The sequence below is a fragment of the Schistocerca americana genome, chromosome 1, assembly GCF_021461395.2.
Source record: "Schistocerca americana isolate TAMUIC-IGC-003095 chromosome 1, iqSchAmer2.1, whole genome shotgun sequence".
NCBI classification, from domain to species: domain Eukaryota; kingdom Metazoa; phylum Arthropoda; class Insecta; order Orthoptera; family Acrididae; genus Schistocerca; species Schistocerca americana.
In genome coordinates, this window is record NC_060119.1 from 1093678114 (window position 1) to 1093750202 (window position 72089).

The following is a 72089-nucleotide window of genomic DNA, read 5'->3' on the forward strand; positions in this document are numbered from 1 at the left end:
TTATCATTGGTCGGTATCGTCCTGCTAACAGTTTTTGGAGATAAAAAACGCGCTGAGGCATTTTTCCATATTATGTTTGACCGGTATTGCGGAAATTTTGACTCAGTGGTGTTCTCAGTGGATTGCCTCTGTCAGCGTGATATATTTTCTTTGCAGTTTAATCTGGTGGGATTGAGTACGTTTCCTAGTGTGTAGCTCTTCGGTATATAGTATTTTCGAGTGTTGCCGTGAGTAAATGAAATATTTGTGCGATCCACTGGCGCTGTTTCGGACTCTGGTCTGTATTTGTCGTTAAAAACTGATGTCGGAACTGGCGTGTTGTTTTCTTTGACTCTCGATGACCTGAGTGTCGGCAGAGCAGCACATGTCGACATAAAATCGATTAGGGCGATGCTACCTTCTTTTAGTTTTACATTATTACATGTGGCTTATGTAAATTTACAAATATCTCCAGACCACGGGAGCAAGGAGACCGCATGTAATATACCCTACTGGCCATTAAAATTGCTACACCAAGAAGAAATGCAGATGATAAACGGGTATTCATTGGACAGTTATATCATACTAGAACTGACATGTGATAACATTTTCGCCGGCCGGAGTGGCCGAGCGGTTCTAAGCGCTACAGTCTAGAGCCGCACAACCGCTACGGTCGCAGGTTCGAATCCTGCCTCGGGCATGGATGTGTCTGATGTCCGTAGGTTAGTTAGGTTTAAGTAGTTCTAAGTTCTAGGGGACTAATGACCTCAGAAGTTAAGCCCCATAGTGCTCACAGGCATTTGAACCATTTTGATCACATTTTCACGCAATTTGGGTGCATAGATCCTGAGAGATCAGTCCCCAGAGCAACCACCTCTGGCCGTAATAACGGCCTTGATACGCTTGGGCATTCAGTCAAATAGCGCTTGGATGGCGTGCACAGGTACAGCTATCCATGCAGCTTCAACACGATGCCACAGTTCATCAAGAGTAGTGACTGGCGTATTGTGACGAACCAGTTGCTCGGCCACCATTCACCAGTCGTTTTCAATTGGTGAGAGATCTGGAGAATGTGCTGGCCAGGGTAGCAGTCGAACATTTTCTGTATCCAGAAAGGCACGTACAAGACCTGCAACATGCAGTCGTGCATTATCCAGCTGAAATGTAGGGTTTCGCAGGGATCAAATGAAGGGTAGAGCTACGGGTCGTAACACATCTGAAATGTAACGTCCACTGTTCAAAGTGCCGTCAGTGCGAACAAGACGTGACCGAGACGTGCAACCAACGGTACCCCATACCATCGCACCGGGTTCAAAAAAATGTTCACATGTGTGTGAAATCTTATGGGACTTAACTGCTGAGGTCATCAGTCCCTAAGCTTACACACTACTTAACCTAAATTATGCTAAGGACAAACACACACACCCATGCCCGAGGGAGGACTCGAACCTCCGCCGAGACATCGCGCCGGGTGATACGCTAATGGCGATGACGAGTACACGCTTCCAACGTGCGTTCACCGCGATGTTGCCAAACACGGATGCGACCATCATGATGCTGTAAATAGAACCTGGATTCACCCGAAAAAATGACGTTTTGCCATTGATGCACCCAGGTTCGTCGTTGATTACCCCACCGCATGCGCTCCTGTCTGTGATGCAGCGTCAAGGGTAACCGCAGCCATGGTCTCCGAGCTGATAGTCCATGCTGCTGCAAACGTCGTCGAACTGTTCGTGCAGATGGTGGTTGTCTTGCAAATGTCCCCATCTGTTGACTCAGGGATCGAGACGTGGCTGCACTATCCGTTACAGCCATGCGGATAAGATGCTTGTCATCTCGACTGCTAGTGATACGAGGCCGTTGGGATCCAGCACGGCGTTCCGTATTACCTTCCTGTATCTACCGATTCCATATTCTGCTAACTGTCATTGGATGTCGACCAACGCGAGCAGCAATGTCGCGATACGATATACCGCAATCGCGATTGGCTACAATCTGACCTTTATCAAAGTCAGAAACGTGATGGCGCGCATGTGTCCTCCTTACACGAGGTATCACAACAACGTTTCACTAGACAAAGCCGGTCAACTGCTGTTTGTGTATAAGAAATCGGTTGGAAAGTTTCCCCATGTCAGCATGTTGTAAGTGTCGCCACTGGCGCCCACCTTGTGTGAATGCTCTGAAAAGCTAATCATTTGCATATCACATCATCTTCTTCCTATCGGTTAAATTTCGCGTCTGTAGCACGTCATCTTCCTGTTGTAGCAATTTTAAGGGCCAGTAGTATAGCTCTTTGGGCAGGTTCAGTTGCTGAGCCGTAAACCACGGTTTTAATACCAAATTTGCCCTTATCACCATCATATTCACTGTCAATGACAGATTTCTTGGCGCCTACGCTTTAGTATGTGCTGTGGTAGTGTATAATATTGTTCGCTAGTTGAAAGTTGCCATTGGCTTTCACACATACTCCGAGGACTTTTCGTTTTTCTGTTAATACTCATGAAGGGCGCTGGAGTTTTCTTTGGTTCCTTCGTATGGGTATCAGGGTTTTTAGACAGTTGGTCGCTGACCAATGTGCACTTTTCCGTTGATTTAAATTTTCCTTTCACAAATAATATATTTCCCTAATTACACTCGCCCCCATGAACCATGGAGCTTGCCGTTGGTGGGGAGGCTTGCGTGCCTCAACGATACAGATAGCCGTACCGTAGGTCAGACAAACGTGTGGGTCCTGAAGAGGGGCAGCAGCCTTTTCAGTAGTTGCAGGGGCAACAGTCTGGATGATTGACAGTTCTGGCCTTGTAACACTAACCAAAATGGCCTTGCTGTTCTGGTACTGCAAACGGCTGAAAGCAAGGGGAAACTACAGCCGTAATTTTTCCCGAGGGCATGCAGCTTTACTGTATGATTAAATGATGATGGCGTCCTCTTGGGTAAAATATTCCGAAGGGAAAATAGTCCCCCATTCGGACCTCCGGGCGGGGACTTCCCAGGAGGACGTTGTTATCAGGAGAAAGAAAACTGGCGTTCTACGGATCGGAGCGTGGATTGTCAGATCCCTTAATCGGGCAGGTAGGTTAGAAAATTTGAAAAGGGAAATGGATAGGTTAAAGTTAGATATAGTGGGAATTAGCGAAGTTCGGTGGCAGGAGGAACAAGACTTCTGGTCAGGTGAATACAGGGTTATAAATACAAAATCAAATAGGGGTAATGCAGGAGTAGGTTTAATAATGAATAAAAAAATAGGTGTACGGGTAAGCTACTACAAACAGCATAGTGAACGCATTATTGTGGCCACGATAGACACGAAGCCCACGCCTACTACAGTAGCACAAGTTTATATGCCAACTAGCTCTGCAGATGACTAAGAGATTGATGAAATGTATGATGACATTAAAAGATATTAGTCAGGTAGTGAAGGGAGTCAAAAATTTGGTCGTCATGGGTGACTGGAATTCGTCAGTAGGAAAAGGGAGAGAAGGAAACATAGTAGGTGAATATGGACTGGGGCTAAGAAATGAAAGAGAAAGCCGCCTGGTAGAATTTTGCGCAGAGCATAACTTAATCATAGCTAATACTTGGTTTAAGAATCATAAAAGAAGGTTGTATACATGGAAGAACCCTGGAGATACTAAAAGGTATCAGATAGATTATATAATGGTAAGACAGAGATTTAGGAACCAGGTTATAAATTGTAAGACATTTCCAGGGGCACATGTGGACTCTGACCACAATCTATTGGTTATGAACTGTAGATTAAAACTGAAGAAACTGCAAAAAGTTGGGAATTTAAGGAGATGGGACCTGGATAAACTGAAAGAACCAGAGATTGTACAGAGTTTCAGGCAGAGCATAAGGGAACAATTGACAGGAATGGGGGAAAGAAATACAGTAGAAGAAGAATGGGTAGCTTTGAGGGATGAAATAGTAAAGGCAGCAGAGGATCAAATAGGTAAAAAGACGAGGGCTGGTAGCAACCTTTGGGTAACAGAAGAAACATTGAATTTAACTGATGAAAGGAGAACATATAAAAATACAGTAAATGAAGCAGGCAAAAAAGAATACAAACGTCTCAAAAATGATATCGACAGGAAGTGCAAAATGGATAAGCAGCGACGGCTAGAGGACAAATGTCAGGATGTAGAGGCTTATCTCACTAGAGGTAAGACAGATACTGCCTACAGGAAAATTAAAGAGACCTTTGGAGAAAGGAGAACCACTTGCATGAATATCAAGAGCTTTGATGGAAACCCAGTTCTAAGCAAAGAAGGGAAAGCAGAAAGGTGGAAGGAGTATATAGAGGGCCTATACAAGGGCGATGTACTTGAGGACAATATTATGGAAATGGGAGAGGATGTAGATGAAGATGAAATGGGAGATATGATATTGCGTGAAGAGTTTGACAGAGCACTGAAAGACCTGAGCCGAAACAAGGCCCCGGGAGTAGACAACATTCCATTAGAACTACTGACAACTTTGGGAGAGCCAGTCCTGACAAAACTTACCATCTGGTGAGCAAGATGTATGAGATACGCGAAATACCCTCAGACGTCAAGAAGAATATAGTAATCCCAATCCCAAAGAAAGCAGGTGTTGACAGATGTGAAAATTACCGAAATATCAGTTTAATAAGTCACAGCTGCAAAATACTAACCCGAATTCTTTACAGACGAATGGAAAAACTGATAGAAGCCAACCTCGGGGAAGATCAGTTTGGATTCCGTAGAAATGTTGGAACACGTGAGGCAATACTGACCTTACGGCTTATCTCAGAAGAAAGATTAAGGAAAGGCACACCTACGTTTCTAGCATTTGTAGACTTAGAGAAAGCTTTTGACGATGTTGATTGGAATACTCTCTTTCAAAATCTGAAGGTAGCGGGGGTAAAATACAGAGAGCGAAAGGCTATTTAGAATTTGTACAGAAACCAGATGGCAGTTATAAGAGTCGAGGGGTATGAAACGGAAGCAGTGGTTGGGAAGGGAGTGAGAACGGGTTGTAGCCTATCCCTGATGTTATTCAATCTTTATATTGAGCAAGCAATAAAGGAAACAAAAGAAAAGTTGGGAGTAGGTATTAAAAGCCACGGAGAAGAAATGAAAACTTTGAGGTTCGCCGATGACATTGTAATTCTGTCAGAGACAGCAAAGGATTTGGAAGAGCAGTTGAACGGAATGGACAGTATCTTGAAAGGAGGGTATAAGATGAACATCAACAAAAGGAAAACGAGGATAATGGAATGCAGTCAAATTAAGTCGGGTGATGCTGAGGGAATTAGATTAGGAAATGAGACCCATAAAGTAGTAAAGGAGTTTTGCTATTTGGGGAGCAAAGTAAATGATGATGGTCGAAGTAGAGAGGATATAAAATGTAGACTGGCAATGGCAAGGAAAGCGTTTCTGAAGAAGAAAAATTTGTTAACATCGAGTAATGATTTAAATGTAGGAAGTCGTTTCTGAAAGAATTTGTATGGAGTGTAGCCATGTATGGAAGTGAAACGTGGACGATAAACAGCTTAGACAAGAAGAGAATAGAAGCTTTTGAAATGTGGTGCTACAGAAGAATGCTGAAGATTAGATGGGTTGATCACATAACTAATGAGGAGGTATTGAATAGAATTGGGGAGAAGAGGAGCTTGTGGCACAACTTGACTAGAAGAAGGGATCGGTTGGTAGGACATGTTCTGAGACATCGAGGGATCACCAATTTAGTATTGGAGGGCAGCGTGGAGGGTAAAAATCGTAGAGGGAGACCAAGAGATGAATACACTATGCAGATTCAGAAGGATGTAGGGTGCGGTAGGTACTCGGAGATGAAGAAGCTTGCACAGGATAGAGTAGCATGGAGAGCTGCATCAAACCAGTCTCAGGACTGAAGACCACAACAACAACAATTACATTCGCCAACACTACAGAAAGTGAGAAAAAACCGTTATCACTATTCGACTACGTTTCCTTAACCGAAATCTGTGTGAGAAGAATGTGATCATATCATCCACACAGTTTCATCTTATGAACAAGTTGGATCAATTAGGAAGAAACTAAATTTAAGTTTGTTGGCAATCTCTATCCTGCTACACAATCATTGCATTCTGTTTATAAGCTTTGTAGTGGGATATCGTCGGTTTTAAAACTTCGTAAAATTTTTAGGTCTGGTTTGAGCGCGACGCGGTTTGGACGCGTTGTTCGAGGCGCCATGTCACGGATTGCGCGATCTCTCCCGTCGGAGGCTCCAGTCCTCCCTCGGGCATGTGTGTTGTTCTTAGCATAAGTTAGTGTAAGTAGTGTGCAAGTCTAGTGACTGATGACCTCAGCAGTTTGGTCCCTTAGGAATTCATACACATTTACTTTTTCTGGTATGAGCCTATGCATTCGTATTCTCTACAGTCGTATATAGCCTGTATTGACATCTGTTCACAAAATGGTGCATTTAGTAAATGTAACGGTTGGCTTAGATGACCTAGAAAAGCAGCGAATTAATGGAATCTATTTAAAAGCTTACTACCGTGAATACATCGCAAACTATAAACCAGACATAGTTTTGAGACGAAATATAATGGACGGAAGTCGAATTAATTTCAGGTTTCTAATATTTGGGCCTATGCCGATCTCTTTATACAGGTAATGTATTCGCAACTCTGAATATGAACCAACATTGGCTGTATTTGGAATGATGACACTGAAAATTGGTGTCGGACCGAGACTCGAAATCGGATTTCCCATTTTCCGCGAACGGTCGCCTTAACCGCTTCCGCTACCCGTGCACGAATGAAGGCCAGACCAAAACTTCCATATGTCGTCGTCCATGTTTCAGTCTGCACTAGTGCGATTCGTATATTCTCGTCCAGGAAGGATATATTTATTTAGAGTCGAGGGCCTGGCATTGGCGAAAAAATACAAAATACCGGTAAATGTGTTTAATCATGCGGCCACTACTATTTCGTATAACTCGTTATACACTGCAATTAGCCTATTGCCTAGAAGTCACTTCCCGGCGCGTAGGACGGGAAGGTTTGTTAGCTTTAATATCGATCTCATATTTAGAACAAGGAGCGTCAAATCACAATCCGACTAACGAGAGTTACATTCTCTTGAATCCGCAACGTCGTTTCAAAGAAGACACAGAGGAATCATTATTCCAGCTTCTCTGCCTAAGATAGGAGACTACATTTCTGAAAGGTACTTACGTCACACGTGAATCGTAAATCACACATGAATCGTGAATAGTAGCTCGGGATGTCTGACCGAGCTAATGTGCTTTACTTATTTTTGTCGAGGTTCGATACTGTTTAACAGCAAGTGATAATTATATTTAAAAACGCTAGCTTTCTTCTAAATGCTTTTGAAGTAAGTTGGCTTAAATTATGTCACGTACAATAGCTAATGGAACTGCATAGTGTAACACAGTAGCACGGTATACCTATTTTGCAGGAACCACCTTCAAATCCCTGTCAGATCGTCCTTATTTACTGTCTCCGTGGCTTTTCTAAATCAGTCGAGGCTGAGCATGGTTCCTTAAACGAAGCTAAAGTCGGTATGCTTCGCTAGGCTTGTCCAATTTGAACATGTCTTTTGCGTATAATGAGCGTGCTGTCGACGGGACGTCCCTCTAAACAAACCCACGCTCGATATCCTTCCCCACCCTTGTCAATAACAGCTTGAGCTCTGCTCCTAATGAGCATGCTGTTGACGAGACATCTTTTTAATGGGGGACATTTATTGGCCTGTCGCTGACGTAAGCCCAAGAAGGTCCTAAATTCTCATAGTATCTGATACTCGTAGTTGCGTTGCATGTTATTAAGAACAATGTTTTCTAGAGATTAAAAAAAAATTCTGAAAATACTGAACTGTACAGTCATCTGTTATTGTATTCATTATACGGAACTTATTGAGAAGCAGGATTCTTGTGCGGTGGGACTTGGGTTGGGGTTGTGCAAGCGGGGTTTTATAATTAATGCTTCCTTTATCAAACACCATCTTACAGCAGTAGAGCACATACTAATATTTAACGTTTGCACTCAGATTCAGTTCAAGAATAATAAATTCAGCAGTCTAGTGGTACACGAAATCAAAAAAACAAGCAGCCCCAACACATATACAATAAGTTTGTCTCACAATGACCAACAATAATATTTATCGGAATAAGAGATGGTATTGCTGGCCCATGTTACACAAAAGAGGACAGAACATTACTGCAGAAGCAACGAAAAAATTGTGCCTAATTTAAAAGAACACGAATTATCCAAGACCGGTAAAATATTACAGAAGCTCGAAACTTAGATCGAACCTCAATGCGAGATGCTTTCAATAGTTTCCATAACGAAACACTGTCTCGAAAATCGGCAGAAAATCCAAATAGATTCTAGCTTCCGTATGTGAAGTACACCAGCGGCGAGACGCTATCAGTACCTTCACTCCGCGATAACAATTGTGATATTACCGATGACAGTGGAACTAAAACAGAGTTACTAGCCCCGCGAGGTAGCCACACGGTCTAGGGGGTCTTGTCATGGTCCGCGAGATTCCCCCCGTCGGAGGTTCGAGTCATATTTTGGGCATGGGTGTGTGTGTCGTCCTTAGTGTAAGTTAGTTTAAGATAGATTGGTCCCATAAGACATTATTACCAATTTCTAAATTTCCAATTTTACTAAACACGGTTTTCCGAAATTCCTTCACCAAAGAAGACGAACCTGCGACCGTAGCAGTCGCGCGGTTCCAGACTGAAGTGCCTAGAACTGCTCGGCCACCCCGGCGGCAACTAAATATCCAAAATATCCAAATCGAGAACTACTGTCAACATGAGTAACTTAGAAGCGAATACCCTTGATGTAGTCAAACACTTTAACAATTGCAAGGCCTCCGGCCCAGACTGTATAATAGTCGGGTTCCTTTCAGAGTATGCTGATACAATAGCTCCATACTTAGCAATCATATACAATCTCTCACTCGTTGAAAGATGCGTACCTGAAGACTGAAAAGTAGGGCAAGTCACACCAGTACCCCAGAAAGAAATAGGAGTTATCCGAAGTACCTCAAAGAAAACAATTTATTGGCAAATAGCCAGCAGAGATTCAGAAAATATCGTTCTTGTGAAACGTAACTAACTTTATTCTCACCAAGTAATACGAGATATCAACACGGAGTGTCAAACTGATTTCATATTATTAGATTCCATGAAGGTTATTGACACTGTTTCTCAAATGTGATTTCCAATCAAATGGAGTATGGTAGCAGTTGTGCGAATAGACTCGCAATTTACAGTCAGAAATATCGCAGTTGGTTGTAACTGACGGAAAGCCCTCGAGTAAAACTCAAGTAATGTGTGGTGTTTCTCAAGGCAGTGTTAAAGGCCCTCTGCTGTTCCAGATCTACATAAACGAGGGGATAATCTGAGGAGCCTTCTTAGATTGTTTACAGTTGATGCTGTCATCCACCGTCTTGTAAAGTCATCACATGATAAAAACCAAACTAAACTAAACAAAAAATTTGAAAAACGTTTAGATGGGGTATGGGTCTATTGCGAAAAGTGGCAACTGACTCCAAACCATGAAAAGTTTGAAGTCATTCAGATCCTAAAAGGAATCCGCTAAATTTCCCTTACACGATAAATCACACAAATATAAAGGCCGTAAATTCAACTAAATAATTAGGGTTTACAGTGAAGAATAACTGAAGGTGTAGCAATCATAGATATCGTTGTGGTGAAAGCAAACTAAAGACTGCGATTTATTGGCAGAACACAGAAAATACAATAGGTCTCCTAAAAAGACTGCTTATACTATGCTTGCCCAGCCTCTTCTGGAGAATTGCTGTGCGCTGTGAGATCCACATCAGATAGGAATTACGGAGGATATCGAAAAATTCAAAGAATGGCAGTTTGCTATGTAATGTCGTGAAATAGAGAAGTGTATGCCAAAAAATATCATAAGTCGGTGTGGCAATCATTAAAACAAAGGCTTTCCCGTTGCGGCAGGACCTTTTCATAAAATCTGTATCACCTGCTTTCTTCTCAAAGTGTGAAAATATTTTTTGTAGCCCACCAAAGTGGGGAGAAAGGATCATAATAATAAGACATCGGAGCTCGCACAGAAAGATTTATGTGTTGCTTTTTCCTGCGCGCAGTTAGAGAATGCAACGGTAAAGAAATAGGTTGAAAATGGTTCGATGGACCATCTGCCAGGCACTTAATTGTGAATCGCAAGAGTAATCATGTAGATATAGATGTAGAATTTGTGCTAACTAAAATACATCCAACCATTATATAAATAATCTTCGTACATCCTTATTTAAATGGGATGATGGTGGGACATCAGCTGGTACAATTTTTAGTAAAAATGAAACTCCTCCAGCTGTACTTAACATTCATTTGGCTACTAGTTTCGACGTTGCGTCAACGCCATCTTCAGGCATCAATTTGATGATATCAATTGTGTGTGGCTGAGTACCGTGGACTTCTAGTACTCAGCCACACACAACTGATATCATCAAAGCGTACGGTCCTGAAAATGGTGCTGACGCAACGCCGAAACTAGTAGCCAAATGAATATGAAATCTTAAGTGCCGCTGGAGGAGTATCATTTTAATAAAAATTATATAATTAATCATGCTTAGGCCGAGAATGACTGTATAAGAGGGCTCTAAAATAAAACGACATCTTACTTCTGGCCATGATTAACTCTACAAGCGGACATACTAAACTAAACCAGGACAAGCCGCTGAATCGCCATAATAGTCTAAAACATACTGCTGCTACTACTACTACTGCTACTACTATTAACACACAGAACTATACTGAACACAAGAAAATTCAGATAAGCATATGAAAAAATTAACAGAAAAAACAAGTAAGCAAAAGACACAATATGTTTTAGCTGGTACAGTATCATCGAACAACGGCATCACCATATTTACAATCCCACAATCAAAATTGTTACACACTACACCACTATGGCCCCACTTTACAAAATCCTTGTCAGCAGCTTTGGCGCAGTCAAATTCATCACAGTCTGGCAGTACACTCATACAATGACAAACTGAATCAAGCCAACGTCTACGATCACAGTGCACACTGAAGCACTGTAATTTAGTTGGCCAAACTCTAGTAGCCAGTAACAAATGTGGCCCACAAAAGCATGTGTCACCTTGTGCCTTGCACTGTCTTGCCATAACCAGCTTACTCACCATTTCTCCTCACTGACTATGACCTGCTGTCTTCAGTTGAACACCGACAAGAAGACGCTGTCCGTTACTCAAAGTCGATAATGTCCTACTTAGAGCTGGCCATGCTCCCCACTGGCTCCTGCAGCACACGGCTACTGTTTTCACGCTGCTCGCAGCTCCACAACATTCTCCTCTCCAGAGTCTGTGTTCCTTGGTTGCTGTCCACAAACACCAGCCTGCCCTGGGCACTTTCAACTGGCCACAGTGATGCAAAGACAAATGTGACCATTGCACCAACAAGACACCAACTAGACCTCACAACTAGAATGCCGCTGCCCACAGTGGCCTCCTGCGCAAACACAAGGCGATGTGGCCCCTCCCATTCGTTACTACTGACAGCTGGCGACTGTTTCCCCTGGCGATTCCTTGGCTTAACCACGCCAACGTAAAACAAGTGTGGCCAGCATGGCATACAATGCCGCGACACCGCCCAGTGCTGGCTCAAGTCAATGTCCTGAATCCTCTCACTACTGTCTACTGTCCACTGCTGTCTTACGCTGGCAAAGCCAACCTCACTATGGTGCTGTTTCTGTGAACGCCCTATCACACGTGCCATTCTTGGTGGCACGACCAGCAGGGCAGGAGGTAATACATTTGTGCCATGAACATTCAGTTCCATGACACATATGTAATGTTTTAAAAGGAGACATTAAGATTTAATTGTGTTTGGCTGGTTGAAAGACATATTTATACGTAAGTTTGCTTCCATAACAACTAAGTACCGCCGGCCGAAGTGGCCGTGCGGTTAAGGCGCTGCAGTCTGGAACCGCAAGACCGCTACGGTCGCAGGTTCGAATCCTGCCTCGGGCATGGATGTTTGTGATGTCCTTAGGTTAGTTAGGTTTAACTAGTTCTAAGTTCTAGGGGACTAATGACCTCAGCAGTTGAGTCCCATAGTGCTCAGAGCCGGCCAACTAAGTACCCTGGAATTTAGAATATTCCGCGGTAAATGGAAGGGAATCTGGCAGGAATCCGGCATTACATTGCCTCAACCACGTAACAATAACATATAAAATGCTGGGAAAGACGGGAAGAAGAAGTAGGTTATTTCATGAATCGAACAACGGACGTCATTTATTAATGAAAGGCAGAAGTATAAAAAGGGTGAATCACCTAAAACTTACACCGCAAACATTGTGGACGTGAAAAGTGCTGTTGATGTCCGGTTTTCACAGAATGGATTGGTAGTCAGGATCTCGTATTGTTAGCCAACAGCCGGCCGCGGTGGTCTAGCGGTTCTAGGCGCGCAGTCCGGAACCGCGCGACTGCTACGGTCGCAGGTTCGAATCCTGCCTCGGGCATGGATGTGTTTGATGTCCTTACGTTAGTTAGGTTTAAGTAGTTCTAAGTTCTAGGGGACTGATGACCTCAGACGTTAAGTCCCATAGTGCTCAGAGCCATTTTTTTTTTTTTTTTTTTTTTTTGCTAGCCAACAAACATGTTGTAGTAACAACTTGTTGTAGTAACAACATAAGAAGCCAACTTTTCGTGTTGTCATATACTTTTTTAAATGGAACTATGCCTATTGACATTAACAAACTAAAAGTACGATAAATTAGAGAGTAAGCTGAATTTGTTGTAGGATTCCAGTGCTAGTCGTTTGCGAGATATCGTATTCTGGAAGGTTCCACTCCGACATTTGTCTGTGCCATTCAGCCTGCGTAGTTGCTAGATACAATGTTATATTTGCTTAGAGTGTGTTGTTATGTTTCTTGAATGCATTGACACTGACTAGTCAGTTAGTGTGTGACAGTCAAAGCAGTAGGTTGAGAGTGGACGATGGGATTTGCCAAAATCCGACATCCTCATGGTGCATGGCAGGTATAGGAAGAATGCAGATTGTTCTTGTCCAGTATATGCGGCGAGATATCCTAATAGACGTCAATCATCTAGGTAATTATTTACCAAGCTCGTCAACCATTTGCGTGAAAGTGGTGGTGTAACACCTAGACAACGTAACGGAATGAAACAAATGACGACAGAAGTGGAAAAAATTCATGTTCTTGCTGCTGTTGATATTGATCCGCACGTTAGCTCCCGCGCAGTCGCGTGAAGAAGTAACATGTGTCCCACGCATTTTCCATCATCATATGTTTCATCCCTATCACATCTCTCTCCATCAAGAGGATTATGAGAATCGTGTTAATTTCTGTACATGGACATTAAGACTGCATACTCCAGATGTATCGTGTATCTTTTTTAGTGATGAAGCCACATTTACCAATCACGACGAGGTAAACAGCCGAAACATTCTCTGTTGGTCTGTTGACAATCCTCGTTACCTTCGTCACGAATAACGTCTTTGTCAATAGAGTCTAATTGTGTTGTGAGAGATAGTGAACCGTCAGCTCATAAGCCCATTTTTCAGAGACGAAACGCTGAACGTCCACAAGTATCGCAGCCTCCTAACAGACTGTCTTCCACGGATACCAGAAGACATTCCTTTGTAGAGAAGGAGGAACGTATGGTACCAACATGATGGCTGTCCAGTCCATAATGCACGAAGTACTACAGCAGCCGGCCGGAGTGGCCGCGCAGTTTCTGGAACCGCGCGACCGCTACGGTCGCAGGTTCGAATCGTGCCTCGGGAATGGATGGGTGTGATGTCCTTAGGTTAGTTAGGTTTAAGTAGTTCTGAAGTTCTAGGGGACTGATGACCACAGCAGTTGAGTCCCATAGTACTCAGAGCCATTTGAACCATTTGTACTACAGTATGTCTTTACGAATTGTTTCCAAATCGTTGAACTGGACTGCCGAGGCTCCGTATCTTTCCCCGCCCGTTCCGCCAGCAGAAAGAAGCTGTCTTCAAGGATATGCCAGCTACATCCGATGATATGCAACGACGCATTATTGCAGCCTGCTCGGACATCTCTGCTGAAATCCGAGCACGTGTGCAGCAGTCGTTCCACACCAGACGGCCAGTATGTATTGTCGCTGCCGGTGGTCATTTTGAACACAACCTACGATGGTCAGTTGTCTCGTTACTTGTCAAAGTCCACATAACTAGTGTGTGCACTTCTGCTGTTTTTTGAGTGCGTGCTACAACATGTATTGTAGAAGTGTCGGTGTGGGAACTTCTCAAAATACGATATCTCATAAATGACTCGCACTAGAATCCCGCAACAAACATCCCAACATTGTAATTTACGCTAATTTTAGTTTGTTAATGTCAATAGGCATTGGTCAATTTAAAAAGTGTACGTTTACACTAAAAGCACACTTTCTGAGTAATAATCTGCTGATTGGCTGACTATATGACCCTCTGACTACCAGTCTATTCGGTAAAAATTGTACGTCAATAGCAGTTTCGGCTATATTTACGGTGCAAAGAAGGCTGCAAAGCCGAAATTGGATATCAATTTCAATAAAGTACGAAGACACTGATCTATGTAGTCTAATAAACTCTTATGTCATTTACACCGTTCCTGGTCACCGAACTCCATAAGTGTTCATAACAAACACAGCTCTAAGTTTATTTTGCGATCCAGACGGAAATTACATTTCAATAGAAGTGGAACTCGCTTTTCACTCCACTGAGAACACAGAGATGATTTTTCACCGATGGTATCGGTGTCATCTTCTTATAGGAGAGGCTACTGCTAATGTAGATCTACAGTTTCATTTGTCTAATTTTTCTTTGAGTAAGATCTATTATGTGGTTACGCTGTACAAACATAAAAATGTTACATCGAGTACTCTACGGTTACGATGCAATCGACATCTTGTACAATGTTCCATACTTGGTGCTCAAGTAATCTGCAACGTCTGCTACGGACGTTTTCCTTAACAATGAATAGGTTGTGAAGGCTGTTCTGAGCAGCCTGCAGGTGCCTGTTAGTTCTCCGTCGACGAGGCTATTCGAGAGAATTTATTTCATTCAGAATATATTCGCCATTACAGAAAAATATAAAAAGAAGGCAACTTTCAACAAATCTGACAATCGTTTGGTGCTCTTAAAGTTCCAAACATTCCAAACATCATCTTAACTGGAAAATAAGTTTCACCTCAGTAAGATTTTACAGATGGTAAGTGTGTTAGTAACAAAAAAAATAGAACGTTGCAATAAATAGATATAATAACATGAGCTGCACGCATATGAATCAATTGTATCTGCCCCAAACATGGAAGTAAGTGATGTGTGGATGTGACAATAACTGAATTTTGAGAAACAAAGTGACAGGTGATGGTCAGAGCCAGATAACGTGGGTAGCAGAATATTGTATTACGAAGGTTTTAGCAGAATGGCAATGAAACATAAATTGTGATCGAAAATTTTGTGTCAAACACATTGAAAGTTAAGTATGCGCGATGGACCTGAAATCCAATTTTCTGAAGAAAATACATAATTATTTAAGTATGCCATTTGAGCCGTGCGTGGCTCGTGTTCGTGTCATCTTTTATTTAACATCCTGCTTTTTTTATCGTACCGCCACCTCGTTATGTTAGTTTCTATTACTGGTATCACTGAGTTGCTGCTTCGCCTGCCCGTGAGCTGCAGCTGCACCGCTTATCAATTTTAGCCCTGCCGTATTATCTTTGGGGAACTGCTATTACTCCCCGGTCGTCGTGTGACATCGAGGGTGTTCGAACGCGCCAACAGTGGCGCAGTCGGACAGTTGGGACGCGCCAGAAGTTCGGTCGGGTTGGAGCGGCAGTGAGGTTCGGATAGCTATGACTCGCCCGACCGTTGCCCGCACATATGGCTTGAGTGTGGACGGTCTTGTTTGATCCGCGTTTGGTCGTCTTGCCGGATGACGTGTAATAGCTCGCCAATCGCTTATGGGTTGGCGGTGTGTGTGTCTCAACTCGTGGTTCGTCCTTGTTATTCCATAGTCACTGCTGTTAGCAGTGCAAGTGTTCGTGAAACTGTGTGTGGGTTATGTGCTTTTGACTGACAAGTTAATTTAAATGTTGTCGGCGTACTGGCTCTGAGTTGGTCGGTTGACGTGGAGTGGTGAGGAAGGACAGGATAGCCATCACTCGCCAGACGATTGCCGACACACACGTTTGAGTGGCATTGACCTTCCTTGGCCGTTTGCCCGGTCGTCTGATTAGACAGCCTGTAATTGGGTCGTCCACTGCTTATGGGTTGTCTGTGATCCGTTATTGTTGCTGTTCCACAGTCTCTGCTGTTGAGTTTTGGTGCAACTGTGGAGCGGAACTGTCTGTTGACTATCTGTCGGTTGGGTTGCCTTCGGATTGAGAATGGTTGGCCCGACTGCCTGTCTCACCTAAGCGAGCGTTCCAGGCCGACCCTCGAACATCTGAGCGCCCTTGGGTGCACTGCCTTTTTTTTTTATTTGTTCTTGTTGTTTGTACTTGTATGGCTTCTAGCCGAATTTTTTTTTGTTTTTTTGATTAAAGTTGTTTTGCCCATAAGGCGTAACATTATTTAGGCCTTCAGCCTAATTTAAAGAACTTTTTCACGTAAGACCTTTGGCGTTTTAAAGGTTTTAATGTTGTTGAATTTTAAGTGTTGGGCCTTCAGCCGATTTTGAGTTTAACTTGTTTACCCTTGAAGTGTCTGGTTCTTTGGGCCTTCAGCCGATTTTGAGTTTAACTTGTTTGCTCTTGAAGTGTCTGATACTTTGGGCCAGCAGCATAACTAAAGAACTGTCTTTAGGTAAGGATTTGCATTTGAAATTTATGTTTTGGTTTGTCTAATTACGGACTGCTTTACGTAAGGCCATTGTAAAAAAACTATGTTGTTTAGCCTTAAGTGTTGCGCTTTCAGCCGATTTAGGACTCAAGTTGTTTTGCTCTGAAAATCTCAGATCCTTTGGGCTTTCAGCCTAAGCAAAGAACTGTTGTAAGATAAGGCTTGCCTTTTAAATTCCTGATGATGCTTGCATTTTAAGTTATTGGCCTTCAGCTGTTTTTAAATTAAAGTCGGTTGGGTGTGGTTGTTTGGGGGAGGAGACCAGACAGCGAGGTCATCGGTCTCATTGGATTAGGGAAGGACGGGGAAGGAAGTTGGCCATGCCCTTTCAAAGTAACCATCCCGGCATTATTTGCCTGGAGTGATATAGGGAAATCACGGAAAACCTAAATCACGATAGCCGGACGCGGGGATTGAACCGTCGTCCTTCCGAAATAAAGTGCTCTTGTCCTTAAGGCATTAGATTTTATGGCAGATTCAGCCGGTGACCAAGTTCCAAAGATGAAAGCTGTTTTGGTTTAAAAAAGAAAAAAGTTTTTCTTGGTTCTTGTAACTTTTGATCAAGTAAATAAAGTTGTATGTTCGAGTGTAACTGGCAGCCGCTTATTTTGGCCTCTTTCCTCAAATTATACTGGATGTACTGTCCTGCAAGTTAAGCTGGGCGTCTCACCATTATTAGCCTCCGGGCGACTATTTTTGTGTTTCTCAGAGAATAAAGGAGGAAAGAGGGACTATGAAACAAACAAAATTATTAAAGCTCAGTAATATTATGAAACTAACTGCGCTCGGTATGGAAGAAGGTCTTCATTCTGAAGGTATTTTTCAGAACGATGAACTGAGGTATTCAGTTGTTTCACGCGTATATACTCCATACCTGTGCACAAATATCAGCAATAAAGGAGTGTAACAAAACTTCGGAACATGAGATCTCGCGATATGCATTTAAAATGTATTTTCATTTATGTACAGTGTCAGCAGCTGGGTCCAATAGAAGTATGATTTTGCAATAGTTAACTCGAGCCCGAGTTCACAAATAGTTTGCTGCATTGAGCACCTGTGTTCTAAAAATATATTACTCTAAAAGACAATGTGTTTTTTGAGAAATGTTGCATTGTTAAAATTTTCAAATATTACACACATAGACAGTAAATTAACTTTACAATAATGGTATCTTAAGACACAATATATATGAACAGGTTTTCTTTTTAACATGTTATTCAAATTAGCATTATAAGTACATAAAACATTTCTTTACAAAAAGGTTTCCCCTGCATTGCTCATTAAATAAAGATTATGAAAAGACTGTTATACTGTTCTCATTCAGATACTTACACATATTGTATGGATAGATGTGAATTGTATCTAATCGATATGAGTACATCGAAGTCTTACGTTAACTGTTGTGCTTTTTGCAGCTTTTGCGCAGTCTGCCACTCATCTTTACCTAATTTCGACCAGTATTTTGACACGGTGTCTACGAATGTCTTGCGCAAGGTTGGCGACGAATGCCTTTGCACGAAGCTGAAGGACTTGTGCGAGATGTTTATCGGCAAACCTTGGGTGGGCAGCGCCTTTCTTCGTCGAAATTTGCAACAGGATGTTGCCGTAGTTTGGTGTGGCCCTCATTGTAACACAGACCTTGTAGGGCGCAGTGTCGTGGCTGATTGCCTTTAAGAACGTGCATTTTTCTTCTAAAGACATTGATGAAGGTATTTATATTTTTGTAGCGATTCTGGCCGAGCGGCTCTAGGCGCTACAGTCTGGAATCGTGCGACCACTGCGGCTGCAGGTTCGAATCCTACCTCTGGCATGGATGTGTGTGATGTCCTTAGGTTAGTTAGGTTTAAGTATTTCTAAGTCCTAGGGGACTGATGACCTCAGAAGTTAAGTCCCATAGTGCTCAGAGTCGTTTGAACCCAGTCCATCCGACTCAGGTATCGGTCGAAAGTGAATTGTCGCAAAAAAGGCCTGGACCCAATGTCGATCTTCTGCTCCTCATCCACCCTCCATGTACTTCCGTTATTAGGTCAAGGTTGCTGCCGCAGTTCGGTACAAGGACTGACTTGGTTACAAATCGTCATCCTCTTCGTGCCCTTGCCGGCGACCCCGCATCGTAGAAAATCGTTGATCTTGTCCATGCACGTTCCATATATATTTTCAGTTGTCGTCCTCCGCATCGTCGTGGGCCGCTGACGACTGTTTCTTAGAGGAGGTTTGAGTACAAAAATCTTTTCTTGTAATGTACCTTATGCCTAATTTACGCCTCTGAAGAAATTCTTTACGTGGTTCGGCGACGTTTCTCTCTGTTACAGTTATAGTTTCTCTATCAGGTTCCAATTTGTTCCTGATATCTTAAACTAATCAGATTCCCTAAGTTAGATTTGTGTGGTGTCGTGGTGTGGCACGTTAGTATGTCATGCTGTTAGAGCGTCAGCTTTTGCCAACTCTACGTATCATATTAGTTGCTACATATAAAAATTTAAAATACTTCTCAGTGCTCTGTCTCTTCTCTTCCTCAGACACCTGTCTGAAACATACTTGATGGCTTCTTTGATATGATGCCTACAAGTGATTATTCATCATACCTTTTAATATGTCTTACATAATGATGTCATAAACTTTTACCTATCTCGTTCTATACTCGGTTCGTTCCTTCTATACCATTTTGTTGGAATGGTGGAACATCGTTCGTTAGATCTGGAAGGTTCTTGCTCTTCCACCTATGTTTGACACTGTACAGACGTGGCACAAAAAGATGAGTAGTGCTCTCAGATGGGACGCTGCCTTTTCCGCTCTTCCACCTATGTTTGACACTGTACAGCCCTGGTTCAAAGAGAAGTGTAGTGCTCTCAGATGGGACGTAGCCTTTTCCCATGTTTATCACAGCTCGTCTTTGATTAATAAAATCCGCACCTATTATCGTGTCTACCGTTAATTTCGGTATGATAACGAAACTGGCTTCAATCTTTTGACCTTCTCACGAGAGAGTTAACTTTGTTGGGTTATTGACATCCGCAGTATAATTTTTGATGGGACCCTTCACTTACATCTTCTTCGTTTTTAAAATCGGTAATTTTTCGTTAGTATTGCGTTGGTTAAATAAGTTCTCCAAAATTGCTGTTAGCTCGCTTCAGCTATGATTACACTAACTGGGATTTTCGCTACCACGAACTTCACAACTGGTTGAATCTTGACCGGTTTGCTCTGTTCTTCCTCATATTCCTGCATTAAAGCATCCTCTACTCAATCATATGTGAGTCGTTTAAGGATTTTTGCTTGTGAATTCGAACTTTCTGTCGGATATGCCAGGACCACTATCGCTCTCTCTCTCTCTCTCTCTCTCTCTCTCTCTCTCTCTCTCTCTCTCTCTCTCCCTCTTCTATAACTTCATCTTCACATTTAACTTTGTCTTCCCTCATCTCTCTCGTCCCATGAAATTTCCGCTTCGCCTCATGAGTGCTTCCCTCTTTTTTTTATATTTTTGGTCAGGCACTACATAATTTGCTCGAACTGATTGATCCCAATAGAGTTATCATAATAAAGTCATCGTAAGGGGTAAAGGCCTCTCTCTCCAACTATACCTGTCCAAGCGTTATGGACACGTGGTGCCGAACGTTAGTTGAGCAAGAGGGGTGGCCGGAGCAAGTGGTCCATCGGCCGCGTGGCTGGGAATTCCGTTGTGAGGCTGTGTCAATGAAGGAGACACGCCGAGAGAGTTCCAAAGATGGCGGACATTGTGAAACCATCATGGCAGACCTTTCACAGTTCGTATGGAAATTAATAGTTGCCAGATGAATCATGATTCCTCAAAAAGAAACATGTACATTACCATTATTTGCACGAAGATTCTGATAGTGTAATCACGTTTTCGATATATTTACTAGCTTAACGTTCAGTGTCCGACGATAAATTATACAAGTAACACCCAGCAACGAATTTCCAAAATCTAATCCGTTCATCCGATTCCGTCGATCTACATGTCTTTACAAAGCTATTAGAGTAAACATGAATTGACATGAATTACAGGCATGTAACGTAAATAGTACATGAGTTACAATTGAAAAAAAAGAGCCCTCGGTCACTATTTTTAACGAATTCGTTAAAAATTGTGACCGAGGGCTGTTTTTATTTCAATTGTAACTGTTCACAATCTCTGAACGTGCAGCCATGTACAAAATTTTGTGTACATGAGTTATTGGAGGTCAAAGTGGCCGATTACTATCGATCGTGTCAGGCCATAAGTACTCCACTGTTACACGGAAAAACAGTAGCAGCATGCTTATAAATAGAACGAGATTTAAACTCTGCAGCGGAGTGTGCGCTGATATCAAACTTCCTGTCAAATTAAAACTGTGTGCCGGACCAACACTCCGTTGCACAGTGTAAACCTCATTCTGGAAACATCCCCCACGCTGTGGCTAAGCCGGCAGGCGAGATTCTGTGAAGTTTGGAAGGTAGGAGTCAAGGTACTGCCAGAATTAAAGCTGTGAGGACAGGCCGTGAGTCGTGTATGGGTAGCTCAGTTTGGAGAGCACTTGACCGAGAAAGGCAAAGGTCCTGAGTTCCAGTCTTGGTCTGGCACACACTTTTAATCTGCCAGGAAGTTTCATGCTTGTAAATATATTGACTCACCTATGTCTTTGTTAATAGCCGATATATGCTATTCATGAAGAAACTAGTCTATTATTTACTGTCTTTGAGAAAGCACATAGACATTAGGCTCCTGGTCTACCTTTTGCTTCTTTTCTTTTGATATATGTTTATTTAATTGTTTATGTGTTTAATAACGTGTGTTAGAGCTGGTTTATGGTCCAGTCGTAGGAATATTTATTTAATTTCAAGTATTTGAATGTAAATCCAGTATTTCGTATGTGCTTAAATATGTGTGTGGGTGCGTTGGTTTGAAGACATGGCGCGAGCGCTCTAGCCAATCACAGCGCTCGTGAATGGGGAGATTGGATGAGAACTTCGTTTCCGGAGAGGACACGAGGGAGTACGGGACAGAACTGGAGGAGGTGCTGGACGGAGGTCCGGGAGTGCTGGAGAGTGTGACGCACAGTGGCCGCAGAGACTTGGAGTGTAGAGCCGTTTGCGCGTGGTCGCGAGAGATAGAAATACTTCGGAGTGTGGACTTGTGATCTTGTGAGGCTTCCGAGGATTCTGCAGTAAAGACGTAGTGTGCTTTAGAAGTGAACATCTCGCGAGCTATGTTGTTGTTCATAACTAATTACGTGCAGTAGGAATCTATTGTTTCCCTATTATACAGCTAATATATTATTTAATTACTGGACCATTCATACCATTAAGTGTTTTGCAGAAAAATACCGCGTTCTCAAAAAGACTTCTACTATTAAAAGTCATCATTTAAAGTCGTTAAGATAGTACTTGCAGATTTTATTTAATTGCAATCTTTCATTTATAAATTTATGTGTTACATTCATACGCAATTGCCGAGTGATAGAAACCTTCGACCGTTCAGTTCATATGTGTATTCTTATCGAATAGTGTAGACTCAGCAGCATTTGGCCTGTAATGCGGCAACTTCGTATCCCAGTCCCTAGACAACGAAACGAGCCAAAACTTTTAATATCGCATCTCAGAGTCTGATGGTGCGTAGTTGTTATTTCAAAGCCCGCAGGCTGTACGCAACCTTCTTTCCTAATGTCATAGCTTCGTTCTTTTCTTACTACCTAATAAAACACTTCTTTTCCCCAACTGCCATCCATTCGTCTGGCTACATGTTCTCTCCACCCGCATTTTACTTTCATTACGGTAATAATTAGGCCTATCACTCGAGCCACTAGCTGATCCATGTGTTCGATTTCTTCTCTCTCTCTCTCTCTCTCTCTCTCTCTCTCTTATCTGTATCTCTCTATTATTGCTTCCCCCTCACAGTGACACGCGAAGCAAAGGACGCAGGCCTAAAACCGACGCAAGATCTGTCTTCATAAAGTGAAGTCTATAGCTCTGTCGTCCGATAGCACATTGGAATAGCGACCGACCATAGCTTCATTCTCTACGTATGCAGCCACGTAGCTCTGCAGCTCTTTCCAACCTGAATTAATAGTTTTGCAGTAACTTGTGTCGAACAAGAGTCCTCCGCTTAGCAATTTCCTACGTTTCCTACTACGTAAATGTTTGAAACTACCTTATATGGGTGGAGAGAATATCAGTTTTCCGACTAGCTTCATGTGGTCCGCCATATATAAGGCACTTTTCTTTTAGATACACATTATGTATGTTAATGCTATGGTATCCATTCCCTGCTGCATCGTCATAGCGATGACTGTTGATAGTAAATCCCCCTTTTATTGATAGTTCCCCACCTAAAGGACAAGAACGTCCCCCGAAACTCTTTCACGTCCTCCGTCCACTTTGAGAGGGATGTTAGTAGAGTAACGATAATTCCTTGTACGGAAAGTCTAGCTTTGTAACATATAGTCAAAATTAAGAAACCTCGAAATAATAATAACAGGAGACTGTCCGAAGACTTGAAATTGGTACCACTCGGATACTACTCTGATGAAATAAGAAAAAATTCATCTCTCTCAATAATATAGAAAAGTTCATAATATTGTGCATGGTACTCATACGTATCCTTACTATGAGGAACAAATTGTTACAAGTCTAGATAGCGCAAAGAGATTAAAATCACAATGTACGGGATAGTGACTCCGAACTACGCAAAAAATATTTGGGGACTAAAGTCACTAAATTTTCAATCTATATATACAGCACAGAAGCAGTGGGTAAGCTGGACTATATATCCTCGCTTCATATTTTACGAATTGTTGTGTAGTATCGATACATGCATGAGGAACTGTAATGAACAATGGGTAGAGAAATGACGTCATAGCACATTTCCACGGAAACCACGCTTAGCATTGTCGTACATCTATATAAGGAAAGACGATGTGAAGCTTAGCCAGAGTGTCAGAGACAGGTTGCTGAGAGCGGACAGTATTCTGCAGAAGGCCAACGAATTTGGACGCCGCCGCCGCCGTGTACAAGTCGCTGGAGGAGCAAAGGCCGAGGATGTGGCGGCATCGATGTTTGCGAACGTTACAGAGGTATGCCGTGGTGTGTGAGCACGCACGAGCTCCCAAGACTCGCAATAATCTCTTGCTCATGTACTCTCTCTTTTTTTCAGGGACTTGCATGTGTTTGAGTATGACTACGATGACGCCGCCGTGTACAAGTCGCCAGAAGCGCTAAAGCAAAGGAAATGGCGGCGTCGAAGCTGTTACGAACGATACGAAGTTATGCGTGGTGTATGAGCATGTACGGGCTCCCAAGATTAAGTGCGACGAAGAAATCATTCCTGTGCAAGTCGCTAAAAGCTCAAAAGCTGAGAAGGTGGTGACGTCGCAGTTATTTTCGAACGTTTCGAAGGTATGCCATGGCGTCTGAGTACATAAAAGCTCCCCCGACTCAAGTAACTTCTTCACGTACTGGTTTCTTTTTTTTTTCAGAGAATTGCAGTTATTTGAGGACAATGACAACGCGAAAAAGCTGAGGAGGCGGTGGTGTCGTAACTGCGAACGATACCATGGAGTCTTAGCCCTCCGGAGCTTTACGATTCCCAAGAAACTTTTGCTCATATATTCACTTTCTTTTTCAGAGTCTTGGATTTATCTGAGTTTGACGACGACGACGCTGCTGTGTACAGGTCGCTGGAAGCACAAAACCTCAAGAGGAGACGGCGCCGAAGGTGTCTGCAAACGACACGAAGCTGTATGCCTTGACCTTTAAAAGACTGAAGACACGTGAGGAAGGCGGAGGAGCACTCCGTACCTGACGAGCTTTGAAGATGCCGGGTGCGCTCTGAATTTCTGGATTCAATATTAATGCAGTCGTAAATAAAGCAGATATAAGCAAAATGATTTTGTTCTAGCTGCAATAGTGATAGACATGTGAGAGACATACTCGTTTGTCTCACCAGGGACGCAAAAGTATTAACTCACACTTTCATAAGTACATAGAGCTGGTATAAAAATGAAGTTGAAATAAGAAAATGGCATTTGCTCTATCTGCAGTAGCGGTAGACGATTTTGAAGTATACCGGTCCAGTGCTAATTTTGCTGGGTCGTATTGAGCCTTTGAATTCCGCTTCAACTCCTGTTTACACTACGCCACACTAACCTATTATCCACCGTGACACAGAGTTAATGCAACTTTTTCCTGCTTCACAACGAATGATCCCTGCCACACAACACTGAACTGTTGAACGTTTCATGTGGATGAGAACAGGCATGCCGCCTCTCCTACTCTTGGATCAAGTAGTAACTGCCTTTGATAACGCGTCCGTCGACGAAAAGACACGCTAGTAGGCAAATAAAAGTTACAAAAGACACACATGGGATTTCACTGTCTCTCTCGCAGTCAGTGATGATGCTGCTCACACAGAATCGTGCAGTTCGTAGCACTAACTAGCAGAACACCGTCACGACAAGATGAGGCACTATGGTATCACAAGACTAACTACCAAGGGACAAAAACGTGTGACGATGTTCCTTAAACACATCTTCTTAAAGAGGATTGTGGTAAATCAGGCGCATGGAATAGCAGCACCTACTATACATACCAGCTTAGGAGAAGACATTATGCAGATACAATGAAGCACATCCCTGCACAGCAAAGATACAGCTTTCTGATGCATCACAGCTTTCGCGTCTAGTTTAGCAGGGTACACAAACCGTCGGATTCGACCAATGGCGTCAGAATTGGCCAGAGAGCGTGTATTACAAAGATGAAAGAGCTGAGAAGAATGTTCAGAAACAAAGGAATGTGAGAGAAAAACTACTTCACATATATAAGGGCCAGTAGCATTTTCACGTTATCCCACCGGAGGTTCCCCACTGTTGTACTTCCTTTTCCCAAAATGCGACTCGTCAATTTCGACCATAACACCCCCCCCCCCCCCCCCCTCCACCAAAGGCCACCTATATTTCCTATATTCCCCACAAACTTCCCTACAAAACGAGTACCAATCCACTACCGTACGCTTACTCACACGACATTCATGCACATAGAGCCATGCAGGATATCTTAAACACCAACAGTACGTGATTTTCATTATGTCTCTCAGGGCGTGCTTAAGTTTCTCGAACCACGTTCCCCTCCTAACAGATCGCCACAACCGGTCTCAGCTGCACCTCCATACAAATAAGTCGTGAGTACGAAGACTTGTTACACTGGTGAGGCGCATATGTTCGCCGCACTCATGATATCGGACGTATTCAGCAATAAGACCACACATTCGCAAGAAACAAACTGTGGACAACATATCTTCGTCCATAGCTTCTCTTAAATCGTCAAGATTCATTGGAACAGACAAATCCATTCCTAAAAACTAAAATATCATTCCGAATAAAATTAAGTACCGTTTGAATAAGAAACAACCAATTAATTTAATTAAATCACACGATGAATAATTTAAGGAATACCAACCGATCGCTGTTAGATTCCCATTCAATTATTTTAATGTACAATGATAGCGCTTATCCGGAACACAGAACAGTTTTATTAACTATGCCTCGAATTGAAGACATTGCTACCTCTTACTAATGTATGACATCATTGGTCAAAGCCGACGGGTTGTATGCCCTGCTTCACTAGACCCCAGTTTTCTGATGCATCACAGAAAAATTCTCGTTACAATTTCTCGGCTCCGCTTTGATCACGGTAGATCCATGCAGCACCTTTGTCGTCTACGACGGACAAACACCTGTATGAACGCGCTACGGAAGAGAACACCGAACAAGTCATTTTCAGCTGCCACTGCAGTGCCATCCGGCAATCAGCCAAATGCAATTAAAAATCGTGTGCCTATATATAGGCAACGCATTCTTCTTAGCTGGGTTAATTTTTTAAGGGGAGAGTTGTGGGTTTCTCTTGATATATACGTATATACTCACGATTTTTAATAACATCTGGCTGACGTATTACCCTGAGAGCTATAATCCACAATGCCGTCGAAATGACCAAAAGTTTCTTCCTAAACAAAGCGTGTTTGTAGATTACAAGAGTTTTACCATGTGATGACGTCTGCCCTTTCTATTAAACCGAAACCAAACAATAAAATCTAATACTAATCGGCAGATAATATTGGAACAACAATTTATTGTCCAAATACAGTTACTTTTGATCTATTTCACCATGTACCGATATTTACTGAAAACTCTCCCCTCGAGGTCATACAGATAAACTACACACGTGAGTGAACTCCCAAACCATAGACGTTTATGACCTTCCCTTCCCGATCCGTCATGAGAACAACATCGAAGACAGACACAAACTTACCTCCTTTCTTCCCTCACTGCCTCCCCCCGCTCCCTCCCACCATTGTGTATGGCGGTTGTTACTTCGTAGCGTAACAGGTTATGGTATTTGGAAGCGGGTGGAGAAAGGATGAAAGCTTCTATTAGGGGAACTCAGTTTCAATTAGTGATCCTTAAAAGTGCCAGTAATGAACCACGAGAGACAGTACTTTTACAGCACATAGATATAGATGTTTAAAATGAAACGTCTTATATTGTGAAAAATCCTGATGTGATTTTCATTATTATATCGCTTCTAGAACACATGTTTTTGGTAAATCATTTTCCGAAAATTTTCAAAACACCAGCTTGTGTAATCTACACATCGTATCAGAAAGGAGCACTTCTTCGAAACTCCGTAACTAAGTTACATTGCATTGCATAAGCTTCAAATTATGCTCGAAGGTGCCTAAATCCTTTCTGTGTAGGGGTGAAAGAGCATGTCGCCCAGTGACGTCACCGTCGGTCTCGATGACACTTCAAACAGCAAGGTGTCACCAGATGCGAAGAAAGGTAACAGCTCAGAAATTCACGTTACTTGTAAGGTGGGTTAATAATGTCACACTGGCACAAAATATGACTGCGATTCGGCTCAATGCTACCTTAGACGTGTCGCGCTTTGGCATGGTCGTCACAACCTCCTGTTAACCACAGTGCACGCCTTGTGTTGACGCCACAGCTTGAGGACAGAATGGCGAAACTGAGTGTTGAAAGCACGCAGTTTTCTTACAAGTTGCGGAGGAAAACATTTCAGATACCAAACGCCCTCAGGCAGTGGCATAAATAACGTCAATGAAACCACTCCTTTCCTCTGGGCGTTGATTCTTGCATATTTAACCGTCTAAAACGACATTTGGTAATGTGATGAGCAACTGGACGATGTCCTTGGCAATATTCGACGCTGCTGATACTACCGGACGTTTCAGGCCCTCTCTAAGGACATTGTGGGCATGCATCACCACTGAATGTGGTTCGACCCCTTTTGAGTGCAACATGACAGCAATTTTTGATCTCGTGTAAAGGTTGGAAGCGCCAGGAACCGTTCGCAATTAGAAGTTCGAACGTTATCTGAAGCAGGGAAAGGGTGCTCATTTCACTCCCAGCTGTGGCATGACCACGGAAGCATGGGGCATTGACAGATGTATGAATACAATTGGGAAGGATACATCTAAGACTACACACATCCCTCCCACACCTTCACCCCCCTCCCCCACCCCACCGCCGCCACAGGTTTGGTATCGGTGGCATCCACCCAATGGGCCTGCGTATTAGCCCTATACCCCTGCAGGGAGATAACTGGCATTGCAAGGATGTGAAGTGGTTGCCTGCCTGGAGGTGCTATGGACTAATTTCTCTGTGAAGTCACAATTCAAAAATTTATCAATTAATATGTCAGGATGCCACTGAAAAGACTGGTAAACTGTAGGAATTTAGAGGGACCCTTTACCATTGTATTCATGCATGTGTCAATCTCTGACTCCACTCTGATCACGCCACAGGAGGGGGTGAAACAGGAAGGCTGAAAAAGCATTATCACACTTTGCTGCTTTGGATCAGGTTCAAATTCAGTCAAATGATTTTGAACAGTTCTTATTGGTTCCAACTTGTACACAATAGCAAAAATACATCACTGACATTTTACTTCAGCACATATGTCAGACATTAAATTCTCAGGCACGTATACATCTCATCATCAAGAATAAGTCTTTGCTCTATATAAATACAGTAACATCATACGAGTGTGAAGCTCTGTGCATTGTGAAATAGTGTAAATTACATGAATTGTTACTAATGTTAACATTCTTCAGATAAACTGTCACAAATTAATGTTATAACATGCTGTTTACGTGTGAACTAAGGTCATTGGTGTGAAAATGCATTCACAAGTCAGAATATCTGTGCATGTATCACAAAGAGTATATTTTGAGTATGTTACTAATTTTATGTGTGAATTTATTGTGGTAAGTCATTGTATGCCATTTTTTTCTTGTAGTGCACGTTTTATGAGTTGGTGTGGTTTGCTTAGCTTCTTCATTGTTTGTTTAATTTTTTTTGTTCAGTTTGTCTACCATTGTTTCTTTGTGTCCACGTTTTAATGCTATTTCTTTTATAATCGTTATCTAGCTCTTTCAGGTAATCAGAAGTATTTAGAGTTATGTTCAACTCACAGTAATTATAAATCAATATATTCTTAACGAACAGTTTTTCGATCTAAAAGCGAATCGAAATGTATGTAACTTAATTACAGACCACTGATTATGCTTTACTTCAATAACACGAAACGCGTCTGGTGAAAAAAAAAAATCACACATTTCTGTAGTTGCAACGAGAGAACAAAAATAACTGCAAGAATCATAAAACAACTACAGACAATGTGGCTCTACAAATGAAAAATTTAATGTCACCTTGTCAAGAATTTGCAGCTGACCTTTATTAATAGTTTAAAAAGGTTCATTTTATTTTGTATAAAACAGTTGAAACCATCAGATTCAGTAACCGTTGTAAACATAATGATTTTATGCCAAAATACATAGTCCGCAGCTCGTGTTCGTGCGGTAGCGTTCTCGCTTCCCACGCCCGGGTTCCCGCGTTCGATTCCCGGCGGGGTCAGGGATTTTCTCTGCCTCGTGCTGACTGGGTGTTGTGTGATGTCCTTAGGTTAGTTAGGTTTAAGTAGTTCTAAGTTCTAGGGGCCTGATGACCATAGAAGTTAAGTCCCATAGTGCTCAGTGCCATTTGAACCGTTTGACCAAAATACATAAATGTAAAGATCAAAAACAGTTCAAAAGCAGCGAAAGTTGCCATACACGCCGCCAAAAATGCGTGACTGAAACACGAAATTAACCACTATGTACAAAGAAACAGACATTAAACCAAGGCCATGTCTGCTTCCACTGTATAAAAAGTCGAATGATGCACATGCAGAGCTATGAAAAAATGATACTAAAGCATAATCAGAAAACTTAGAATCTCAATTTGCAGCACACAAAACCCAATAACAGCAAACACATTCACACACACCACATCTATCCTACCGTTGCCAATGTTACAGATATAACACTAGATAAAAACGGAAAAGGTCTAGGCCACTATGTTGACTCAACAACAAATCAAGAGTTCTCATTGGAGAATCTGAACATATTCTCAATGTAGAAGAAACAAATGAAAACAGTAACACATGGCTAACTAGAAAGTTAATAAAAGAAGAACTAAAAAACATGACAACACAGATTAAAAAAGAAACCAATACATTAAAAAACAATTGTGACGAAAGAAAGCTTAAAAATCTGAAGTAAAAGCTGCAAGCGGAAAATGTCATTATAACAAAATCTGACAAAGGTAATAGTGGTCCTCATGAGAACAAAAGAATACATAGAAAATACGAAAGTATTCATCAGCAAAAACAACTTCAAAAAGACAGAGAGAAACAGAAACTTATACAAAGAAACCCTCAAGATCCCAACATGAGTTGTCAAAGAAGGTCCATAAAGAAAATTATCCAGTCCATTCAATAGTAAATTTCAGAGCAGCACCTACATATCTACAAGCAAAACAAATGCAGTCACAGCTCACCAAATATTATAGACTAGAAAGTGATAGAACAATCAGAAATAACACTCAACTGGCAGAACATATTATGGACACTAAAATCCCTGACACAACAACATTTTTTTCTTCTGATGTATAAAGTATGTACAGTTGCATCCCTGTTAATGAAACCACAAAAATAATTGAAGAAAATCTGAAAACACACAACCAGGTGCCTGCTACCTCTTTAACTCACAGATGAAACAATAATGTTATTACAGTTATAACACAACATAGTTAATTTGAATTCAATTAACAATATTACACACAAGAAGAGGGTTTACCCATGGGTTAACCTATTTCAGGAACATTAGTCAACATCTTCATGAATCGTATAGAAAAATCAATATTTGAATACATAATAACAAAGAAAAGCCACAACGTCATCTACTGGTGCAGATACATGGATGACATAATATGCATGGCAGCGAACCTAAAAACAGAATACAACAATTACTCAAAGATATAAGTACTGTAACAAAAACATAAAGTTTACAATAGAATCAACATTCTGGACATAACCATAGGAAATGACAATAATAAACACACATTTGACATATATAGAAAACCCACAACAAGTGACATTATCTTAAATGCATCCTCAAACCACCCACAGAAACACCAACAAGTTGCAATCAGATACATGTTAAAGAGGCTGAACAAGATCCCCCTAAACACTTCTGATTACCAGGAAGAGCTAGTCACCATAAAACGAACAGCATTAAAAATGGACACAAAGAAACAATGATAGACAAACTAAAGGAATAATAAAGAGACAAATAGTGAAAAAACTAACACCATGACTTTCCACAATAAATTCCCATTAAATAGGTAACATTTTCAAAAAGAAAAGCATAAACATTGCTTACAAAACGAATAATTCCATGCAAAAGCACATCCCAGGACTGAAATCAAAACCAGACAGCTACCAACAATGTGGTCTCTATCAACTCAGTTGTAGAGATTGTGAGAAGATATATAATGAAATGACTGACATGACATTTGACACAAGGTATTATGAACACATCCAAGCATTTAAATATGGTGCACATCATTCAACATATGATAAATATCAATAAAGACAGACACATCCCCCCCTTCCAAGAAACTTTCCACATACAAAAAGAATTAACACAAAATAAACAGTTGCTCAATGACCAAATAAATACAGGAAATCAGACTCTATATGAAATAATTGATGAAATTACATTAAAAAGAAAACATCCTTTTTCCTTCCTTCAAGTCCAAGTTTGAAATCAGCGCTCACTTAGCTACCGAGTGAAAATTCGTTTTATAGTTTATAGGTCCCTTGATCAGAAGCAAGTACGATACTCTTAATCTTTCTTTTACGTTAAGAGGGAACGAATATGATCTCCTCCCCATTTCTGACCCGTAAGAGATTTCTTGCACTATCTCTGTCCTCGATGTGTCCAATATCTCCTTTACTTTCTCATATTCACGCTTTTTGGGTCAATACTGTGCACCACTGCTTCGCACTGCTATGTATCGTGGCAGTAAGCTCAATATCACCATGAGCACCCAAATCGGCGTTGCTATGTAGCACTGGGCGTCAAACTGCTTCCCGAATCAACTATTCGTTTGGCCCGCTTTTCTCGGCCGTGTTTTACAATAACATGAATTTAGCAACCCCAGAAACGTCAACTAACGTAAAGTCTTAACAGAATAGATTTTAGAGGTTATAAGTGTATTTGTAAGAAGAAAACAGGACGTCATAATAAATAGATATAATAACATAAGCTTTACGTGTGTGAATCAGTTGTACCTGCCGCAAACATAGAAATATGTGATGTGTGCAGGTGGCAAAAACGGAACATTGACAAACAAAGTGACAGGCGGTGGTGAGGTCCAGATAACGACGTTAGCAGAATATTGTATTACGAAATTTTTGGCTGAATGGTTAAAGCATGTGTTAAAGTTTGATTAAAAATTTTGTGTCAAACACATTGATGGTTAAGTACGCTTGGTGGACCTGAAATTAAATTTTCTAAAGAAAATACATTGTTCTTAACATATGCCATTATTAACAACGAAGTAAGCCTACGGGCGACTACTGTTTGTGTTTTTCAGAGTGTAAAGGAAGAAAGAGGTAACAAGAAACAAAAGAATTATTAAAGCTCAGCAATATTATGAAACTAATTGCGCTCAGAATGGAAGAAGATCTTCATTCTGAAGGTGTTTTTCAGAACAAAGAACTGAGGTGTCCAGTTCTTTCACGCATATCTACGCCATACCTGTGCACAAATACCAGCAATGAAGTAGTGTAACAAAACTTCAGAACACGGCATCCCGCAATATGCAGCTAAAATGTATTTGCGTTTATATTCAGTATCAGCAGTTCGGTTTACTATAAGAATAATTTTACAACAGTTAACTCGAACCCGATTTTACAAATAGTTTGCTGCATTGAGCACCTGTGTTCTAAAACAAATATTACTCTAACAGGCAACGTGGCGTTTAAGAAAAGTTGCATTGATAATTATGCACAAATAAATTTTTCAAATACTATACTAATAGACAGTAAATTAACTTTACAAAAATTTTATCTTTAAGAGACAATATACATGAACTGGCCATTAAAATTGCTACACCAACAAGAAATGCAGACGATAAACGGGTATTCATTGGATAAATATATTATAATAGAACTGACTTGTGATTACATTTTCATGTAATTTGGGTGCATAGATCCTGAGAAATCAGTACCCAGAACAACCACCTCTAGCCGTAATAACTGCCTTGATACACCTGGGCACTAAGTCAAACAGAGCTTGGATCGCGTGTATAGGTACAGCTGCCCATGCAGCTTCAACACGATACCACAGTTCATCAAGAGTAGTGACTGGTGTATTGTGACGAGCCAGTTGTTCGGCCACCATTGACCAGACGTTTTATATTGGTCAGAGATCTGGAGAATGTGCTGGCCAGGGCGGCAGTCGAACATTTTCTGTATCTAGGAAGGCCGGTACAGGAACTGCAACATGCGGTCGTGCATTATCCTGCTGAAACGTAGGGTTTCGCAGGGATCGAATGAAGGGTAGAGCCACGGGTCGTAACACATCTGAAATGTAACGTCCGCTGTTTAAAGTGCCGTCAATGCGAACAAGAGGTGACCGAGACGTGTAACCAATGGCACCCCATACCATCACGCCGGGTGATACGCTTCCAATGTGCGTTCACCGCGATGTCGCCAAACTCGGATGCCACCATCATGATGCTGTAAACAGAACCTGGATTCGTTCGAAAAATTGACGTTTTGCCATTCGTGCACCTAGGTTCGTCGTTGAGTACACCATCGCAGGCGCTCCTGTCTGCGATGCAGCGTCAAGAGTAACCGCAGCCACGGTCTCCGAGCTGATAGTGCATGCTGCTGCAAACGTCGTCGAACTGTTCGTGCAGATGGTTGTTGTCTTGCCAACGCCCCCATCTGTTGACTCAGGGATCGAGAAGTGGCTGCACGATCCGTTACAGCCATGTTGATAAGATGGCTGTCATCTCGACTGCTAGTGGTACGAGGCCGTTGGGATCCAGCACGGCGTTCCGTATTATCCTCCTGAACCCACCGATTCCTTATTCTGCTAACATTCATTGGGTCTCGACCAACGCGAGCAGCAGTGTCGCGACACTATAAACCGCAATCGCGGTAAGCTACAATCCGACCTTTATCAAAGTCGGAAACGTGATGGTACGCATTTCTCCACCTTACACGAGGCATCACAACAACGTTTCACTAGGCAACGCCGATAAACTGCTGTTTGTGTATGAGAAATCGACTGGAAACTTTCCTCGTGTCAGCACGTTGTAGGTGTCGCCACCGGCGCCAACCTTGTGTGAATGCTCTGAAAAGCTAATCATTTGCGTATCGCAGCATCTTCTTCCCGTCGGTTAAATTTCGCGTCTGTAGTACGTCATCTTCGTGGTGTAGCGATTATAATGGCCCGTAGTGTATTATTCTAATCAGCATTATAACTACATAAAACATTTCTTTACAGAAACGTATCTCATGCATTGCTCATGAAGCATAGATTATGAAAAGACTGTTACACAGTTCTCACTCAGCCATTTGCACGTACTGTATAGAGAGATGTAAATTGTATCAAACCGGTATGAATACATTTAAATCCTATGGTAATTGTCGTGCATTTTGTGGGTCTTTCACTCTCTGACACTGACATTTCCCTAATTTTGACCACTATTTTCACACCATGTCTACGAATGTGTTGCCCGAGGTTCGCGACGAATGTCTTTGCACGAAGCTGAAGAACTTGTACAAGATGATTGTCCGCCAACTTTCGGCTGGACAGCCTCGTTCTTCGTCGAAATTTGCAACAGGATGTTGACGTAGTTTGGTGTGCCCATCATAATAATGTAGACCCTTTAGTGCGGAGTGCCATGGAGTATTAGCTTTGGGAACGTTTATTTTTCTTCTCAAGACAATGCTGAAGGTATTTATATTTTTGTAGCACTTCGCAGACAACAACAATAGGATGGGTGTTCGGAAAAGTGTATCTTGAAATATTTTCGCCTGTCTTCACTCTTCAACATCAGTCTTAGGACTCTTCATCTTATGTTCCTCCAAGCATCTTCCTTTCTTCTGACTTAAACCGTGTCTGTTCTCTGGACAGGATTTAGGGAATTATTGACTACTAGATGCTTTGAAGTTTTACATTCGTAAGTGTTTCAATTGTTGATTAGGGCGCGTAGGTCAGCATTGATTGACTGATTTTCCTTCAGCTCTGTATTCCCATATAATATCGCCGTCTGGTGGCGACAGTGCTATTCCACACGTAATTTTTTGCCAAATTGTGCCTCAGCCAAGCCGGGGTTTCGTCGAGATGTTTTGTTCTTAAGCCGCGCACTAGTTGCTCTTTCGTTTGTTTTGTGGCCCGTCGTTCCGTGCAGTCCTTCCGACTCAAGTATCGGTCGAAAGTGAATTGTCGCAAGGCTTGGACCCAATGTCGATCTTCTGCTGCTCATCCACCCTCCATGTACTTCTGTTATCACGGCAAGGTTGCTGACGCAGTTAGGTAGAAGAACAGCGTTGGTTACAAATCGCTATCCTCTTCGTGCCCTTGCCGGCGCCTCCACATTTTAGAAAATCGTTAATCTTGTCCATGCAAGTTCCATATACACATCCAGTTGTCTTCCGTCGCATCGTCGTGGGCAGTTGCCAACTGTTTCTTTGCAGGAGGTTTGCGTACAAAAATCTCTTCTTGTAATCTACCTTACGCACAATGCCTAACTTACGCCTCTTAAGAAATTCTTTACATGGTTCGGCATCCTACATCTGTCTTGCAGTTATAGATTCTCTGTCAGGTTCCAATTTGTTCCTGGTATTCTAAGCTAATCAGACTCCCTATGTTCGTTATGTGTGGTGACGTGGTGTGGCATGTTAGTATGTCATGGTGTTAGAGCATCATCTTCGCGAACTCTACATATCATGTCAGTTGCTACATATAAAAATTTAAGATACTTCTCAGTTCTCTGTCTCTTCTTTTCCTCAGATTTCTGGTCACATCCTGTCTAAAACGTACTTGATGGCATCTTTGATACTATTTACTGATGCCTGTTAGTGATAATTCGTCATACCTTTTAATATGGCTTACATAATGAAGACCTAAACTTTTGCTTATCTCATTCTATGCTCGGTTCGTTCCGTCTATACCATTTTGTTTGAATGGTGGAATATGGTTCGTTAGGTCTGGAAGGCTCTTGCTCCTCCCTTTTGACACTGTCAGCCTTGGCTCAAAGAGAAGTGTAGTGCTTTCAAATGTGACGCTGCCTTTTCCCATGTTTATCACAGCTCGTCTTTGATTCATAAAATCAGCATCTATTATCATGTCCACCGTTAATTTCTGTATGATAGCGAAGCTGGCTTCGATCTTTTGACCTTTGCACGAGAGAGTTAACCTGGTTTGGTTATTGACATCCGGAGTATGATTTTTTATGTGACCCTTACCTAAATCTTCTTCATTTAGAAGATCGATAATTTTTCGTTTGCATTGCGTTGGTTAGATAAGTTCTCCGAAACTGCGGTTAGCACGCTTGCACTATGACTACATTAACTGGGATTTTCGCTACCACGACCTTCACAACTGGTTGAATCTTGACCGGTTTGCTCTGTTCTTCCTCATATTTCTGCATTAAAGCATCCTCTACTAAATCATATGTGAGTCGTTTCAGGATTTTTACTTGTGGATTCGAACCTTCTGTCGGATATGCCAGGTCCACTATCTGCCTCTCTCTCTTCTAGAACTTCATCTTCACACTTAACTTTGTCTTCCCTCATCTCTCTCGTCCCATGAAATTTCCGCTTCGCCTCCAGGGTGCTTCCCCCCTTTTTTCACTTTTTTGTCAGGCACTATATACTTGGCTCGAACTGATTGATCTCAATGGAGTTATCATAATAAAGTCATCGTAAGGGGTAAAGGCCTCTCTCTCCAACTATACCTGTCCAAGCGTTATGGACACGTGGTGCCGAACGTTAGCTGAGCAAGAGGGGTGGCCGGAGCAAGTGGTCCATCGGCCGCGTGGCTGGGAATTCCGTTGTGAGGCTGTGTCAATGAAGGAGACACGCCGGGAGAGTTCCAAAGATGGCGGACGTTGTGAAACCATCATGGCAGACATTTCACAGTTCGTATAGAAATTAATAGCAGCCAGATGAATCATGATACCTCAAAAAGAAACATGTACATTAGCATTACTTGCACGACGATTCTGATGGTGTACTCAGATTTTCAATATATTCATTAGTTGAAACTTTAGTATCCGACGATAAATTATACAAATAATACCCAACAACGAATTTCCAAAATCTAAACGGTGCATCCGATATCGTGGATCTTCGTGTCTTTAGAAAGCTTTAGAGTAAACCTGAATTGATATGAATTACAGGCATGTAACGTAAATAGTACATGAGTTGGATCAAATGGCTCTGAGCACTATGGGACTCAACATCTTAGGTCATAAGTCCCCTAGAACTTAGAACTACTTAAACCTAACTAACCTAAGGACATCACACACACCCATGCCCGAGGCAGGATTCGAACCTGCGACCGTAGCGGTCCCGCGGTTCCAGACTGCAGCGCCAGAACCGCACGGCCACCGCGGCCGGCAGTACATGAGTTGCAATTGAAATAAAAACAGCTCTCGGTCACTATTTCTAACGAATTCGTTAAAAATTGTGACCGAGGGCTGTTTTTATTTCAAATGTAACTGTTCACAGTCTCTGAACGTGCAGCCGTGTTCAAAATTTTGGGTACATGAGTTATTGGAGGTCAAAGTGGTCGATTACTATCGATCACGTCTTGCCATAAGTACTCCACAGTTACACGAAAAAACGGTAGCAGCATGCTTATAAATAGAATGAGATTTTCAGTCTGCAGCGGAGTGTGCGCTGATATGAAACTTCCTGGCGGATTAAAACTGTGTGCCGGACCAACACTCCGCTGCAGAGTGAAAATCTCATTCTGCAAACATCCCCTAGGCTGTGGCTAAGCCATGTCTTCGCAATATCCTTTCTTCCAGAAGTGCTAGTTCTTCAAGGTTCGCAGGCGAGCTTCTGTCAAGTCTGGAAGGTAGGAGACAAGGTACTGGCGGAATTGAAGCTGTGAGGACGGGCTCCGAGGCTTGTATGGGTAGCTCAGTTGGTAGAGCACTTGCCCGCGAAAGGTAAAGGTCCTGAGTTCGAGTCTTGGTCTAGCACACACTTTTAATCTGCTAGGAAGTTTCATGCTTGTAAATATATTGACTCATCTATGTCTTTGTTAATAGCCGATATATGCTATTCATGAAGAAATTGATCAATTATTTAGTGTGTTTTAGAAGCCAAACAGACATTAGGCTCCTGGTCTACCTATTGCTTCTTTTCTTTTGATATATGTTTATGTAATTTGTTTATGTGTTTAATAACGTGTGTTAGAGCTGGTTTATGGTCCAGTCGTAGGAATATTTAATTAATTTCAAGTATTTAAATGTAAATCCAGAATTTCGTACGTGCTTAAATATGGGTGTGGGTGCGTTGGTTTGAAGACATGGCGCGAGCGCTATAGTCAATCAGCATCGCCCGTGAATGGGGAGACTCGACGGGAGCATCGTTTCCGGAGAGAACACGGGGGAGTGCGGGACAGAACTGGAGGAGGTGCTGGACGGAGGTCCGGGAGTGCTGGAGACTGTGACGCACAGTCGCCGCAGAGACTTGGAGTGTGGAGCGGTTCGCGCGTGGTCGCGAGAGATAGAAATACTTCGGAGTGCGGACTTGCGATCTTGTGAGGCTTCCGAGGTTTCTACAGTGAAGACGTAGTGTGCGTTTAGAGGTGAATATCTCGCGAGCTATGTTGTTGTTCATTACTAATAACGTGCAGTACGATCTATTGTTTCCCTGTTATTCAGCTTATATTTTATTTAATTGCTGGACCATCGACACCAATAAGTGTTTTGCAGAAATATGCCGCATTCTAAAAAGTATTTCTACTATCGTACTCATATTTTAAAGGCGTTAAGATATCACTTGCAGATTTTTTTTATTGCAATCTTTCATTTACAAATTTAATTGTTACATTCATAATTCGCAATTGCCGAGTGATAGAAACCTTCGACCGTTTGATTCATGTGTGTATTCTTATCGTATAGTGTAGACTCAGCAGCATTTGGCCTGTAATGCGGCAACTACGTATCCCAGCCCCTAGGCAACGAAACCAGACAAAACTTTTAATATCGCAACTCAGAGTCTGAGAGTGCGTAGTTGTTATTTCAAAGCCCGCAGGCTGTACGCAACCTTCTTTCCTAATGTCATAGCTTCGTTCTTTTCTTACTACCTAATAAAAACTTCCTTCCTCCAAGTGCCATCCATTCGTCTGGCTACATGTCCTCTCCACCCACATTTCACTTTCATTACGGAAATAATTACGCCTATCACTAGAGCCCACTAGCTGATCCATTTGTTCGATTTCTTCTCTCTCTCTCTCTCTAACTATCTATCTCTCTCTTGCTCATCTGTATCTCTCTTTCTTGCTGTCCAGTACGTTGGCCGAAAAATAGCAGGCTAATGTCCTTAACGTGGGTTTGCTGCAGAATTCTTAAGCATATTCTAAGCTCGAATGGATAAATGTTCCTTGAGGTAGAATAGTTTTTGTCGACAGATCAGCACGGATATAATAAGGATAGCTCGTGCGAAACTCAGTTTGTCCTGTGATCCGTGGATGAAGGGTACAGCCAGATTTCATATATCGTATATTTCAGAGATGCGTTTGTCACGGTGCCCCACTCCAGATTGTTAACGGAAGTCTCCAGAGTTGCCATGGACGGCGAGTGTTCATCAGAGACCAACGAAGCAATGTATAGTCAGTACTGTCCCGTGGATATGTGATAGGACCGCTGTTCGCCGATGACACTATACGTTACGGGAAAGCATCGTCGTTGACTGGCTGTAGGAGGACTGAGGATGACTCAGATAATTTTCTGTTTGGCGTTTTGAGGCTTGCCCTAAACGTATAAAAATGTAAATTAATACATATGAGTTGGAAGAACAACCATGTAAAATTCGAATAAAGTATTAATGGTGTGTAGTTGGACAAAGTTACGTCGATTAACTATCTCAGCGTATCGATGTAAAACGATATGAAATCGAAAGAGAAAGTAAGGACGGTAAAAGGGAAGGCGAATGATCGATTTCGGTTCACTGAAAGAGATTTAGGAAAGTGTAGCCCATGTACGAAGGAGATCGCATATAGAATACTTGTGGTACCCATTCTTGAGTACTGCTGAAGTGTTTAGGCTCAACACCGTGTCGAATTAAAGGAAGACATAGAAGCAATTCAGAAGCATGCTGCTAAATTTGTTGCTGGTAAGTTGTTTAACACACGTGTGTTACAGAGATGCTTCGTGAACTCAAATGGGAATGAATAACTTGAGGGTAGAGAACGTCCCTTTGGCGAAACAACATTAGAGAACAAACATTTGCAGCTGACTGTAGAACGATTCAACTGCAGCCCAAGTACATTTCGCCCAAGTCCCGCACAGAGTAGATAAGAGAAATAAGGGCTCATACGGAGGCATGTTAACAGTCCTTTTCCGTAGTTCTATTTGCGAGTTAGCGGGAAATGAAATGGCTGTTATTGGTACGAGGTGCACTCCAATACGCACCATACCGTGGCTGGCGGAGTATGTATCTAGATGGAGATGTACAGTAAAACCACTGTGCCTATCTCATTGGAAGAATGGGACTTTATCCCTGGTCGCCGCCATACTTGTCGGCGATGGTCATAGTGCGCAGAGCAGAACATTGGTTTATCACTGGACACAATACGACACCCATCGTCAGCAGTTCATTCTTCCCAGTCACAGCACCAGTCCAGACGCATGTGTTTGTGTTGTGGTGTTAACGGTAGGTTGCGCGTGGAACGATAATGCTCCAGCTGCCTCCTGCCTATATTACACCCAATGACTCGGGATGACACAGAATGTTTGTGGAAGCCCATTACTTGTTCTCGGGAAGGCGGCGCATGTCCGAAGCTGTTACGATACGGTTAGAGCAAATACGATAATCCTCCATTGTGGTGGTCGCACGTGATCGACTGGAACCTTGACGAAGAGTATGACCGCTCTCACTTTCCCATGTAGTCCAACATCGGGCCACTGTCAAATCCGAATGCTCCACAAATCGAGAAAACGCACAGTTCGATCAGCCAGCGGAATGAGGACCCACTACGAAGCCACTTGAGACTATTGCTAGAAACACTGTTTCACACGAGCACACGGCATCTCCGTGTTCTTCATAGTAATTACTCAACATCTGATACTCTTCACAATACTTATATAGCCTACCAGACCTCGTAAAAGCACAAAACACTAATAATGCTAATGCGCTCTGGTGGTTGTTATGAATCACAGAGAATTGCAACTCTAATCATTTACATCCCCAGCGAAGGACCACACACGTACGAAGTTACGCACAAATACGACCATGTCTTCCAGGTACCTTACTTTTTTCAGTCAGTTTACTTTGTTTAGCTTCTTATTAAGATTATTAGCAAGGCCACACATCAATTCCTTCCCCGTCACAGTGGCACGCGAGTGTAAGGACGCAGGCCTGAAACCGACGCAAGAACTGTCTTCATAGAGTGAAGTCTGTAGCTCCATCGTCCGATAGCACATTGGAACTGTAGCTTCATTCTCTGAGTAAGCAGCCTCTGGATATGAGTACAGCAAGGCCACCAAGTAGCTCTGCAGCTGTTTCCAACCTGCGTTAATAGTTTTACAGTAACTTGTATCCAACCAGAGTTCTCCGCTTAGCAATTTCATACGTTTCCTGCTACGTAAATGATTCAAACTACCTTATATGGGGGGAGAGAATATCGGTTTTTCCACTGGTTGTACGTGGTCCACCATATATAATACGGCACTTTTCTTTTAGATACACATTATGTATGTTTCATGCTATGGTATCCATTCCCTCCTGCATCGTAATAACAATGACTGTTGTTAGTTAATCTCCCTTTTAGGGATAATTCCCCATCCAAAGGACAAGAAAGTCCACTGAAAGTCTTTGACGTCCACCGCCCGCTTTGACAGGGATGCTGGCAGAATCACAATGATTTCTTGTACTGAAGTTTGTAACTGTACTTTGTAACATACAGTCAAAATTAAGAAACAGGAAGCTTAGAATTCCCTGTCTCTTTGCCAGCAAAGTCACAAGATCCTAAACCTGAAAAGAGTTGAAGCCTACTCGGGCTTGTTGAGCTGTGAAAAGAAACCACGAAATAATAGTAAACAGGAGACTGTCCGGACACTTGAAATTAGTACGACTCGGATACCACTCTGATAAAATAAGAAAAAATTCATCTCTCTCAAGAATATTGAAAAGTTCATAATATTATTAATTAATCGTACGCATCCTTATTATCAGTGAGGAACAAATTGTTACAAGTCTAGATAGCATAAAGAGATTAAAATCACGATGTACGGGATAGTGCCTGCAAACTACGCAAAAAATATTTGGGGACTAAAATCACTAAATTTTCAATCTATATATCCAGCATAGAAGTAGTGGGTTAGCCAGACTACTTTTCCTCGCTTCATCTTTCACGAAATGTTGTGTAGTATCGATGCATGCATGAGGAACTGTAATGAACAATGGGCAGAGGAATGACGTCACAGCACATTTCCACGGAAACCACGCTTAGCATTGTCGTACATCTATATAAGGAAAGACGCTGGGGAGCTCAGGCAGAGAGTCAGAGACAGGCCGCTGAGAGCAGACAGCATGCTGCAGAAGGCGAACGAATTTGGACGACGCCGCCGCCGTGTACAAGTCGCTGGAGGAGCAAAGGCCGAGGATGTGGCGGCGTCGATGCTGTGTGCGAACGTTACAAAGGTATGCCGTGGTGTTTGAGCACGTACGAGCTCCCACGACTCACAATAATCTCTTGCTCATGTACTCTGTCTTTTTTTAAGGGGCTTGTATGTGTTTGAGTATGAGGACGACGACGCCGCCGTGTACAAGTCGCCGGAAGCGGAAAAGCAAAGGAAATTGCGGCGTCGCAGCTATTGCGAACGATACGAAGGTATGCGTGGTGTTTGAGCACTTACGACCTCCCACGATTCGGTAAGCTTTTGCTCATGTACTCTTCTTTTTTCAGAGCCGTGTATTTATCTGAGGACGACGAAGAAATCATCGCTGTGCAAGTCACTGGAAGTGCAAAAGCTGAAGATGTGGCGACGTCGAAGTTAGCTGAGGATGTGGCGACGTCGAAGTTATGTGCGAACGATTCGAAGGTATGCCATGGCGTTTGAGAACATAAAAGCTCCCTCGACTCAGTTACTCTTCTTCACGTACTGGTTTCTTTTTTTTTTCAGAGCATTGCAGTTATTTGAGGACAATGACAACGCGTCGTGTACCAGTCACTAGAAGCGCAAAAGCTGTCGTGGCGGTGTTGAAACTGCGGACGATACCATGGAGTCTTAGCGCTCAGCAGCTCCACGATTCCCATGAAACTTTTGCTCATATATTCACTTTCTTTTTCAGAGTCTTGGATTTATCTGAGTTTGACGACGACGTCGCTGCCGTGTACAGGTCGGTGGAAGCACAAAAGCTCGAGAGGTGACGGCGCCGAAGCCACCTGCAAACGACACGAAAGTACATCGTGGCGTCTGACAGCTTTGACTCAAGACACGTTGGGACGGCGGAGGAGCACACTGTACCTGACGAGCTATGAAGATGGCGTGTGCGCTCTGAATCTGTGGATTCAATATGAATGCAGTCGTAAATAAAATAAAACTGATATAAACAAAACGATTTTGTTCTGACTGCACAAGTGATAGACATGAAAATGACACATGAAAAAGACATACTGAGACGCAAAACTATTTCCTCACACGCTCAGAAATGCATAGAGCTGGTACAAAAAATAAGTTGATATAAGGAAATTGCATTTGTTCTGTCTGCAGTAGTGGTAGACGAATGGGAAGTATACCGGTCCAAGGCTTAAAATTTTTGCTGGCCCGTATAGAGCCTGTGAACTCTGCTGCAGCTCTTGTAAACGCTACGCCACACCAACCTATTATCCAACGTGACAGAGCTAATGCAAATTTCTGCTTCATAACGAATGATCCCTAACACAATACTTCGAATGTGTCAACATTGAACTGTTGAGCGTTTCATGTGGATGAGAATGAACTGTTGAGCGTTTCATGTGGATGAGAAGAGGCGTGCCGCCTCTCCTACTCATGGATCAAGTAGTAACTGCCTTTGACAACGCATGCATCGGAGAAAAGACAATAGTCGGCAAATGCAAGTTACAAAAGACACACAGAGTGGAGCTCACTGACTCGAGGCCAGTGCTGCTGCTCACACAGAATCGTGCAGTCAGTAACACTAAAAGAACATCGTCACGACAAGTGTTGTATGGGTGATGAAGCACTATGGTATATGAAGCACTATGCTATCACAAGACTTAACCACCAAGGAACAAAAACGTGTGATGTTCCATAAACAGATCTTCCTAAAGAGGATTATGGTAAATCAGGGGCATGAAATAGCAGCACCTACTATACATACCAGCGCAGGAGAAGACATTATGCAGATACAGTGCAGCACATCCCTGCACAGCAAAGATATAGCTTTCTGAAACATCGCAGAAAAATCCTCGTTACTATTTTTCAACTCAGCTTTGATCACGGCAGATTCATGCAGCACCTTTGCCGTCTACGACGGATAAACACCTGTATGACCGCGCTGCGGAAGAGAACACCGAACATATCATTTTCAACTGCCCCTGTAGTACCATGCGCAATCAGTTTATACGTCAGCCAGATGCAATCAAAAATCTTGGCCTATATGTAGGCAACGCATTGTTCTTAGCTGTGTTTAGTTTTTAACGGGCGAGTTGTGGTTTTCTCTCGATATGCATACACTCACGATTTTTAATATCTGGCCAACGTAATACCCTGACAGCAAAAATCCACTCTGCCGTCGAAATGACCAAAAGTTACTTACTAAACAAAGCGCGTTTGTAGATTACAAAGAGTTTGTACCATGTGATGATGTCTGCCTTCCCAATTAAACCGAAAGCAACCAAATATAATACTAATCTGAAGATAATATCTACACACAAAAATTTATTGTCCAAATACAGTTACTTTTGATCTACTACACTATCTACGGATATTTACTGAGAACTCTCCCCTCGACTTCACTCAAATAAACTACTCAGGAGAGTGGGTTGCCTAACCACAGACACTTATGACCTTTCCTTCGGGACCCGCCATGCGAAGAACATCGACGACAGACACAAACTTACCTCCTTTCTTCCCTCCCCCCCCCCCCCCTCTCCCTCCCTTCACTGTGTATGGCGGTTGATACTTCGTAGCGTAACAGGTTATGGCATTAGGAAGCGGGAGGAGGAAGGATGAAAGCTTCTATTAGGGGAACTCAGTTTCAATTAGTGATCCTTAAAAGTGCCAGTAATGAAAGACGAGAGACAGTACTTTTACAGCACATAGATATAGATGTTTAAAATGAAACGTCTTATATTGTGAAAAATCATGATGTGACTGAACAAAATGACAATAATGTTCGTAATTGTATTGATTCTAGAACACAAGTTTTTGGGAAATCATTTTGAGAAAATTTTCAAAACACCAGCTTGTGTAATCTACACGTAGCACCAGAAAGGAACACTTCTTCGAAACTCCGTAATTAAGTCTCATTGCAATGCATATGCTTAAAATTAGGCTCGAAGGTGCCTACACGTTTCTATGTAGGGGTGAAGAGCATGTCGCCCTGTGACCTCACCGTCGGTCTCGATGGCACTTCAAACAGCAAGGTGTCACCAAATGCGAAGAAAGGTAACAGCTCAGAAGTTCACGTCACATGTAAGGTGGGTCAATGTCGTCACACTGGCACCAAATATGACTAAGATTCGGCTCAGTGCCGCCGTGCACGTGTCACACGATGGGAAAGTCGTCACAACCCCCTGTTACCAACAATGCACCCTTGTCTTGACGCCACAGCTGGAGGACAGAATTGCGATACTCAGTGTTCAAAGCACACAGTTTCCTTACAAGTTGTGGAGGAAAACATTTCAGATAAATCACCGATAAAAAATAAAAATAAAAAACCCAAAAGACCTGAGGCAGTGGCATAAAGATCGTCAATGAAATCACTTCTTTCCTCTGGACGTTGATTCCTGCGAATTTCACGGTCGAAAACGACAGTTAGTAGTGTGTTGAGCAACAGGACGACGTCCTTGACAATTTTCGACGCTGATGATAGCCCCTGGATGTTTCAACCCCTCTCTAAGGACATGTCCCTAAGGTCATTGTTGGGCTGCATTCCCACTGAACGGGATCGCACCCTTTTGGAGTGCAGCATGACTACGATTTTTGATCTCGTATAAAGGTTGGAACCAGTAGGAACCGTTCAAAATTATTCGAGAAGTTTGAACGTTATCCAAAGCAGGCAAACGGTGCTTATTTCACCCATGGCTGTGGCATGACCACGGACGGATGTACCATTGACAGGTGTATGAATACAATGGCAAAGGATACGTCTAAGAGTACATCCCCCAACCACCACCACCACCGGCGCTCCACGTTTGGTAATGCCATTCGTGGCATGCACCCAACATGCCTGCGAATTAGCCCTAGATCCCTGCACGGAGGTAACTGGCATTGCAAGGATGTAAAGTGGTTGGCTGCCTGCAGTCGCCTTGGGCTACTTTCTCTGCGAAGGCACATTTCAAAAATTATCAATGAATGTGAGAGGGTGCCCTGAGAAGACTGGTAAACCATATGGTCTTAGAGGAACCCTTTACCATTATATTCATGTATGTGTCAGTGTTAGACCCCACTGCATTCACGCCACGGGAGGGGGCGAAACAGGAAGACTGAAAAAGCATTACCACACTTTACTGCTTCGGATCAGGTTCAAATTCCGTCAAATGATTTGGAACGGTTCTTATTGGTTCCACCTTGCACATGAAAGCCAAAATAACGGTGCACTGCGCTCCAAGGGGGTGTGATCACATTCTGTGGCGACGCAGTCACACATTCCGCTTAGAGAGGCATTGTAAGTCTGAGGATGTCAGCAGCATCAAAAGATATCAAGAATTTTTTTAAAGGACGCCATATTCGCCATAGGCTGTAGAAATTATTGACAATCGTAACTTCGGCCTTTTGGCTATTTTCAAGTGGTACTGAAGAAGTTAAAGGAATGCAAAAATGAAGCACAGACTGTATATACAGATCTCCACAATCATGTCATGAACACATTAGTACATTACAATAATGGTGAAAATAAAATACATCACTGACATTTTGCTTCAGCACATATGTCAGATATTAAATCCTCCGGCACGTATATATCTCATCGTCGAGAATAAGTCTTTCCTCTGTATAAAAACAGTAACACCATACGAGTGAGAAGCGCTGTGCATTGTGAAATAGTGTAAATTACGTCAATTGTTACTAATGTTAACATTATTCACATAAATTGTCACAAAATAATGTTCTAATATGCTGTTTACGTGTGAACTCAGGTCATTGGCGTGAAAATACATTCACAAGTAAGAATATCTGTGCGTGTATCACAGAGAGTATATTTGGGCGACAACAATTATTATGAGCTCTATATCATACCATCTTTGTACACCTATTGACAACACACAGCATTGTAGGTGACGAGTAGCGTAAAAATATTTGCATTATCTCTTCAAAAGGTCTCACACTTATACAGAAACATGGAAACCGAAATATTACATATTACTTTGTTTACCTTTACATTACCATTACCGTTGAATGCCACATTTCCAGGAGACCTTATCCCTGGCAGTCTATAACCAATCATCTCCTCATGTTTAAAAATGTTTAGTCTTATGTGGCTAAAGAGCGGAAAACTGCACCCACTGATAGCTAGTCTCCCTGCCCATTTTTGAAATATTCGAACAGTTTGATATCCCCTGCAAAGGTACTCATTATTTCGAGCGAATAAAGAACTAGTTGAGTTTCAAATGAGCCGTATTTTATTTACCCATGCAATATATCACCAGACAGTTTGCTTCAAGTTAGATCATAATGTTCGAATATAGTATATTTTTTCGGATTCCTACTGCTAATTTACGACAATGTACGGGTCTATAATTCACTGGATAATTGTTGTTCCCTATCTTGAGTTTTGGTGTCATTTGTACTACTTCCCAGTCCTTAGGTACGGATCTTTTATCGAGCGAGCAATTGTGTGTGACTGATAAGTATGGACCTATTATACCAGCATATTCCGAAATACCCTGTTTGGTATACAGTCAGGACCGGGAGACTTGCCTTTATTAAGTGATATACACTGTTTCGCTGTACAGAGGATATCTATTTCTAAGTTACTCATATTGGCAGTTGCTCTTGACCTGTATTTGGAACATTAACTTCGTCTTCTTTGTTGAAAGTACAGGGTGATTAATTATAAATGTTAATTATAAAGTTAATTATAAAGTTAAACTTTCGAAATGCTGTATAAATAACACCACTGGTCAGAATGACGTCAAACTGCAGCGGAATATTAACGGAGAAGGGGGAAAACGTATGGCAGAAGGAAAATAAATAGTTACAAAATGTAGCAATAGATGGCACTGTAAGCATCATATTTAATAGTGGTCTACTACAAATGACAAGTGTTACTTATAATCCGTCTTGATTGCAAAAATGTTTATTCACATGACCGGTTTCGGTTCCTCTAGAACCATATTCAGATCTGCAATTTCGGTTACAGGAGTAACCGGTCACGTGAATAAACAGTTTTGCAATCAAGACGTATTATAAGTAACATCTACATCTACGTGATTACTCTGCTATTCACAATAAAGTGCCTGTCAGAGGGTTCAATGAACCACTTTCACGCTGTCTCCAATCTCGAACGGCATGCGGGAAAAACGAGCACTTAAATTTTTCTGTGCGAGCCCTGAATTCTCATATTTTATCGTGATGATCATTTCTCCCCATGTAGGTGGGTGCCAACAGAATGTTTTCGCAATCGGAGGAAAAAACTGGTGATTAAAATAGCAAGAGAATATCCCGTCGCAACGAGAAACGCCTTTGTTTTAATGATTGCCACTCCAAATCACGTATCATGTCTGTGACACTATCTCCCCTATTTCGCGATAATACAAAACGAGCTGCCCTTCTTTGTACTTTTTCGATGTCATCTGTCAGTCCCACCTGATGCGGATCCAACGCTGCACAGCAATACTCCAGAATAGGGCGGAGAAGCGTGGTTCAAATGGCTCTGAGCACTATGGGACTTAACATCTATGGTCATCAGTCCCCTAGAACTTAGAACTACTTAAACCTAACTAACCTAAGGACAGCACACAACACTCAGTCATCACGAGGCAGAGAAAATCCCTGACCCCGCCGGGAATCGAACCCGGGAACGCTACCGCACGACCACGAGCTGCGGACGGGAAGCGTGGTGTAAGCAGTCTCTTTAGTAGACCTGTTGCACCTTTTAAGTGTTCTGCAAATGAATCGCAGTCTTTGGTTTGCTCTATCCACAATATTGTCTATGTGATCGTGCCAATTTAGGTTATTTGTAATTTTAATCCCTAAGTATTTAGTGGAAATTACAGCCTTCAGATTTGTATGACATACCGCGTAATCGAAATTCAGCTGATGTGAATAACTTCACACTTTTCGTTATAAAGAGTCAATTGCAACTTTTCGGACCAAACAGATATCTTATCTAAATCATTTTACAAGTCGTTTTGATCATCTGATGATTTTACAAGACGGTAAGTGACAGCATCGTCTGCAAACAATCTAAGACATCTACTCAGATTGTCGTTAATATAGATCAGGAACAATAGAGGGCCTATAACACTTCCATGGGGAACGCTGGATATTACTTCTGTTTTACTCGATGACTTTCCGTCTATTACTACGTACTGGGACCTTTCTGACAGGAAATCAGGAATCCAGTCGCACAGCTGAGGCGATGCTTCGTAGCACATAGTTTGGTTAGAAGACGCTTGTGAGGAGCGGTGTCGAAAGCCTTCTGAAAATCTAAAAATATGGAATCAATTTGACATCCCCTGTTGATAGAACTTACTACTTTAAAGAGTATTAATAGCTAGTTGTGTTTCACAAGAACGATATTTTCTGAATCCGTGCTGACTACGTGCCAATAAATCGTTTTCTTCGAGGTACTTCATAATGTTCGAATGCAGTACATGTTCCAAAACCATACTGCAAATCGACGTTAGTGATATAGGCCTGTAATTCAGCGGATTAATTCTACTTCCCTATTTGTGTATTGGTGTGACTTGAGAAATTTTCCAGTCTTTAGGTACGGATCTTTCTGTGGGCGAGTGGTTCTATATAACTGCTAAATATGGAGCTTTTTTAACAGCATACTCTGAGAGGAACCTGACTGGTATACAATCTGGACTGGAGGCCTTGCCTTTATTAAGTGATTTAAGGTTCTTTGTTATTCCGAAGATATCTACTTCTATGTTTCTCATCTTGGCAGTTGTTCTTGATTGGAATTCAGGAATATTTACTTTAACTTCTTTGGTGAAGGAGTTTCGGAAAACCGTGTTTAATAACTCTGCTTTAGTGGCACTGTCGTCAGTGACTTCACCGTTTTTATTGCGCAGTGAAGGTATTGATTGTGTCCTGCCACTGGCGTGCTTTATGTATGACCAGAATCTCTCTGCCACATTTCGAGACAAAATTTTGTTGTGGAAATTATTAAAAGCATCTCGCATTGAAGTACGCTCCATGTTTCGAACTTCTGTAAAACTTTACCAATCTTGGGAATTTTGTGTTCTTTTAAATTTTGGCATGCTTTTTTCACTGCTTCTGCAACAGCGATCTGACTGGTTTTGTGTAGCATGGGGAATCAGTACCATCACTTTTTAATTTATGTGGTATATATCTCTCAATCGCTGTCGATACTATCTCTTTGAAAACATTCAACATCTTTTCTATACTTACATGATCAGATCGGAAGGAGTGAAGACTTTCTCTTAAGAAGGCTTTAAGAGCAGTTTTATCAGCTTTTTTAAATAGATATACTTTGCGTTTCTTTTTGATGGTTGAAGGTGTTACGGTATTCAGCCTAGCAGCAACTGCCTTGTGGTCGCTAATCCCTATATTTGTCACAATACTCACTATTTGTCCAGGATTATTTGTTGCTAAAAGGTCAAGTATGCTTTCGCAACCATTTACGCTTCTAGTGGGGTCATGAAATAATCGTTCAAAATAATTTTCTGAGAAAGCATTCAGTACAATTTCGGATGACGTTTTCTGCCTGTCTCCGCCTTTAAACGTATAATTTTTCCAGCATATCGAGGGTAGATTGAAGTCATCACCAACTATAATTGTATGAGAGGGATGCGCAAGTTGTTTGTTTATTGACATCCGCAGTATGATTTTTGATGAGACCCGTCACTTTAATCTTCTTCGTTTTGAAGGTCGGCAATTTTTTGTTAGCATTACGTTGGTTAAATAAGGTCTCGGAAATTGCGGTTAGCTCGCTTCCGCTATGATTACATTTTCGCTACCTCGACCTTCACAACTGATTGAATCTCGACCGGTTTGCTCTGTTCTTCCTCATCTTCCAGCATTAAAGTACCCTCTATTGAATCATATGTGGGTCGGTTTAGAATTTTTACTTGTGAATTTGTACCTTCTGTCGGATATGCCTCGGCCAATATTTCTCCCAGTTCTGTCATCTTGACATTTAACTTTGTCCTCCCTCAACTCACTACATCTGCCTCATCTTTCTTCGTGGAAGCACCCAAATAATCGCACTTAAATGCACTTGTTATATCTCTGTAGCTTCCATCATTGCACACATTGGGACCTGCGCCCAATTCTAATTTATTTTCAACTTCCGTCGACTGCTCATTATTCTCCTTGAGTTCGTTTTCTCTGCTCTCAACCTCAAATAACTCTGCAATTCTAATTACTTCGTTTTTATTCTCTTCTCCCATTTTGCCTACCTCTGGTGCTTCGTTTTCTTCGTCGGTATCCTCAAAATTAGTTTCTCCCCAGCATGATGTTCTTGTTTTCCTGCCTTCGTTTGGTCCCCATGATCCTACTTCCTCATTTATTACCTGTCGTGACAAAATGTTTATTTCTCTCGGCTGTACGTTATCCTCTTGGAATCGGCTGTCCCTAGTTTCAGTATTAAATAACACTGCAGTGCTAATTACTTTACCTCTTAGCTCTACTTCCGTTATACTTGCTTCATTTTGTTCCGGTAGTTAGTTTCTTGCGAAATCCTTCCAACTAATTCCTGTCCAACCTGCTGTTTGCGGTATCTCGACTTCTTCGGTCCCACTCGGTTCTATTCCTTCATCTTTCACCTCTAGTGATAAGGTGTATTTTTCTCTTATTATGTTGCTGCTGCTTACTTGGATAGGTGCGCCGTTCTCCTTAACTTGGTCGCTCTCTCGTCAATTCGAACGTTTACGGGGGTTTGGTGGCCTTATCTCCACGTCATCTTTTGGTCCTTCCTGTCTTTATTCGACTTGGTGACACAGTTTAGTCGCTGGTAATTTGTCGGCCTGTTTTTCCTCCAGTATCCACTGCGATAACCGATATTCTCCCACGGTAATAGTTAATGCCATTCCTGGTTGGATAACCTTTGCAGTTTCTTGTTCCGTACCCATACCCGTTTCTTTGTTGGAATCTATTGTCACTTCACTGCGCGAAGTTATCAAGCGGTTCGTAATAGCTGACATTCCTTTTGCCGAGCGGTTCTAGGCGCTACAGTCTGTAACCATGCGACCGCTACGGTCGCAAGGTCGAATCCTGCCTCGGGCATGGGTGTGTGTGCTGTCCTTAGGTTAGTTAGGTTTAAGTAGTTCTAAGTTCTAGGGCACTGATGACCCCAGCAGTTAAGTCCCATAGTGCTCAGAGCCATTTCAACCATTTGACATTCCTTTGTGCGGTCTCTGGCGCATTTCCCGGTCTTTCATTCACGTTTGCACGCGGGTTTCGCTTTTTTCTTGCCTCGTCTATCGAGGATGTGAATTCTAATTCTCGCTAAATTCCTTTGAAAGCTTTCACGTCATTGCTTCAACGCGCTACCAATGACTGTTGGTATTTTGTAGGTAGCTCGATGGTACACAATTTAATCAGTTCTACATCTCTGTATGACACATCCCAAAACTGGTGTTTCTTTGCCGTTCCTTTGAAAACCTTTACAGGGCTCTTCTCTCCGGGATTCTCGAAGTATGGATTTTTTAATAGTTCATACTTCACCCTATATTGCGCTTCAGTCGACCAGTAACATGAGGGAAACTTATCTCTGAAGTCTTCATATGATCGAAATGTAGCTGCTATATTTTTGCATACGGGCACATATAAAGTCTAGTATGTGTGCTAATGTCCAATGTTCTGGTAGTCCTACTCTGAAGTGGTCATTGAAGGTTCGTGCATTCAGTATGTTTCCTTCACGGAAATGCTGAAACTTCCTCACAGTGAGGAAATGTTCCTTGTCGTACCTCGTCATAGTACCCTACAAAATTCGAGAGCCCTCGTAACTTTGTTCCCGATCATTTCAGGTTGTGGTAAATCCATTGCGTATTTTCCACTGTAACTTTCGCCTAGTGTTGCATGATATCGTTGCAATGGAACGCAATGACTTTCTTCCATCGGCTCTGCGCGAGAGTTGGTATGCGCTACGTTCTAACCGTCGCACCCTTGCATTTCCCTGTCACGCATGGGCTCGGTGTCTTGCCTGGTTAATCTTGCCGCTTCATCATGTGGTCCAAATTGTTTCGAAAAGTATGCTTGCGGTATCCGATGTCTTCGTGGTGCCGTCTGCTCTTCGTGAGTTTCGAAACGTGCTTGTGGCATCACAGGTGGTCGGCTATCGCCTAATTTCTTCTCCACCTGTGATTGGAGTTGTATTTACGTGAAATCGTATTTCATTCCTCGTGAAACTTCTTGCCTTTCTGGTAGTGCTACTGCCTCAGAGTCGTTACGGATTCAGAATTTCTATGATCTTGATCGCTTCGTTCTTATATAGTTCGCAAAAGTTCTTCTCTGAGTATTTCGCATTGATTCTTCGTCTTCTCTTTTATTCTCCCGATGCAAGTATCGTACCTCTTGAGAACGGCTTTCGTGATGCGTTTTTGTAACACAATACCTTCAACTATTTGTCGTGCTGTGCCCGCTGCTTGGCGTGTAATTGCATTAACCTGTTTGGTTATCTTCGCAATTTCACTGTATTATCACGTCCTGTTTTGTTTTCATCACATAATGATTTGATTTCCGTCTGTATGTCGTCATGCAATGTTTGCACGTCCACTTCGAGGTTGTCAATGTCTGATCCTTTTGCCTCTCCTCTATGTGACGTAACTGTCTTTTGATCTCAAACAGTTGTTTCGTTGTTTCTGCATTCTTCTCACGTATGTGCTGTTGCAGTTGTTTCGTCTGTTTTTTTCATCTCTATTTTGTATCGTTATGGTGCGCGTTAATTGCTGGAGAATTTCCGACAAATTAATGGGTCCACTACCTTTTCTAACAACGCGCTTTGTTCTGCGTTTACATTCTCGTGTCTGTTCGCTTCTGAATGCAGTGAACCTTGCGGTGACACATTTCGACTTCTATTGGCTTTACTTGGTGTGAGGAATGTCTTATGAGTTCTACATATTGAAGATGTTCCCCATATTCCTGCACCTCTGCATTATGTTGGTCGCCGCTTATGTCGCCTTGTTGCTCTGTATTTACGTCTTGCTGCTCCTCCTGATTTGTTTCTTGAGGCACTGTGTCTGTCGTGTGTTATTCTATAGTGAGGTTCCCGTACGTTATCCTGCTGAGTGTCAACCTAAATTCGGTCTAGGTCCCGATCTGCGATTGCTAATCTCTCTGATTCCCGTTTTCGCAATTTTCACTGACGCGCCCCCATGCTTCACAAACTTACTATCTGCGCCATTCATCTAGTGTTCGTACTTCCTTTGACACAGTGACAACACTGTATGGCCGTCAGTTACCAGTTGGGGTAGAACCAACTTATCAACGCTGTGTCAACCACCTGTGCACTTACAAGAAAAACTTAAAGCCAACAATGGCGTTACACCTATACTATGGGATACTGCGTATGTCTCTCAGTGAATTGCACGTCTTTATCTCCGTAATGACTTGTCAGTAGCCACTAATATTTACCATTGGTTGATACAACACAAAAATGTATTACAAAAATGTATTACAAAAATGTATTACAAATATTTTTAAGTGTATATTTTTTTCTAGTAATTATGGTTGACCACCTTACTATGGTATTTTACAGTATTGGCAGAGTCGCCGTTATCTAAAACGTGGAAGGCTGGTTTTGTTCTATCTTCCTACCACAGTTTCGCAAGGACGCTCTGTGAGTGTTTTAGAAATTTGGTGTTGAATCTACGGCCTGCACGGTAGAAAGATACCATCTCACACACGCAGAGTTCAGAAGAGTGCAGCAGTACGGACAGTGATGTAATCAGACAATAATTTAAAAGTCGGTTCCACTACACTCCCTGTAAAAAAACGTTATCATTGACAAAAATTAGTGTACGGATTCAGGTGTAACTATATGTTAGCAAAAGTGAAAATCTTAGATTTTCGTTATTAAGGTTTATTTTTACTCTAAGTATGGCTTCATGACATAGCAATGCTAGCAAAATTATGTACAAGATGGTAAAGTATTGATACTGGGTGTTCACAACTGTGAAGCGAAATTCCTAACTATTATAAGTTTCTTTAATGGTAAGAAGGTTGATTACCATGTCTGTGGGTCGATAAAAATACAAAAAAATTAAATACTTTTGGGGCCAGAGGTGTCAATTAAGTTCAAATGCACAATGCAAATATCCGAAACTGAATGGGTCCCGATAACGATCAATCAAAAAGAAGCACACAATTAAAAGAATTCAAAAAATTTCATACTTTAAAGTACTCTACAGAGGCTGATCAGTCCTTTGCGTTAAATCGGATATCTCGCGTTTCTGCTTCAATTACGCCAGACAATTGTGAATATGTTTAACTACAGGTCATAGTTGAGTGTATAGAAAAATAGGAGAGACGGAGATAACCTCAGTTCTGAGCGTCAATTGAATATCACGTGCTGATATAGTGCGAGCCCATGTCCACCTTGCATCGGCAGCGGCAGTGGCTGTTGTCGTCGAGAGCCGTGAACCTGAGAATCTATTCTAAACCTCGCTCGACTGTTAAACACCAGTCTGATACATTCCCTTCGTCTTTGGTGATGCTGAGACTCCTGTTTATTCCCTAGCTAAGTTAATTGACATGGTACAAGCTATTTGGCTGGAATAGCGTGTACGTCGTTGCCTTCAAATCGCTCGCAAGCATTAACTGTCAGTGCTCGGTGCGATTCTCTGAAATAGGAGACTTTGCACATTAACTCCTTACGAGTTAAGACGAGCCTGTGAACAAGTATTCACATAATGTCTCGCGCAATCGTCTCAGTGCAGAGTGAGTCGCCTTGCTCAAACACTTGACGATTTTCTACAAGGGAAGAAACATATTACTCTATCTGCAATTTGCCTATGACAAAGCTGGTGGCCATGCGTTTTCTTTCTGGCCAGTCGGGGCATTCATACTTATTATATCTCCACCCACTACAGTGTTTTGTAGCCTATCACATGTATAGTTTCTTTCGTAGGGCAGAGTTTAAGTTCCGCTACGTAATACTGAGATAAACAGCCTTTTCTTTCATGTAGGTTGTTACGCAGGTGGGTACAGTGAGTCACCAATGTTTAGAGTTAGATTTCTACGGACGTTTATCTGCGATTCCCAACTGTGTTCCTGTAGAAAGGCTTTCCGAAGGGTCATTATTAAAAGCAGGGACTAGATCTGATTTTGGTGATGGCCTACGAAGCAGCTGCAGCTCTCATTGCTCATTGTGTCTGCTAGGTGTCCCGTGGCAAGACTCAGCCACATGAGATGGCGTGCCGTCATAAAATTCTCCGTTTCCTCAGAACTGCGTCTCATAGCTCAGGTTGAGGAATTTACTTGCGTACAATTATTGCGGCTTGTTTATTCGTGGTTTGTTTATTCGCTTCACTTTGTCTATCAATAAAATTCACACATATGTAACTATGTCGTGTGACATATCAGTTAACTGGAATTGTTTCAGGAATTCAATGTAAGGTGTGTTTCTGTATGACACCTTGCAACGAATTTGATATGCTACTTCAGTTGAAAGTTTGGTAGTCGAGTCCTTATATTTTTAGAGTGTAGTCACAAGTATATTTTTCTGTATTTATCGTATTTTGCGGTTCTTGCTTTGTGTAATTAGGAGATATGGTGCAGGGAGTTCGTTACTCCAGCACAGGTTTAAAATTCAATAGTCTGACTTTTGTTTTAACTGTGTGAACTTTTCCTGTGAGTATGTGTTTCATTAGTTTTGCTTTTTATTTCGTTCCAACCTTAAGATAGCGTAACTATGCTTATCCATGTGGTGGTAATTTCATTGCGTGTAACTTCAGTACCATCTTGTAGAAATTTTATTCTAAATTCCGTGTGATACTTAATTATTCTTGTGTCTACGTGTTTTACATATTTGGTGTTCTTGATGTCTTCACGAGTGTTAGTAATTTCGCTTTGTTGAGTATTACAGCATATGGCAGTGTTTCACCTCAACATGCGTTAGTTTCTTTGAAAGATGACGTTCATAAATTTCTTCGTTGGAAAATGTTCCATAGTATTCGTATTCACAATAATTTAGTTGTAGCTGTGGATAGTAACCTCTGAGCCTTTGACTTAGTGTGACATCCAAAACTTTTCTTATCTCTGTTCTTCTCTGTGTCAATCTGCAATATACCTCAACACTAAATACACTCCTGGAAATGGAAAAAAGAACACATTGACACCAGTGTGTCAGACCTACCATACTTGCTCCGGACACTGCGAGAGGGCTATACAAGCAATGATCACACGCACGGCACAGCGGACACACCAGGAACCGCGGTGTTGGCCGTCGAATGGCGCTAGCTGCGCAGCATTTGTGCACCGCCGCCGTCAGTGTCAGCCAGTTTGCCGTGGCATACGGAGCTCCATCGCAGTCTTTAACAGTGGTAGCATGCCGCGACAGCGTGGACGTGAACCGTATGTGCAGTTGACGGACTTTGAGCGAGGGCGTATAGTGGGCATGCGGGAGGCCGGGTGGACGTACCGCCGAATTGCTCAACACGTGGGGCGTGAGGTCTCCACAGTACATCGATGTTGTCGCCAGTGGTCGGCGGAAGGTGCACGTGCCCGTCGACCTGGGACCGGACCGCAGTGACGCACGGATGCACGCCAAGACCGTAGGATCCTACGCAGTGCCGTAGGGGACCGCACCGCCACTTCCCAGCAAATTAGGGACACTGTTGCTCCTGGGGTATCGGCGAGGACCATTCGCAACCGTCTCCATGAAGCTGGGCTACGGTCCCGCACACCGTTAGGCCGTCTTCCGCTCACGCCCCAACATCGTGCAGCCCGCCTCCAGTGGTGTCGCGACAGGCGTGAATGGAGGGACGGATGGAGATGTGTCGTCTTCAGCGATGAGAGTCGCTTCTGCCTTGGTGCCAATGGTGGTCGTATGCGTGTTTGGCGCCGTGCAGGTGAGCGCCACAATCAGGACTGCATACGACCGAGGCACACTGGGCCAACACCCGGCATCATGGTGTGGGGAGCGATCTCCTACACTGGCCGTACACCACTGGTGATCGTCGAGGGGACACTGAATGGTGCACGGTACATCCAAACCGTCATCGAACCCATCGTTCTATCATTCCTAGACCGGCAAGGGAACTTGCTGTTCCAACAGGACAATGCACGTCCGCATGTATCCCGTGCCACCCAACGTGCTCTAGAAGGTGTAAGTCAACTACCATGGCCAGCAAGATCTCCGGATCTGTCCCCCATTGAGCATGTTTGGGACTGGATGAAGCGTCGTCTCACGCGGTCTGCACGTCCAGCACGAACGCTGGTCCAACTGAGGCGCCAGGTGGAAATGGCATGGCAAGCCGTTCCACAGGACTACATCCAGCATCTCTACGATCGTTTCCATGGGAGAATAGCAGCCTGCATTGCTGCGAAAGGTGGATATACACTGTACTAGTGCCGACATTGTGCATGCTCTGTTGCCTGTGTCTATGTGCCTGTGGTTCTGTCAGTGTGATCATGTGATGTATCTGACCCCAGGAATGTGTCAATAAAGTTTCCCCTTCCTGGGACAATGAATTCACGGTGTTCTTATTTCAATTTCCAGGAGTGTATAATAATAATATAAAGACAGAAATTGATGAATTATATTTTAAAATTACTTTGTGAGTTTTTAATGTGACGGTTTATTTCAATAAACTGTGTTAAACTGTAATGACTGTTTCTCAAAAAAAAAAAAAAAAGAAAAAAAAAAGCATCAGCTATTGTAACATAGTTTTCATACATCCAACTTGGCGTTTCTGGATCGCAAAAGGCAGGCGTTTTATTTCGAGATCTTTGTCTGATTAACTTACATTGTATTGAGGCTTAACCTCCTGCATACTCTGAATTATTTGATTTATTGCTTGTGTTTAAATTTTTCTCACATGCTCATTCCATCTATTGACTTGATTCACTTTATTAATACTAACACATTAGTACTGCTTACGAATTCAGTGATAAATTCAGTTGCTTTTTCTTGTATTAAATTTCCTCTATTTCAGTCAAACTGGGTGACAACCTAGCAAATTTTTTGGTACACGGAACTTACAGTAGACACGAGAGTTCCACACTGGCTAACTAGCCCCAGTTTCTGTTTGAAAATCATTTTCTGGTTAACCATTAACCATAAATGGCCATTAAATATATCCTAAGAGATCATTTTGTGCGATAGAAAGGATAGATATGTAAGAAACTGTGGCACAAATCCTTTATTTCACAAATACGTTATTCAAACTTGTTTATTCTGAGACGTCACTTTGTACGAATGCTTGGTGCTACAGCAGCAGTGATGTAGACACGTATTCCGTTTGAAACGAAAGCGGGTATTTAATTTGGCTGCGTAAACCGGGGCTGGGGCTTCATTTTGTGGCCGGGCGCTGGCCGTGTCGTGATGCAGTCAATAACAATGTCGGCTGGTAACGATGTCACCGCACAGTGGCATAACGGGAGCAGGCCGGCGCTCGCTCACATTAGCCACGCCGTAACGCGACGCGATAATGCAGGCGCGGAGGCCGGAATGCGCCGTTCTGCGGCCTGTATTTACATCTTTCAACGCTCAGCACTGCGCGGGGCACCCCGTCGTGGTAAGCCGGATCATTGTCACTCCGTGTTTCCGTGCCAGGGCTTAATTCACTTTTTGTACATCCAGAAGGTTTTATGTGCATGTTTTTAGTTCGTACGTCGGCGATGTTAGTGCATGAATTAATTATTTATACTTAATGGTACCGTAGCAGTGAAACCTATTGTTCCTGTAAATCCCGTCATAATACGTGTATTGCCATATACAGCCAGTATTCTGTTTACTTTCACTTATATTCTTCAAAAATACTGTTTTAAAACACATAGAAATGAGAAATGCTGAAAGGAGGTGTAGTCATCCATAGCGTGGGCGTCGTACCGTAATAAATATTCATTCAAGTAATAGTAAATGACCGTATGAAACTCAACTAGGTAAATTAGCGCCATACGTACTTAAAATGAGATGAGAAAACTCGTGGAACAGCAATATGCACATACGCAAAATGCGCTAGTACCACGTACGCAAGGCATAAAACGGCAGTGCATTAACGAATTTCTCATTTGTACTCAGTTATGCATGAGAAATGGTTTCCGACGCGATTATGGCCGCATGAAGGGAATTAACAAACTTGGAACGCGGAATGGTAGCTGGAGCTAGACGCAGAGGACGTCCATTTCGGAAATCGTTAGGGAATTCAATATTCCGAGATCCCCAGTGTCAAGAGTCTGCTGAGAATACCAAATTTCAGGCTTTACCTCTCACGACGGACAATGCAAAGGCTGACGGCCTTCGCTTAACGACCAAGAGCAGCGGCGTTTGGGTAGAGTTGTGACTGCTAGAAGGCAAACAACGCTGCATGAAGTAACCACAGAAATCAATGTCGGATGTATGACGAACGTATCAGTTACAACAGTACGGCGACATCTGGCGTCAAAGGACTGTGGCAGCAGACGACCGTCGCGAGTGTCACTTGCAACGGTGCGACATGGAATGTAGCGTTTCTCCCCGGCTCGAGACCATATCGGTTACACCCTAGGCCACTGGGAAACCGTGACCTGGTCAGATGATTAGCGATTTCAGTTGGTAAAATGTGATGATTGGCTTCGAACAGCCGGCCTATGTGGCCGAGCGGTTCTAGGCGCTTCAGTCTGGAACCCCGCGACAGCTACGGTCGCAGGATCAAATCCTGCCTCGGGCATGGATGTGTGTGATGTCCTTATGTTAGTTATGTTTAAGTAGTTCTAGGTTCTAGGGGACTGATGACCTCAGCTGTTAAGTCCCATAGTGCTCAGAGCCATTTGAACCATTTTTGATATTTACGGAGTTCATGTCCTCAAACAAAGATGGGAATACGCCATGTCAGAACATTCCGTATAACTTGAGGGAATGTTTGGCCAGCCAGATCGCCCGACTTGACTCCCATAGAACATTTATGGTACCCAGACGATAGAACAGTTCTTGTACAAAATACTGCACCGCCAACACTTTCTCAATTATGGACGACTATAGAGGCAGCATGGCTCAATATTTCTGCAGAGGACATCTGATGACTTACTGTGTTCTTACCACGTCCAGTTGCTGCACTACGCTGCATAACTAAGTCCGACATGATATTAGGAGGTACCCTATAAATTTTGTCAAGTCACTGTAAATGACTGTATGAAAGTCTACAAAGTAGATGAGCACATTGCATATTCGTTGTGCGTGCTTGGATAGTCTGGGTAGTATCAGTGTGTTGCTATTAGGCAGGTAAACAGAACGAAAACATACGTAATCCTTCGCTGCGATGTACAGAACTCCGTTATAAAATTCTCATACGGGTTGAAACCCTGTTTTGGTTCAAAACTCGTACCGGGGCTCTTGCCTTCCATGGACAAACTGACGTACCACCTCTTTACGTGGTCACCCAAAATAACGTTTGGTCATCCACTGTTGCCTTTAAGACTAAATCTCCTACACTAGTAGCTGTAAATAACTGGATTGCCAGCCAGACTACAAAATGTTGACCTCGTGAAACTAGAGCACTAACTGTAAATTACTAGGCCCTTCCTACTGATCACTCACCGTAAACCTACATTCCGTCAAAGGACGCGTGAACTACAGAGAAAACATAGAAAAGAGCACAAGAAAAATCAAATAAAATTAAAAGGCTTTCTATTCACTTACATCTGCCACACGGAAGTACTGTATTATAAAACACACTGGAAAACAGCGACAACACAGAATACCTGACAACACTTTAAAGAAACAAAAGACTAACTACTAATCAAAGTCAATGTATATTTAGAGTGAAACGGTTTTATCAAATTTAATAACGAAAGTATATTACTATGTGAATGTTCAGCAATTCTTTTGCATCGTATTTTAACTGAAGCAATCGCTAAAACTTTGCTGTGACTCATAGTTTCTCCTGGACACAAGCCACAGTGACAAAAGCTACGGGTATTTCAGTCCTTTACAGACCAGAGTTCCTTCCTCTGACCCGTAAGTTAGCTACGAGTTCCCTTCAACGTTGTACCCCGAGTTATCCAGACGGCGTCTCTCTGCTTTACGCCACTCCAGTTATAATTTCCAGCCCCTTTCTTCGGCAATACAACCACTGTTTGTCAAAATATCGCTCGCTGTACTCCACAACTGGGTGGCCAACACCAGTCTCACACCGACAAAATGAAGTTCATTTTAACTCCCGTCCCCCGAAACACAATCGGCCTCTTCACGCCTTTGACTAGTACTCTCATAAACATTCACAGCGACATGTTCACACCATTCTCCAGAATCCCGCCTACACTGCCGCCTTGATTGCTCCTCCATTTTAATAGCCGTCGTGGTTTAGGAGCAGCTGGCTTTAGCAGCCGAGAAGAGCAGCCGCGAGTACGTTCGCCTTGTTTTCTTCCTTCGTTCGACACGATCGTGAAGCCGAAGTGCGACAAGATCACGGCGAATCAATGCAGAAAATCCACATTGAAATTCGCTTTTAGAAACAACTTTGCTAGATCAAAAGCATAGATCAAAAGCACTCGATGTCGAGCAATTTTTAAAGAGAGAGGCGAAGATCCCGGCCGTCGACATCGTCGACATCCACTTTGCGATCGTAAGTTACATGGTCTACGTGAGACCTATTAACGACGCTACATGCGACAGGTTCTTCGAGACATGAAACACGGACGCCGCTTATGCCACGCAGACGGAATAGCTGGCAACGTCGAGCTTAACCATGCAACAATGGTACTGCGGACCGTGCGCACATTCGAAATTCCTTTCGAACTCCCGGCGGCAGACGTAGTGGCGGCGGGCCGCCCACGCGGCACGGTTTAAGAACAAATGCAGAAAAACGGATCCGGTTTAAGAAGAAAGCCGGGCTGAGTACGCCAGGCGCACAATAAATTTCGCTGACACGGACCATCATACCTCGAAATAGGATACTTTTGGGCCATAGTTATTCGTGACAGCCAACTTACAACGTATTCCGGATACGGCAGCGGAGTTCTCGAGTGACGCCAACGTCGGATCGGACAACTTCCGCGTTGGATGTGACACCTCCATCGACACCATCCTCCCAGAAACTTAAAAGACTACGCTCACATCTTCGTCTGTCCAGACGCAACAGACTTTGCAGTACCAGAACCACCCTCCGCAGATAGACGACTGGCCGATAACTCAGCCTGGCAAGTTGCAGAACTCCGTACAACGCCTTCAATACCACCGAATACTTAAGTCGATTCACTTACCACTTTATGTCTGCGAATCTTGAGTCAACGTCATTGTTCGACACGGAAGGATACAAAAGGAAACAGAGTTCATGAAAACGCCGAAAGCGACGTCGCAGTACCGTGTCGGGAAACGGCAACTCCCACTCCCAGGACGAAGAAGAACTGATCCTGCAGAACGCCGACCATGATGCTGGCACCATTGCCACTGACTCCACTCCTGCAGAACCAACGGCAGGGAGGGTGAAGCACGTCTGCCACCCATCAATCACCACGATGTTATGGAACATGGACAGACTACTGGATCCGCAACGTGGGCCGAGGACGTCGAGACCGAGCAGGACCCCGATCCGGAAGGGCCGGAGGGACCGCAGTTGGCGTGGTATGGTATAACTCTCGACGTCCACTTCTCTCCACCATCACTATGGATAGCTCTGCCTACCACCGTATCGCCAGCCGTACCGCTAGGCTTACCGCCCGCATACCATGAAAATCAACGTGGTTAGCTCTTTTTCCGATATCCAACTCCTGAGAGAAACAACAGAGCTACACGAATTGACTTTGCATTCCCGCAAGAAGCGAGAACGATTGCACACCCGACTTTTTATAGCTATGCAACGTATGTGACGCCTAGTGTTTGCACAGACAGCAGCATGGCGATTTTAATGCGTGACAGTACCGAAGCCACTGACACCACCTATTTCCATTCCGCTCGAGGGTTAGCGGTCATGGCACTCAACACAACGATTGATTAATGTGTATGTACTTTCGAGGCCGGCCGCTGTGGCCGAGTGGTTCTAGGCGCTTCAGTCTGGAACCGCGCCACCGCTACGGTCGCAGGTTCGAATCCTGCCTCGGGCATGTATGTGTGTGTTGTCCTTAGGTTAGTTAGGTTTAAATAGTTCTAAGTTCTAGGGGACTGATGACCTCAGTTGTTAAGTCCCATAGTGCTCAGAGCCATTTGATTTTGAACTGGTTACAGCCCTGTTCTCGACTGCTGGTTCCTCTTCATATCCCTCGACGCTCAGAACAGATTTGAACCATTTTGTACTTTCGAGGCACCACCAAACATCATGACTGGTCCAGGTTCCACTCCAGTGACATCGCTGTCTTCGTCGGCGATTTTAATTGCGTTCTTCATTCCGAGGATCAAATCCCGCACTAAAAGTATAGTGCGGAACTTGGTATGACGATACAATCTTCACGTGTGCAACATGTGGGAATATATACATGGCGACAGCTCTGGACACACGCATCTTGCCAGTCACTGGATAAGCTGACCGGTTCACAAATATGTGTACAAGGTCTTACGTGGGGAATGGTGGCCACCGTACGATCAACACGATGCAGCTCCCCCCTCAACAAGTCTTACATGGTAACGGCCTTTGGCAGATGAATGTAACACTCCTCCAGAACCCGGACTGCCGTCTGCAAATCCCCGTAACGTGAGACAACTATGAACTACGTCGACCCCGATACCACTCGACCTAAGCTTGGTGGCTCCTCCGCGCCAAACCTGCAATCCTCAAGATGTAGTTTGGCAACACTCAGATCCTACACTTCTACTACGCGGCGCTCAGGCACGTCGGCGCTGTATCCCCATCGCCGGACAGAGAACGAGAACGACACCGAATCAAGGCTCACGTATACCATTGGCGAAGCACCGATGAAAGGCGGCGTAGGCCGTTAGCGATGACATCACCGAACGGCCGCAGAGGTACCCACTATGCACCACTTTACGAAGAACACAAGCCGACACCTCCAGTAGGTAATCATACACGCTACGTCTGGAGATGGTTTCTCGTATACAACCGAAGCCGTGCAGATTTTCGGCGCCTTTACGTGGAAATAACCGTAGATGAAGAGGCCACTGTGGAAGGATTACAACAGGTGACACTTACTGTAGACACAGCAACAGCTACGGCGTTAGTGGGGGAAGTCTCGTTTGAGGAGATGGTGGGCGCCTTGGACAAAGGGGCGGTCAGTAAGTCACCAGAGCCCGGTGGATTACCAGTCGAGTTTTATCGGATATTCCGTGATTTCGTGATGCCCTGTTGGGTTACAATGTGCGCGCACTGCACAGTATCGCCTACTTCAGTCGAAGGACTTCTCGTACTGGCACCCATGACAGCGGAAGTTTAATCGGCCAATGACTATAGGCCACTTAGAATGACAAGATCTTCGCCAGGCTTTTGGTAGGCCTCTCTAAGAAGATTTTACCAGTGATCCACGGCCTAGAACAGGCGTCGCAAGGTGGAGATGCCAACATACAAATGACCACCAGCGACTACAGGGACTTAATAGCGATCGCCGCAGCGTGCCGCCTGAGAGCGGTAATCGTCTCTACCGATGTCAATTGGACCTTCGGTAGAGTGATTTATAACTTCCTTCTGCAGGTGATGGACCATATGGATTTTTAGGCAAGGATCAAAGACATTCTGAGTTTCTTTCTGAAAGCAGCCAGCTCTCAGACAATACCCAGTAAGAGGTCTCTACAGCAAGGTTCTCCTCTTACTACCAATTATTTTGCAACCATGCTCGAACCACTCCTCAGGGGCCTCACCCACAGGCTAACTGAGGGAAATAGCTTTACGCTGCATGGTGTGCGCCGACGACCTGCTACTACTGGACCGTTCCACCGATGAAGTCTGCAGCGTACTGAACTATATCGAACATTATGGACAGGCTGCGGGCAGTCTTCTGAACATCAATAAATCGGAGGGCTGGATATCGGACTCGGCCACGGGGCGGACGCTGTCGGCCCGCTGTCGTCAGTTACTGAACTGATGTATTTGGGTGTCACGTTCACGAAGGATGTGCGTGGACGGTAGCCGTAAACTGTCGACGGTTATTATAGATTTTATGCTTGATGGTGCGTTAGAACCTGCTCCGAGACTTAAACCAGCTGCAACGTGCGGAGTACCTGAACCTCGACGTAGAGTAAAAACTCACTTGTCTCTAATGACCTCGTTGTCTACGGGACTTTAAACGTTAACCTCCTCCTCCTCCCCAAAACTCGGTCACGTCGTACAATTCCTACAGGCGGTGATAAAGTCACAGACTTCAGACGGCCTTCGGTTATTTCCTATCCACAGGACACATATTTAAAGTGTGTTACGACACACTCACCTCCACCCTGTAGGATGGAGGCCTGGGACTGGTTAACGGCCGGGCTCGGGTAACTTCCCTCTATATGATCAGAGTTTGGAAACGATGGATCACTCAACGTACCTCCATTACATGTCGTCTATTGGGGGTTCTGGCGCCGGTATCTCACACCCCGCTAGTGTAGGTGGAGGACGTAGCGACACAGTTACCCATCTATCAACAATCATTCTGGAATACAACTGTATGACATCGGATCTCCCTGCAACACGAACTCGGAAGGGTAATGATTCATACGCCATCCTTCCGCGGGGAGATCGGCGTACCGTGATGGAAACCAAGTACTCAACTTTCCATTGGCTACGAGCATAGGAAATGATACACCCCCCCCCCCCCCCCCTTCTGCCATCCACCGTGAGCGTAACGTGCTATCGAGTCACCACAACAAAACAAAAAAATGCTACGAGGCGTCGGCCCATAGCTATCTGATTAACTGACCCCCCACTTTTCTCTGTCACTTTCTGGACACCGATGAACATCGCTTCAGGCGTGTGTTGTCGGCCGGCGCTTGGTGACTGACACAGTATATCTTAGCTTCTTACCTTCGAGTCACACCCGACGTGATTGAACCTGGCACTCTCCTATGTCCGGACGACTATTACTTTCCCATCGAAAAACACGATGTCATTACATGGTTCAAGGGAATTATCATCGACAAGGGAGAAAATGTGGAGCTTGGTTACTGGTCGTATCTGCAAAACGCTCACAAGATCTTGGATGGATACCGAGGAAGCGCACGCTCTTTGCACACTATTTACGCAGTGTTTCCTTAATTTTCTTTTTTAGTCTTAAACTTAGTTGGGTAAGGAGCTAAGTGCAAATAATTTTGGGTGACAACGTCTTTGATTAGTTCTCAAAACTTCCTCGGTCCCATTGCTTATATTTTAAATAGAAGTCATCAGCGATGACGGCAGAAGACGTCCCACGTAGGAAGTCACCCTTATTCACCCAACGAAATTGTCAAAGAGGGCGGAAGACCGGACAGAGGTTCAGGAAAATCTCTTACCCTTGGGGTGGGAAACTGCATTAAAGTGGAAGAATCAGCAATTATGAAAGACATGAGATTGCACAAGGCAATGGAAATCACTGCTCTAAAGATACATCAAGTGATAAATATTTTCTGGAGCATTGTTCTACGAAACAACCATCTCAGGTGTATCAATAAAATTTGCTACAAACAGTCTTGATGGCATTAATATTTTATTTGAGACTGTTGATCGGTTTCGATCTATTGTACTTAGATCATCAGACCTTGTACTCTATGACGGTCACAGAAGCGGGGCTGGCTGAGCAGGCTGCTTTAGAGAGATTACATCTATTTAGAGCACCCTGCTCAGTAATCCCAGCTCGGGTGAAATAAACAGTAAATGCAGGGAAGTTAGGGAGGAATGGCTGCAAGTAAAATTTGAAGAAATCGAAAAGAAAATGATCGAGGAGGGACTCAAGCATCATAGAGAAAAGTCAAAACGAGCTTCAGTGAAAATACAGGCGTGGGTGGTAACATGAAGAGTACAATGGGAATTCCACTGTTAAATTCAAAGGAGAGAGTGAATACGTGGAAAGAGTACACTGAAAACTTCTTTGAAAGGGAGGACGTGGCTGATGATGTGATGGAAAAGCAAACAGGAGTCGACAGGGGCGGGATAGGGGATACAGTATTAGAATCAGAATTTAATAGTGCTTTGGACGACTTAAGGTGAAATGTGGCAAATGGGATATAAAACACTCTATCAGAATTTCTAAGATCATTGGGAGAAGCGGCAACAAAGTGACTATAGAAGTGACTATAGCTGTGTTGATGTATGAGTCTCGTGATATATCTTTTGACTATCGGAAAAACATGTGTAAGGTGTCAGGCAAATCCAACACCTTCCATGAAAACCCTGACAAAATAAGCTAATCTGGCAGCATGTCACATAGCTCCGAATAAATCCTGACATTAAATTAACCAAAGTAATACGATCAACGAGTGAGCAAATGGAATACCACAGACTAACACAAGAACGCCTTAATGCATGTCATACCTTCCCACCGTCAAACAGACGCAGTTCCGAGGGTAGAAACGAGAACAGAAGCCGAGAGCAGAATCGTGTAGGCTAGGAGGCCCTACGATAAGGGACGGACACCCACGTCGTCAGCCAACCGCCAAAACCACCCCCAGCCCATGTTAAAAGATAGAGCCCTCCAGAAGAACAGTATAGATCTTACGATAACACTAAAAGGGCCACACCAGCTGCAAGTTTTGGCGTGAGACTTTTTCGCGTCTCTGTTACGTTGCAAACGTTAAAAACATTGCTCCACCACGAGAAGTATAACGTTTCTCAATGGATAGAAAGAATTTTTGTAGGCGGAGCTTAAGGTTAACATTGAGACCCTGACTGGTCAGTTGAAAACACAGCCAGATAGCTTTTTTAAAACCAGCTTCGGTAAATTGTAGTAAGGAGAAGTTATAAAAGAGTTGCTTCCGAGACAGCGAGCTGTATGGAGCTCCGCCGCCCGCCGCCCGCCGCCCCCTGACACTGCCTAAACACCGACAAGGTAATGAATACACGCGATGCCGCATTTTTGTGCGCATAAGGCTTCACTCAGAACTGCAGAACTCTCATCTGTTACATCCCCTTTTTATGTAATACATTTGCTACTTGAAGTTAAAATCTGAAACGCGATGATTTTTCTGTTATATAATTATTGAGAAGCCACATCAGCCACTGTAATTTACGACTAGTTAGATAAGTACTTAAAGATAATTGAGGGTCACTGTAGACCATTTTGATAGTTTCCTCTTTTTTATGAAACTTAAATCTAGATAATAGATGTGATATGGCATAGGTCATCCTTCGATCCATTGTAGAACTTGCAAACCCATTCAGGGAATATTCGTTCACATTTTTGTTGAACGCAGTTGGTTTTTATCATCCTGTATTAAAATATTTCCTTTCAACACTAGCACAATCTATAAACAATGTTTTGTACATGGAATAAAAATTCCAATGGTAAACGTAACTGCTTTTTCGACGTTATTTTACCAGCTAACTAAAAATAGGAAAGCCTTGAACCCCTTCCACTAAATTTAGTTAGTATTAAGATTCTTTTACAGGGAGTGCAGTGAAGCTGACGCTGAAAGCATTAAGTATTTGATTATAACATCGCTAGTCCCCTACATGTCATGTGTAGTCCGGCGTCTCCTTACAAGCAACAAGTCAAAGGTTCAAACTAGTCAATTCCCTAAAAATCACACTCAGAGCATCGTTGTGCAAAAGTGGTAGGGAGACACGACTTAGAACAAACAGACACCACACAGAATGTTAGATAATGGTGACCCTGCCAGGATGGTAAAATACCATGACTGAAGGTCGACCACATGCCCAACTAGATCAAAAAAATATCCTGTTAAAAATTTTTTCGTAATAAATTTTTTTTGGAAAGGCATAAATAGTAGAAAACAGTAGCTGCAGCGATAGATAGTAAGAAAGTATTCAATAGAAACTGAGACATTCTAGCAGAGACAATAGGATAATTAAGTTATGAATTTTAATATTGTTAGAATTAAGTTTTCTCTCCAATGCAAGCGCACAGGTGGCGGATACATCGTTGACAAGTTTGTTCTGACCCAACAAGTAAGTGAATGGATTGTCAGTCTTGGGTATAATAAGTGTCAGGTCGTGTGAGCAAAATGTTTATGAAACGCGTGCGATCGTCTGAGCGCATGTTGCCGCGAAGTAGTGCGCGTGAATTGCTTTTAAAGCAGAAAATAGGGTTCAAAATGGCTCTGAGCACTATGGGACTTAACTGCTAAGGTCATCAGTCCTCTAGAACTTAGAACTACTTAAACCTAACTAACCTAAGGACATCACACACATCCATGCCCGAGGTAGGATTCGAACCTGCGACCGTAGAGGTCGCGCGGTTCCAGGCTGTAGCGCCTAGAACCGCTCGGCCACCCCGGCCGGCCAGAAAATAAGGGATTCAGAAAGATTAGAAATAGCAGATCGAGATATTGACCAAATTGAGGTAGAGACCCAGCATGAAGATGGACAGAAAATAGAATACAGTACAACAGACGATGCAGTAGCGCGAGAAATAGGACAGATAATACACCATAACGAGGATAATATACGCCAAGGTATAGGAAACGTAGGTCAGCATACGACAGAGGAGCAGGAAAGTAGAGAAACAGTCGATGAGGATTCTAACTTGCGTCTTGAGTACGTAGAACCCATAGTACAAGTAATCAGAGCTCCTTCACCACAGAGTACAAGGAATTCGAGCAGAAACGTGTCAACGTACTGTTCAATGCAATCGGTTGCAAACCAACACTTGGGCGAAAGTACAGAGCGTAGGACGTCGGAAGAAAACGCCATAGGACCCACCAATCTGGCAGAATTATTACAACAAATGACGGAAACCATGACAAGACAAAATAAAGAAATTGCGAACCAAATTAAAATTCAGAATGCAGAAACGACGAAACAAATTGCAGAAACCACGAGACAAATGCGTGAGATTAAAGAACAAAACAAAAAAATTCAGTTACACCTAAGTCATATTGAGGACGAGGCAAAAGAATCTCGAGAAGTGATAGGAAACTTAATAACAGGTCACAATCAATTGAGAACAGACATTGACAAGGTACAAGTGGACGTACAAACATTGCGTAATGACACTCAGGACGAGATCACCTAACAACACCCAGGGAAAAGTCAAGAAACTAGAGAAACAGATAAACGT